The sequence below is a fragment of the Agelaius phoeniceus genome, chromosome 21, assembly GCF_051311805.1.
Source record: "Agelaius phoeniceus isolate bAgePho1 chromosome 21, bAgePho1.hap1, whole genome shotgun sequence".
Lineage (NCBI taxonomy): Eukaryota > Metazoa > Chordata > Aves > Passeriformes > Icteridae > Agelaius > Agelaius phoeniceus.
Genome location: NC_135285.1, coordinates 8,911,517 through 8,977,865, shown reverse-complemented (window position 1 = coordinate 8,977,865; position 66,349 = coordinate 8,911,517). Strand labels below are relative to the sequence as shown.

Genomic DNA, 66,349 nt, shown 5'->3' with positions numbered 1-66,349 from the left:
CTTTGGGATCACTTACTACCTTTATAGTTACCAGAGGATCAATAAAACAATTCCTTCCCATCTAAATCAGCAGAAATGGATGAGAAACACTTTCAGGAGGCAACAAATACAAACCACAGCAGCAGCCAGTCTGTCCCCAATGGGCTCAGAGTGTGGCACCAGGGGCTGCTGCTGCCTGCTGCCCTCCTCCTTCCCACCTTTGCTGCCTGCAGGGCCTTCAGCTTCTTTCCAGCTCCTCTTCCTCCCATCCATGCTGAGCCCTGCTCCCTCTGGGCAGCTCAACCCCGCTGTGTGCTGCTGGTGTGTTTTGGGGTGTGCACAGCTCCAGGGGGGCAGGAGGGAGGGAGCTGGGGACCCCTGGAGCAGCTGGGTGATGCTGTGCTGTGTTCCCTCTCACAGCTGTGTGCTGGGAGCCGTGCCAGAACGGAGGGAGCTGTGCCTTCCCTGGGAGATGCTCCTGCCCCCCTGGCTGGACAGGGAGAGCCTGCCAGACAGGTACTGGCCATGTCCCCCTGTCCCTGCTCCTGTGTCACACCTGCCCTGCTGCTGGGACAGCTTCTGGGAGCATGCCAGCTGCCACGGGGCTCTGGGTGTCCTTTGCCCCACACCAACCCCTCAGGGGGGACAGGGACCTTGTCAGACCTTATCCCTTACCAGACCTTGGGCCACGTCTGATTCTGTCCCTCTGCACACGCATGACACTTGCTCCAGGAAAGGATGGGGAGTGTGGCTCCCCTTGGCTGCCTCAGTTCTCCCTCCTGTGCAGCAGCTCTGGCACCCCCATTTTCTCTGCCTGCTGCTCTGTGCTGGGTCAGGGTGAGCAGAGCTGTGAACCTCTCTGCAGCACAGAGCCCTTGTGGGGCCAGCCTGGGATCATGTGTCGTGATCATCCCTCCCAGGCTTTGTAAACTCTTGCTGTAAACTAAAATGCCCTTTTACTGCAGAGACTAAAAATCCATAAACCAAAGATATCTGGGGGTGGAGGAGAAGTCTGGTGATGTCCAGGCACGGGAACAGCGCCAGTGCTCCTCACAGCATGGAGAAATCAGGCAGTGTGGGGCACACCAGTGCTGCAAACCCCTGCCACGGCATTTCCCAGCTTTTCCCAGCTTTCCAGCCTCCTGTAAGGCAGAGGAGGAGCGTGTGGCATTGACCCATGCTGGGCCAGGCAGGGCTGAACCCATTGCTGACAGCTCCAGCTCCGAGGGAAAGGATTTTCCCACTGCCTGAAACAGATTTGCCCGGGCGTGGGAAGAGCTTCAGCTCTTTCTGCTTTGTGGGAACAGCTTTAATAACTCCCCCGTGTGAGGAGAGGTTACTGGGTTCTGTACACACTTGAAAGGCTGATAGCTGCTCGCCACAGCTGGCTGGAACCAAAACCCCGGCCGTAAATCCGGGATGAGAGCAAGCACTGCCTGCACCCGCCTGGCCAGAGCTGGGACATTTCTGACCACAGCTTCTCCTTCTGGTGGTATTGTGGGGGGAGCAGGAGGAGGGGAGGAGGTCAGACCCCCTCCAGCTCAGCCCAGGTTTATCCAGGGCTGCCCCAGGTGCTGAGACACCCAGAACTGTGCCCAGCACAAGCCCCAGCTCACTTGGGGGGCACTCCCTGGGGTTCCATTGCAGGCCCCCTGTGTCCCTGACCCTGTCCCCTCCTCACTGAGCTGTTCCTGTGTTCCAGACGTGGATGAATGTGCCAGCCAGAGCCACGGGTGCAGCCAGCTCTGCATCAACACAGCCGGGAGCTTCCACTGCGCCTGCCGGGACGGCTTCAGCCTGGCCGCCGATGCCAGGGGCTGCCAGCCCCTGGTGCCAGCCCCTGGGACAGACGCCTCCAGCCAAGCAGGTATCCTGTCCCTACACTGAGCCCCAGCTGCTGGGAGCCTGCAGGGAGAGCTGAGGGAACGCTCAGCATGGCAGGAGATGGGAGAGGGGACAACAGCCAGAGCCCCTCAGCTTTATTCTCTCTGAGCCAGGAGTGCTTCTCCCACCCAAACAAGTTCCCCTGAGCACAAATCCATCTGTGAGGGCGGCAGGGCTTGGCTGTGGCTGGAGCTGTCTGGGATGTGTCTGTTCTCTCCCTCACCATCCTCGTTCCTGCAGGGCAGGTCTGGAGCCACGAGGAGCGGCGCTGGTGACGGCCCATTATTACTTTTGGTACGCGCTGTGACACTTCAAACTCGTACCGTGAGTAATAATGCGCTGTGGCCAGCATGGGCACCACACAGCAAACATCTGGGACAGCCTGCACGTGCCCCACCTGCCTCTGCCCCTGTGCTGGGCCCTGACAGGGACAATCCCTTGTGCCCACCAAGCACAGGGCAGAGCTGGGTGTTATTTGGCAACACGGGCACAAAAGGCCAGGATCCACCAGATCTCTTGTCCTTTAAGCATCACCCCACTGCCTGAAACCCTCCCCGCTTTGTTGCAGGTGCTGCAGCAGCAGGAGCAGCCTGTGCCAGATGCCAGCAGGTCCAGCTGATGCTCTGGGGGATGACCTGGGGGTGGAAAGCAGCAGGGCTTGGCCAGAGCCCTGCAGCCATGTCTTTCTCCCCAGCAGCTTCCACCTCACTCAGCAGTGGGCTTTTACTCACTGACATTCCCTGGGTCACTTTTTCAGGTCCCTCCAGTGAAATGAAGGAAGAAATGAAGGACCTGAGGAGCAGAGTGGAAGCGCTGGAGCAGGTGAGTTGCAGCACAGCCCTGTGCCCTGTCCCTGCTGGGCCAGCTCCCAGCCGGGGCTGTTTGCAGCCAGGGTTTCCCTCCTCCCCGGCTCTGTTTTTAACAATCCCAGCAGCAATCCCAGCTGTGCTCCCCGCAGCCGCCGGCAGCGCCCACGCCACGGCTTTTCCAGCCCTTTGAACACAACTGCAGCCCCTTGAGCCCTCCCTGGTGGGTGCTGCATCCCCTCCGGGTGGTCCTGCTGGCCGGGGGGATGCACTCACAGCTCCCCTTCTCCCTGCAGAAGCTCCAGCTGGTGCTGGCCCCCTTCCACAACCTGATGCCGCCAGAGGATGTCGGTGCAGACCCCATCAGCCGCCTGTCCCACTCCCTCCAGCAGCTGGACAGGATTGACTCCCTGAGCGAGCAGATCTCTTTCCTGGAGGAGAGGCTGGAGACCTGTAAGTGCCTGGAAAATCAGGGGGGGATGATGATCTCCCTGCAGCCACGCTGGCCACGGGGAGCAGATGTGGGCCAGCGAGATCAGTGACACATACGCCACTGTTAATCTGGATCTGCCTCAAGCTCAGCAGCCTGTAATTAATAAAGGATGAACACCAACAGCCCATTAGCTTCATTTCAAAGCTGTTTCTATGGCTGCACCATCTGACTGCCCACGTAGCAGCCAAAAGTTGTGGGATTGGCACATGGAAACGTGGCTGTGGGGCAGGGCTGAGGGAGGCACTGGGAGCAGTGGGGCACCTGTGGCAGGCAGCACCTCACAACTCCTGTCCCTTCCTGATAACTCGGGCCTTAGGAAAGAACCCCCAACTCTTAGGAAATTAACAGCCCAAAAAGTCAATCAGGGAAGTTTAGGGAGCGTGCAGAAGTTGGCAGATTTATGAGCCTGGGAAGTTTTAGGCATTTCTTTTGGAAATTTACAGACCAGTAAGGGCACCAGAGAGGGTCTCTGAAGTAGCAAAGTGAGGAAGGGCCCCCAGTGAGAGCTGTCATGTGTGAAATGGCTGGAGGTGGAGGCTCCTGCCTGGTGTCCCCAGCATGCAGAGGGACAACAGCGTCCCCTCAGGTCCCTGTGGTGCCCACCTGGACTCCAAGCAGAACACAACCATCTGAACTCTTTTCTTGTGATAGGCAGCTCTTTGCAGCTCATTTTCCCATTAAATAATTCCAGAAACTAGACACAGTTGGGGTGTGCAACAGCAGCTTGCTGAGTCTTGGAAAGACTCAGGAGAAACTGGTTCAGGGCATATTCAGTCCCAGTTCAGTGCTTGCAGTAATGGCTGAGAGAGAAAAAGAATTCAAAGAACTTCTCTGAAGGCAAAGTAGCTGCAAATAGACACTTAAAAACCATCTCAGAAAGGGGTAATTACCAGAACCACTGAGTGTTCCAGCAGGCTGAGTTTTCTAGTAGTGCCCTGCACATATTATTAGTGACAGCACAGAGGAATGTCAGCAGTATCACAAGGTAACATGGATTCATTCCAAGGGATGACTCCAAGGTCCTGAAATTAATTTTTGCCAAGTCTGTCTCAGCAAGCAAAACCTGTTTTTGTCTCTTTTCATGGTCCCTGTAGGACACAAAGCTGTCCTGTCACACCCCAGTGAGCTCTGGGGCTCACAGGGCATCCCATGGAGTTACTCAGCCATCCCTGTTCCATGCCTGGAGGAGCATTTCCCAACTAAATGCTACCCTCCAACTGCATCCCCTATTTACTGCTCAGTGGGGATGTGTGCAATGACCAAAAAACCCATTTTCCCTTCTTTAAACCACCAGCAGAGGCACCAGGTCAGAGCTCTGTAAGCCATAACAATTTTGGCCCCTGATCCAGCACAGACTGTTCCTGCCACTGGATTTGGGGACATTGTGCACAGGGTCCAGGCAAGGACTGTGACATGCCAAGGAGGTGACAGTGACACTCCTGAATGTGGGGAGATGAAGCCTGCCTGGGCTTGTTTGCCAAAAGGAAAGCAGCAAGTGTGGGTGACATTCCCAGAGGTTCAGGTCAGTCTCATTCTGCCAGGCTCATGATTGAATTTATCAGGCTGAATTTATTTTTTTTTTTTTTATATCTTCCCAGGTTCCTGCAAGAATGAACTCTAGCAGAGTGCCTGGGGACCTGGAGCAAGCTGAGTGCATCCACAGCTCTTATCTCCCTCTCCAGCCCTAGGCTGGGGATGAAGCCTCACCATCACAGGAAGGCAGAGGGTGGCAGGAGAAGGCTCCCATCAGCATCTCCATCATTCTCTCTTCCAGCTCACCTCACCAGAGGCCACACAGTTCCTTCCAAACTGGACTCTGAGGCCTCTCCCTGCTGGAGAGGCAGCAAATAAATGCCTTACCTCGTGCCATGAGTGCCTGGCTGTGCCAGACTGGCTGTGTGTGTCACCTGGGGGTGTGCAGCTGCCCCAGGCTTTTCCTCAGCACTATCCTGGGATAGCAGCTCCAGGGAGCAACGGGCACAGGGCTGGCTGTAGAGCAGAGAGCTGGCCCAGACACACAGCAACCACACTCCCTGTGCTTGCTGTCACAGAGAGAAGGTGGGGACAAGTCCCTGCAGCCCCAAGCCAGGTGTCACAACAGGGGAGAGATGGCCCTGGTGCCTGAGGGCCGGGTACAGGAGTGGATGCCCATCCCTGCAGCTCCCATTGTGCTCTCCAGGAGCCCTGGAGTTGGATGGTGAAGCACAGCCCTCCTGCCTGAGAGGGCTCCTCCTTGTCCCCCCACAGGGTGGGGACAGGGACCCCCCCGTCCCTCCCTCACCAAACCCACCCCCTGCAAGAGCTCAGGGATCAGCATCCCACATCCTCCTCCCTCAGCCCCCACACAAGACAAGGAGGCTCCTTTATTTAAATAACCAAAGGTGTAATTTCTTTTTTTTTTTGTTGTTGTTGTTGATTTTTTGTAAAGCAGATAACATTCTCAGCCCAATTAAAAGTGAACAGCAGACAACTGCACATAGAGGCACTGCTCCCTCCTCCCAGGAGGAGTCAGACATGGTTGCCCTCCCCAGGAGCCCTCCCAGGGCCCTCCTGGGTTGAGCCTCCATGACAGCCCTTTATCTGCCACTCTCACAAAGTGCTGGTTTGGTTCCCATCCTCCCACCCCGACCCTTCCCATCCCCTGAGTCTGTACTGTAAGGCCCCTCCAATGAAGCCCCTGGCAGCACCAGCTCGGCCCAAGGGCTCCTTCCATGGAGCTCCCTGCCTTTCCCAGCTGAGGCCAGATAAACACAGCTCCACCAGTGCAGGCTGCAGGAGCTGGGTGTGCTGCTTACCTGAGTAGCCCCAGCTGGTTTATCCCAAGGTCCCCTGTGCCATGAACAGGAGAGCTAAAGCTAAAGAACCATGGACCTGACCCAGCCTCCAGGGGCATCAACATTCCACAGCTCCCGGTGAGGCATCCAGAAGCTCTGTTGGTCCATCACCCTAAGGCACAGGGGAACCCGTTTTATCTGACTGGAAAAGCGGTTTATATCCCCCAAAGGGGGAGCTGAAGCCTTCCCAGCCCCGTGCCAGCTGCAGCTCACCCACCCCGCGGCTCTGCAGGGGTTTTACAGGCCCTGGAGAGCAGCAGCTCCGCCCCGCACATCTCCCCCAGCAGAGACGCGGGACAGGCACCATCTTTCGGCCAGCGCTGACCATGACAAGTGACAAACCGAGCACGACAGAGCCCTTTGCCTCCATGAGGGGCATTGCAGGGATGTGACCAGGCTGAGCCACCACCACGGCAGGGAGCTGGCAGCAGTTTCCCAACGTGATGCTGTTGTGACACAAGGGCACCTCAAGGGGACAGGCCTGTGTGTCCCACTGGTGGGTGGGAGTGCTCTGGGCTGTCCAGGGAGGACACCACACTCCTAGCACTGCTGAAAAGCCAAAATCTGGATTTTCACCCCAGTTCTCAGCCCTGTTTGAGCACCAAGGTTGTGCTGATACAAACTGCTGCCTGGTGGTTTCCACCTGGGACATCACAGGGCCACCTCACCAGCTGAGCCTGCAGGAACACAGGTGCAGGGACAGTCACACGAGGCAGAGCTCAGGCTCCAGGCAGGTTTTTGCTGTCACCCCAAGCTAGCTGCAAGAGCTGGGGGAACTCACCTCTCTAGTCATTGAGCCCTTTGGTAGCACAAGTTTGATGCCTGAGAAATTCAGAAAAAGGAGATATTGTGAAGTGAGAAAATGAACCCATAAGAGAAATCCACTCAGAGGGGAACCTTAGTGCTGGCTTGACACCCTGTGTGTGCCAGTCTGTGGTGCTCCCAAGAGTTAGAAATCACTGCAGAGGAGAAGAAGATCCTTCAGTATTTGGCAAGAACAGACAGGTCCCTTCAGCCACCACTGCACGGTGACACCACTGGAGAAGGCTCTAGGATGAGTCCTTTGCCTGGCCTGGATGGCCTGACAGCCTGAAGAGGGTCTCCCTCATGGTGCTGAAGCATCTGTCAGAGAGCTCGGTGACATCGTCTGACGTCAGCCCTTTGGTCTCTATTGGAGGCAGAACCTCAACCTTGATTTTGCCTGGGGACAAGAGAGGAGCCTGTGAGAAACCCACACACCACAGGAGCTCTGTTCTCTGCCCTGTTCCCCACCCTGGACAGCCCCAGCTCAGCCCCCAACCCCTCCCAGGGCTTCAGGCATCCACCCCTGGAGCACAGGCAGAGTTAGATGCCAGCTCCAAGAGCTGTGCCACCCAGAATAATCCCCCTGTGCCCCAAACTGCCATCCCAGCCAGACCCTGCCCAGAGCAGGAGGTAGCAACCAATTTTTAATGAAAACATCCCTCAGTGTATTTAATTACAGCCCTTCCTGAGTTAACCCAGCCCAGGCTCTGGTGCCAAGTGCTTTGAACTGCCTCCAAACATCTCCCAGCAGGGTTCCTCCTGTTCACCCCAGCTCTGCTTCCCTCCCACACCCCTGTGAGCCAGATCTCCACTCAGGACAACAGCAACCCTGTCTCCAAGTGACTCTTTGTTACCTGATGTAAACAGTTTTGTCTTTGGGTTATAGAAGCTGGTGAAGGAGGAATACACCACAGGGATCACTGGGACCTTGGGGAAGGGAAGAAAAAGAGGAGTTACTGGCACTTCAGGGCAGGCCAGAGACAGGCAGCAAACCCCACGCTGCAGAGCTGACCTGGCCTGGCTCTCAGACACACAGGGCACACACAGCCCCACAAGCAACACCCACTTCCAAAGGGTAGAACAATCAGCAGTCAAATGGAATCAAAACCACTCCCCAAAGACTCAAGGCACAGGGATACTCAAGGAACCAGGGCCAAGTTCCACCCCAGCCTCAGCTCAGCACTGGCTTTTAGGGCTCCTCGACCCAAGTGAGGCTCCAAACCCCAGGTATTTTCTGTCCTGCAATCAAACACTGCAGGCTGCCTGTTCTGACAGGCCTTGCCTACTGTACAGGCATGTGTCTGGGGCAGGGTGGCTGCTCTGCTCTCAGTTTCTAAGGAAAGGAGTCACCAGTTGTTATCAATTGCTCCTGGGGAAGCTTCAGACAGACACAGGGCCAGGAGGGCAGGCAGAGCTGTTGCTCCAGTGCTGGTAACACAGCCAGGATCTACAGTTGGTGACTCAGGGGGGTGTAGCAGAGGCAGGAACCAGTTCCATGTCATCCTTTCCTCCAGCAGCTGCCAGGCTCTGCCTTGGCTGCATCACCCAGGCAGGAATGGGGATGGTAAAACACAGGCTACACCCTGGGCTTGGCCAAAAGAACCCAGCCAGAGAGCTGGCATCTCTTCCCTTTCCCAAAATCCCTGCTGTAACACCTTTCCTGGGGGAAACCAGTTTCCCCTGAGGCCTCGAGTCATCCCAGTCTCTGGCACACTGCCCCAGCACTGTGCCCAGGCAAACACCCTGCTCCTGAGACAGCTCTGGCCTGATCCCCCACTAACTGCTCATGGATGCTGTCATTTTGGAGAGAAAAGACATATCAAGAACTGCCATATGGCTGCCAGGGAGGCAGCAGCTATTTTCACACAGAGCAAGCCCAGATGTTGCTCTAAAGCACAAGAATTAACAATCCTGAATCATCACTATATGACTGTGACCTGGGGGATTGAGAAATGAATCGTCAGCTTTGGGCTCCCCCAGGAAAGAACCCACTGGGCTCCCTGCCAGCAGCGAGCTCTGGGCTGCAGCCATGCCCCCAGGAACCCCTGGGCACTGGCACTGCCCTGCCATGCTGCCAGGAAAGCCTGGAAACAGGGATCAAGTGTGCTGCCCCTCACACTCCTCCCTCCAGAGGGGACACCAGCACTGAGGCAGGCAGGAGAGAGGACAGGGCAATTCTCCACTGTCTACAGCCACTCATGCTCATTCCCAGAGGGGACAGAAAAGGCCCTTTTCTGGCTGCTGCAGGGCAGCACTTCTGACACCAGTGGTTTTCCTGAGTAGGTGTTACCAGCTCATCTGAGAGCAAACAAACCACACACTGCATGATCAGTGTGCAGTGCCACTGCAAAAGCACTCAGGGTTCCCATGCAGGGCCAAAGCACTGTTACCTGTGCCTGGACAGCGAGGTGAAATGCTCCTTTCTTGAATGGCAGCAAATCCCCAGTGCAGTTCCTCGTGCCCTCTGGATATACCCACACCTTCACCTGCACATGGAGAGAGAAGGCTCTGCTCCAGAAATCCACTTGCTCTGGTGGGAGACACCAGCCAGTTCTGCCAAGCTGAGCCAGGAGCACCAGCCACAATGCCCCTGTGCCACCCCACCCAGCTCCACAGTGACACTCACATTCTCAGCCACCATAGTCTTGGCCACCTCTGACATGACCATCTTGGCACTGCTGGTGCTCTTCCTGTTGATGAAGATGACGCCACCGAGGTACATGATGAGCCCCACGCTGCCCATGTACATCAGCTCCTTCTTGCCCACCTGGACACAGTTGTCGGGCAGGACCTCCATCAGCCCTAGTGGGATGGCAGAGGGCAAGACCCAGCAGTCACCCCTGGGACAAGGACAGGACAAGGACAGGGGCACCAGGGACAGGCTGGTGCCTTGCTTCTCTCCCAGCCTCTGAGAGCAGGAGGCTTGGCACACAGCAGAGTTAGTGAGGCAGGGTGGCTGCAGGTGACAGCAGGACACCCCCAGAGGCAGCTGATTCCCCAGCAGCAGGGAGTCCAGCAGGGCCACTGGCTCATGTGCTGGGCCAGCACCTCAAGGACAGCAGAACCAGGGGGGCTGCACAGGTGTGGGATTGCTCAGAGTGACAGGAGACCCTTCCCACAACCAGCACTGATGGGGAAGCTGCACCAGGGGCTGTTTGTCCAGGAGGTACAAGCAGGACTTCTCCCAGAGGTGAGCAGGAGTAAGGTTCTCTTCCCTCCCACCAGCTCCTCACCCATCATGTCGAGGACGCTCTGATGGTTGGACAAAATGACAGCAGGGCCCTCTACCTTGAAGTTCTCCAGTCCCTTCACCTCAAACCTCACGCCGAAGAAATACTTGAAGGTCTTGACAACAGCTTTGATGATCCTGCAGAAGGAAAAGAAAGCAGTCAGCAGCAGAGCAGAGAGGCCAAGGGCTGCAATACCCAGTGGGGGTGGAAGGAGACAAGAAGAGCTCTAGGACAGAGAACCTCCAGTCTTATTTGTGCTGTGGTCCACCCAGGTGTCTGTCCTGCATGGTCCCACATGCTGCAGCAGTGCTGTTCACTTGCTCTGTTCAGTGCCATGGTTCTGGGCTGCCCTGGTGCTACCAGGCTCTCCCTCCTGCAAGCAGCAGGGCCCCACAAGTTGTCAAACAATTCTCCCAGGAGCTGCCACTCCCCAGCACACACGACACCCAAGGAAGGCTCTGCCAGGTCTGCTCCTTGCAGTGCTGGAAGATGGGGCTCAGCGATAGAAACAAACCCAGGGTGCCCGAGGAAGGAGGGGAATGAAGGTGAGAAACACTTCCCTGCACCAGGCAAGGAAGCAGGCAGCAAACAGGATGCTCCCCACGTGGCTTGGCAGAGGCTGGGTGCCCTCAAGCAAACCCATGCTGAAGCTTTTGCCCTTCCCCAGTGGATCTACAGGTCTGACAGAGCTCCCAGCTTTTCCCAGCTGGAACACTCCAGCCATGCCAGCACTGGAGCACGTTTCCTTGTCAGCCCACAGGAGCAGGGCCCATCTCTGCTACCCCCTGACCAGGGACACTTGGGGACTCTCCAGCTAGGCCAAAGGACACAGGCAGAAGCTGGCAGAACACAGGGGCTATTTTGGGCAAGGGAACAGCCATTTTTCAGGACAGGTGGCAGAGGAGCCTGCACGTGAACAAGGCTCCCAAGAACAGCCACCAGCACGGCTCTGCTCTCCCCTAGAGCTGATTCAAGCTGACCTGACCTCCACCAAGCACCTGGATGTCCTGCCTCAGAGCCACCTTCTCCCTGGCAGACAGGGGATGGAGCTTCCTGCAGCAGGAAATTGAGGAACAGCCAGCTTTGTCCCCACCACAGGGTCCAGTTTGGGAACTGTGCAGCACCATTGTGCTGAGAAGCATCCTTGTCACTCGGGTGGGAGGTGAGCACCTGGACAGCATCTCATCCTGGCTCGACAGCAGCTCCCAGCATCTGCTCTCCAAAAGTCTCCATAAACTCTTGAGCCACAGCACTTTTCCCAGCTTGCTCCTACTCACAGCAGGGCTCACATCTCCGTGGGTGTGCCCCCATGCAGACCACCCGAGCTGGCTGTAACACTGGAGTTCAGGCCAGGCCAATGGCCCGAGGTGACACTCTGCTATCAGTCCTCATGTCAGCTCGGTGCAAAGAGCCACACCCAGGGAAAGGACACAGCGAGGAATGCAGAGCTCCACAGCCCACTCCAAGGTTACAGGGTGCAGTCTGCTCCAAGGTCACAGGGGTGCAGTCCAGGTGAAGAGATGGGGTTACAGGTGAGACGAGGCAGGGTGACACGAACCAGAGAGGTCAGGGGGGATGCCAGGCCACCAGGGTGACCTAAATCACACTTCTCCTCCCTTCTGCCTGCCAACCAAAAAAGAGGTCACCGCTCTGGAAGTCACAGAGCTCACTGGCTGCTGGGAGAGGCTGGTTACACATTACTCAAGAGCAACCATCCAGCTTCCTCCTGCCAGCCCGGGGACAGACTTTCCTTGCACAAGATGTGGTGTGAGCCACTGAAAGAGGCAAAGGGGCAGAGCTCAGAGCAGGAAAAGAGCAGGGGTGACCTGCTGGGCTGGCCACATGACCCACAGGGTTAAAGGATGGATCTGAGTCCCCACAACCCCACAAGTGACTTCTCTGCCGGAATCATCGACTCAGACATGGTGCAGCCACAGCTGCAGAGAGCTGTAAAACCAGTGCTCTTATTGCCAGAGACAAGGAGCACAAAAATGACAGGGAATGGGACTTTTCAGTGCATCCCTAACAGTCTGAGTATGAAAGCCAGCAGCCCCCAGATTCACGTGCTCTGCTCCACAGCCAGTCACAGAGGCTTGTTTGGGATACTCTGATTTTCAAGGACTACTGAAATCTGCTTACCAGATTGGAAGCTCGTGCAAGATGTTTTACCACAGATAAACAGTTCTATCTCTATCACACACCCTGGGTAACCTCTTCCAAGTCACACCAGCTCGACACTGGAGCCAGCAGCACAGCAAGAACAGGGTGTTCTGCACCAGGCAACAACACCATTATCACTGTCTGTCCACCAGCACATGGTCTGCTCCAGCCCCCTTTCCCAAGCTGGAATAAATAGCCTGGGATGTTGGAGAAATAAGGAACTCACTGGTTCACCTCAGCCACGGACCTCCCAGGGGCTGAAATACATCACCAGGTTCTTCAACCAGTGCCACTACAAGGAAACAACAGGCTTAAGTTACAGGAAAAGGGTGGCTCTGGCCAAAATTCAGCCCTGGGTTTCAACAGGAGGAGTTATCCAATGCAAGTTCTTGTTCCCAAATAATTCATTTAAGTTTACATAAAGTTTAGAGGGTTTATTTTTGGGGGGAAATAAAAGGATAGCATCTCCATCACTGACATCATAAATTCTCCCAGCTGCAGAGCTAGCTGAGCATTGGAAAGCTGCTCCTGAGTGAGCCAAGGCAACCAAAGCTGGAGAGAGAGCCAGGCTGGAGATCACAGAGCAGACTGCCTGGGGCCATGGCACCAGCTGGGACCGGCCGGGCACAGCCCTCAAGGCAGCACATCAGCTCCTCTGCCCTGAGTCCTACGGTGTGAAAGCCACACTGCAAAGCAAAGTCCAGCTCCACCTGCTCAGATGCTGCCAACCTTTGATCCTAAAGGATGTTAAGGCTCTCCTTTCCACTGCATCCACATGACATGCTCAGCAGAGGTAAAAAGCTGCCTAGGGGAGAGCAAAACCAGGAAATGAGATGTCCTGTGCTGCCAGCAGAAGTGCCAGCTCTGCCCGTAGGATGCACCTTGGCATGGAGAGGAGGCGCTGGATGACAGCAGCCCCTGGGCCCTTGTCACAGGTGTCCTGTCAGGGGACACAGGGCCAGACAACAGCTGCAGGAGAGCTGTGCCCCGGCAGCACATGGCACACAGCCTGCCAGCCTCTGCTGCTGGGGCAGGAAGCACCCCAAACACAACCACCCAGCTGTCAGGATCAAAAGGAACCTTCTAGAGACTGGCTCCATCTGCCACGGCAGGGTCACCCAGTGACACGAGTGTGTTTGGAATGTCTCCAGACAGGTAGATTCCTCACACTCCCTGGACAGCCTGCCCCAGTGCTCTGCCACTCTCAACAAACACTGCTCTCCCGCAGCTTTCCCTAAAAAAGCCACCACCGCCACCTTCCAGGCGCTTCATCCCCAAACACGCCTCGCCGAGGGCTCTGCCACAGGCCAGGACAGCCACCCTGAGCCTAGAGGGGACTCCCGAGGCTGCGCTGCCACCGATGTGACAGGGGCCGCCGCCACCCCAGGGGCTCCGGGCAGCGGCGGGGCGGTGACACCGCTGTCCCCAGCCCCTGTTCCCGCGTTCCCCCCTCACCTCATGTTCTTGACGGTGCGGCCGCCGTTGACCAGCAGGCAGGCTACGGCCGCCAGCGCCGAGGCCAGCAGGCACAGCACGCAGTAGAAGCCGATGCGCAGCGTGAAGTTGACGGTGGGGCTGAGCTCCATGAGGACGTGGAGCAGCAGCAGCACGGCCGTGCCCCATAGCAGCCACCCCATCTCCATGACGGCTCCACCCGGACCAGCCGCTACTGCTGCCGCCTCCTCCTCCCCGGGCAGCCCGCGCTGAGCCCGCCTTATGTGGGCGGCCCTGCCCGCCCCGCCGCTCCCTCGGCGGGGCGGGACGGGCAGCGAGCGGGGAATGTTCTCTGTGGAGCGGGCATTCCTCAGGCTGCTGGGCGGGCCGCCGTGGCCATGGCGAGGGGAGGAGGGCGGTTGGTTCCCTCACGGACCCTGTGAGGGGGTTTGGTCACCGCATGGAGGAAGTTTGGGATCCTCATGGAACCATGGGGAGTTTTGAGACCTCCCCATGGATTTCTGGGGGTGTTTTGTTCCCTCATGAAGCCCTGTGGGGGGTTTGGTCTCCTCATGGAGCCCTGTGGGGGGTTTGATCCTCGCATTGACGGTTGTGGAAGTTTGGGACTCTCATGGAGCCCTGTGGGCCTTTGGGACTCTCTTGGAGTCCTGTGGGGGATTTTCACTGCCTGCGTGGTGCCATGGAAAGGCTTTGGGGTCCTCCATACTGTGAGGGAGTTTGTGTCCCTCAGGCCAGTATGTGAGAGTCACAAACCTCCTAGACCCTTGCCCACCTTCTCTGCTGGTGCTTGATGCTGGTTTTCCAGCGGCACAAATGTGCTGAGCAGGATGGAGCTTTCCCTGCTGGCACTGGGGTTAGGATAGGATCAGGCCCCGAAGCTCTGTGGGTACAAAGCTAATAAGGGAGATGAAAGTGTCTGCTGGAACCGGCACAAACCATTCATTGAGCTCGGCTGGTTTTGCAACACTTTTTATAGCAAAACGCAAGTCCTGCAAATCTCCACAGAGGCTCCACTGGGGTAAGAGGTGACCCTGTGGTTCTGAGCATCCCCTTGGCATCCACAGCTTTGCAGCTCCTGGAAAAATCAAGGAAAAGTGTTAGCCCTGTTAAAATAACCATTGTTCCCTCAGCTGTCCTTGGATTCACCAACAGAGGTTGCATGCTGTTCCCAAGCAAGCTGTCACCAGAAAAAGGAGAGCTCGCTGCACTTTCCCTACCCCACAGCAGCTTTAGGGCTGGGAGCAGGAGACAGGCTCCTTCTCTACAGCGAGCTCCTGGCTGGCACTCCCTACGGCTGCCAGGCAATGACATCTCAGAGCTGGTCTCATGATTCCAGCTAATGCCACAAAGAACCCTTATTGTATTAGCATCTCCACACAGCAGGAGATTAATCCCCTCTGCCTGTGTCGTGTGGGCTGTTCAGGGAGCCTTGCTCCAGTGCCGTGCCAGCCAACATATGCCTGGGAAGTCACCCAGACCTTTGCAGCTGAGCACACGCTGGGCCCGGAGCAATTTTCTGTGTTATCCTCGTGACTTTTCGCTTTTGATGACACGGGAAGAAAGTCCCTGGTGATCTGTCACTGGGGTGTTGCACGGGCCGATCCACGGAGCTCATGAACGCTGGCTGACGTTGGGAATCTGAAATGTAAATTCCGGCAGGGCCGCGGTGCCGGCGGCGAGCGGAGTGAGCAGATCCGGCGTGGCGGGGTTGGTGCAACGCTCCACGTGTGGGCTCCCGGAGGAGCTTGGCTGCCATCCCCTTCTCCCCACGCTCTCCAGCGTGTTATCTGGAGTAATGCAAATGAAACATTTAGTATTAGTCTGCAGCTCAAGGAAAGGGAGCGCTTTCTGATGCCAGATTAGAAGCCAGACATGGGCCTGCCTGCGAGCAAGCAGAGCTGTCATGCTGAGTTATTTCATGAGGCAGGCGGTGGTGCTGCCAGATGACGACAGCCTGTGCGTTAACATTTTCATAACAAACTGCCTGATGGAAGAGGCCCGAGAGCTTCTGCCCGCTGTGCAACACAAGCATCACCCCATCATCCTGAAACATGGCCATTTTGGGGTAGAGGCAAAGGTGACCCCATCCCTGTCCTCCCAAGCTGCAGCAGCCAGGATGAAGCAGTTCCAAATGCTCAAAACCCCCTGATTTTCTAGATTGTGCTAGCATCACAGCACTGACGTGTTTACCCTATGTAACACTCTCACACAGGCAGGGCTGCAGGCTGGAAACCTGGACCTTGTTTGCATATGTGTGTTTTGCATATTTAAACTACTGACTGGATTATTTAAACGTGGTAGAAGGGTACCCTGCAGGTAGTGAAGCTGAGCAGGGCCCAGAATCCTTGGCAGGAGCAAGAACACATCAAGTGCCAAGCAGAAGAATCCACACAGCATCACTGCTGGTGGGATTTCTGTGCCTGGATCCATGAAGAGCCATGAAGCTCAAAGCATTACCCTTGTTTTACAATAATCTGGCTGTGTTCTTTATCTTTTATTTGCCTAAATTTATTGCTTCCCTGGCAACAGCATGTGACCTCCCTGTGGATGACTAGCTTCTGACTGGAAAAGAAACAGAGCCAGGGAGAACATCTCCCACATATGGAGAAGGGAAGAGAGGGAAAGCACTCGGAGGGGTAGGAAGGAAGGAGGGATGTGTCCATCTCCTGGCTGAGCAGGTTGTAGAGCAGCAGGAGGCTCGAGGCTGGGTGGGTGCTCAGCAGGACCCTCTGGAGATGCCGGCTGTGCTGAAGAAGGCTGGATTTGTGCAGAATTTCACTCATGCTGCCTCGCCCTGCCTCTGCCCTTGGCTTCCCACAGCGCCTCTGACAGCTCTGCCCACCGGCCTGCTTCCCTTTGCCTCCTGCCAAAGGCCCTGTGTTGAAAGCAGCAGCTGCATTTGGTGACATTAAAGTGGGGGGGAGGAGGCAGCAACCAGCCAAACATCCTCGTTTGTGGCCTTTTTGTGGCACGCACGTGTGAGGCAGGGAGCCCTCACAGGAAGGGCTGACAGCATGAAGCCATGGGCTGTGCAAACTCCTTGGCACCTCATGCTGCACAGCAGCCCCCACTGTCAGGGGCTTGGGGACAGTGAGGTGATCCACACATCTGCTATAACTCCTTCCAGACCTCTGTCAGTCCATCCATCCATCCATCCATCCATCCATCCATCCATCCATCCATCCATCCATCCATCCATCCACTGATGCATTCTCTTCCCTCTTCACCTATCTGAATTAACAGCTGGCTTTGGGAGATGTGTCAGAGCCTGGTGTGACTGTGTGTCATCTCTGTGTAGCTCAGGGTACACAGGACAGTCCAGCATCACAGCACTGATGTGTTTACCCTATGTAACGCTCTCACATGGGCAGGGCTGCAGGCTGGAAACCTGGACCTTGTTTGCATCCATAAGCAAGGCTGCCCCAAGGGCTGACATCACTGGCTGGCATCAATTTTCCTGGAAGTGTTGCCCTGGCAAAGACAGAGGTTTCCCCTGGCTGGGAACACCACAGTCTGCTTGGCGAGGATGGTGCTAAGAGCAGTTTGTGCAAAGGATGTGGGTGAATCTCATTTCCCTGTCACCTAAAAGGGCACATGGGAGGTGAAATTTTGCTGCTGCTCCTTGTGTGGGAGCTCACAGTGAGCCCACAGCCACAGGGGCAGAGCTTCAGCCTGACCCTCAGCCTCCACGCTGGCTCCTGCTGCTCCATGGCCACACTCCCTGTGCTTGCCGGGCTCCTCGGTAATCACACGTCAGCGCTCTGGTGACAGCAGAGTAAACACTGGGGAGGAACCGGCTGGTGACTCAGCGTGGCTTCAACGTGAGCGCTGCAGCTCCCTGCTCACAACACAGCCTTGCACAAGAACCAGAACCATGAGATTGCTAAACTGCCTGCCGGGCACAGCCTCCAGTGGCCTCTGGAAAGGCAAAGAGCACAAAGGACTTTGACTCTGGGAGCATGCAATTAAGAGAGAAAGGTGTTTTAAAAAGCTGTTAAATAATCTGAACCTTCCTTCCTTCCTGTAACCTTTACTCACCTACAAGTAACTCTATTGGAAAAGTAAGATTTCATCTGCTGGGATGGTCACACAGCCAGGTGTGGATTTGAATCCATGCAGGACACCAGGCAGGATGCTGATCCACAGAGGGATGCCACACCAGCTCCCCACAGAGTGCCAGGGCTATCAGTGAGGCTGAAGGTTGGTGTTTGCAGAGCCAGTGTGCATCAGGCAAGGATTGCAGCTGGGGTTAACACCACACCAAGCCCCTCTGCACTGACTTTCATTTTTTTGCTTCTGGTAGACTTTGCCAAAAACAGGAGGTAGCAAAAGCACGAGACTCCAGATCTTACTGTTGCATTTACGTTTGAAACCACAGGCTGGAAATCCCCCTGCACCTCACGGTCTCTGCACCATGCTGGTAAATGAGGTGTGCCTAGTACAGGACATCTTGTCTGGCTGCAGCTCTTGAGCTCTCTCAGGCACAAGGATGTAAAATTGGAGTAACTTTTTTTTTTTCAAGTTGCAATACAATTAGGCTTTCTCCCAAATGCCATGTGTAAATAAAGGAAATCGAATTGTTTCTGATGGATTTTGTGCTGGTGAAAGGGCCTGGGTGGTTGACCTGGAGACTGATGGACTGAGCAGGGAAGGCAGAGCTGTGAGCTGAAGGCTTCTCTTGGTTGTCAGTCTAGGACTGGAGAGGGGTTTGTTGCATCTCCCACATCAGAGGTTTTCAGCTCAGGGAACTCATCATCAGCATGATGTGTCCCACCTGGGCTGGAATCCCATAAAGAGTCCACCTGGTCTGGACTCCCATAAAAAGGCACACCTGGTCTGGATTCAGCTGGTGGTGCTGAGTTCTGGGTGTGTCTCTGGGTTTGGACTGCCAGGTGTTTATGGGCTGTGTGTGCCCCACCTGTGCAACCTGAGCCAGCAATCTCATCCCCTCCTCTCCTGCAGCCCTGTGCTGTGGATGTGTGGCTGTAATTACAGGAACGAGGAAGATCCTGTTTCCCTGGGGATCTGCAGTACTGACCACCGCAAAGTGGGACACTGGGGCTCTGGGAGTGGAGGCAAGGTGTGCCCAGAAAGGGACACTGATCTCCACTGGGATCTCCATCCCTGCCTCCCAAAGGACATTTCCCTTACTCTGAAGCTTCCCGGGCTGAGCACAGGAGCTGCTGGAGAAGAAAAAGGCATGTTGCCACCACGGAGCAGTGGAAATGTACTGACACCACTGGGCAGGGCGGGAGGGAGCGGAGCAGCCCGGGGTGCTTTCAGCACAAAGACTGTTTTCTTGTGAACAGCTCCAGTCTTGCCACAGGAATGAATTTGGGCTGGGGCTGAGCTCGCACAGGGCTGGATCCCAGAACAGGCTGCTGGGATTGGCTGCACCATGGCCAGGCAGCAGCTTTGTTTAGTAGAAGCACAATGTGAAACCAGCACCCAGGTCTTTGGGTATGTGAAATCAGTGCCCATCTCTTCCTGGGGTGCCTGTGTGGGAACAGAGGGTCTGGGCAATTGCTGGGTAGGATGCTAGGGTACCTGGACTTGGATGCCACAAACTCCCCAGGTGCTGCCCTCTCATTGCACAGCTCTGATGGAGCTGCCAGTGTGTTGCAACTGGCTCAGGATCTCCTCCAAGTGCCAGAGTCCAGCACAAGGTGAATTCTTTTCCTGGCAGACCTCCCTGGAAATAAACCACGCACACCTCAGCAGGCTAAAATCCACACAGGGAATATGTCTGCATGAAACAAACAGTTGCTCTCTCTCTGTTTCCTCTGTTATTGATTAATGCCTCTTAATGACTCTGACCTCAAAAAATCTTGTAGTTGCCGCCTGTCACAGGAGATCAATGGAGCAGCATTAGCAGGAGATAGAGGCAAACTGTCCCAGGTGAGCTCTCTGCCGAGGCCAATCTGGGAGCAGCACAATCAATAGTTCAGCATGACCTCTCCCTCTTGCTTGCTTTTTTTCTCCTTGAGCTGGTTGGGCAATAAAGTCTGCTCTAAGCTTTCACCAGGACTAGATTATAACTATCCAAATTGATCTGATCTGTAAAGGATAAAAGGGCCTCTTAAGCCAGCTGTCTGCACTGGCAAAACTCAAGTGGCTGAGCAGACAGGGTCAGACCCTCATTAATTCCTGGATGCTTGGGACCCTGCTCATGCCATGCGTGAAGGCTGGACCACAGTGCTGGAGGGAGTCAATTAGTCATGACAAATCCAATCTGACTTCTCCCCCAGAGCTTTCCCAGTCACTTGGCTGTGCTGCTGGTGCCTTTTCATGAGTGCATCGTCATTGAAGCCACCATGCCCTGTCCCTCCCATGCTCTTTTTGTGATACCTCCTTGCTTCTCTTATTACCCTTTCTCCAGGGAGAAGTTGTGCTGAGGAGGGAGAGCCCTTTTTTGATCAACACGCTGGGAGATGCTGCAGTGAGCAGATGTGTCCCAGGTGGAGCATGGGTCAGAGGAAGTGAGGGGGGGTTCTCCTTGGCTCAGACAGCCACTGCTTCTTGAAAACCTTCTGCACATGAACCCTCCAAACTGCAGCCTCTCTCCTCACTGAAACTGATACACAGAGAGCGCCTGGAAGATGAATGTTGACTTAAAAACCGTGTCCAGAGCTGCTCATCCCACCTGTGCATCTCTGTCTTTTCTGAGGCCAGCTGAGCCCCGTGCCTGCTCCAAGGAATGTCTCCCTGGCCAAGCCTGACTTTGGGAGCCAAATGCCCAGGGTGAAAGCCGTGCCCTGGCTCTTGTGTGGAGGGGCTGGGGGCTGGCAGGGGCTGTCCATGGGCACTGGTGAGGGAGGAACCCCTGGGCTGTGTCTCCCAGAACATGACCTGATGATGAACAACTCCATAAATCTCAGTGCAGGGATCTGCTTGCTCAGCCCCCTTCTCCGAGCTCCTTTGCAAGCTCCCTTTCCTCCTCGGCTGGGAAGCGCCCACGGTTGGCACATGATGGAAATCCCAATGAGAGAAGCTCCCCTTGCAGAGCCAGCACCGCAGGGCTCCCAGCCACAGCCACCACCCTTTGCCTTTAACCCCAGCATTGCCTGCAGAGCCCTTGAGCTTCTTCTCTTCCCCCTCATAGTTCAGGGCCAGGGACATCCCTTGGGTGTCCCCAGCTCAAGGGGATGGTGGTGAATGAAGGGTGAGACCCCCAAACAGTTCCCAGCAAGCCAGGAGCTCTGTGGGGGCTGCAATCCTGGCCCAAAGCATCCACCGAGCCCCAGCACCCCCATTCAACCCCCCTTAACTTCGTAGTGCTTAATTACAAGTAGCAGGGATTCGGAGAGGAAGCAGAGGGGGCGAGCACAGGACAGATTGGAGGGAAGATTGTGCTGGGGGTGGCAGGGCTGTCAAGCCAGAAACACAAGAGCTGATTAGCATTTCTAATTATAACCGCTGCGCTGAGCCCGGCAGGCCCGGCCGGCAGCAGAGGCAGCTGACGGGCTGTGCGGAGCCAGCTGTGGATGCCACGCAGGAAGCGCGGGCGATCAGCTCAAATCCTTCAGAGATGCACAGAAAAGAGCATTAAAGCCTGGATCCATCATCTCCGGAGCTGTGGCACTGCCTGGGAATGCCAGGTGCCATCACAGCCCGCCCGGAGCAGAAATCCCTCTGGTTTGTGGCCACAGGGATGATCCTGATGGCAGAGGAGAGCAGGGAGAGCATGTGCCCCTGTTTTGGTTTGGGGTCCTGCATCCCCCTGCTGGCAGCAGCACTGCCGGTGATGGCATTGGGCTGTCCCCAGCTGTCACCCAACTCTGACATCCCACCCATTGGAAGCTGGGCAGCTCAGGGTGCTCTGGAGGGGATGGGTAGCCAGCCTTGGGGGACCCTGCTCATGAGTCAGGGCTGCCCTGCACTGGCTGGAGATCATTTACTCACTATCATTTAGTCAGGCAAACATTACGGGCCAGCAAATGACCGCTGCAGGGCTGTGCCTGCCCGCGAGCTGCCATGTCCCGAGGGCACGGTGCTCTTGGGGACGTGCCCGCAGAGCCACCGCCTGGCAGGGAAGTGATCAGAGGCCAGCGTGCGGCACGCTGCGGGCTTAGCTGGGATTAGCAGGGCTTTGACCAGGAGAAACTGAAGCGACTTAATCAAGGCAGCGAGCGAAAGAATTCCCAGGGAGGAGCTGAGCATTGGCTGATCCCGGCATCTTCTGGATGCTGACAGCGCCTGCGGGAGCATTTTCCCCACCTTGGAGCTACACAGCCCTGGGTGCCTGCCTGATGCTGGAGCCCATCCTGGCAGTGCCAGGGGAATTTTGGAGAGGGGAGAGACCCCTTGCACAGGGGCAGCAGCCCAGGCAGTGCATCCCTGGTGCCAGGTGCCTGGGATAGAAACCGGAGATGGGCACCATGGGGAGAGATCTCACTTACCTTCTGTGTTGAATATAAGGTATCATCGTACCTGCAGAATTTTTATTACTCTTTTGATTGGATTAATTAATCATTCAGTGATAACTGCTCATTAAGCATTCTAACAATCAATACTAATCACTTAATTACTTGGCATATTACAGTTTGGGATGGTCTGCTCATTTCTAATTAGATTCGCTGGACAATCCACCCCTGAATTCTGCAGAGCTCCACAGCAGAATTCTGTGGATTTCAAGGCATCCTCAGCCCTGGCCCAGGCGTGTCATTTCCCATCTCCATCAAGGATTTGTCCCCTACTCTTGGCCTCCAAAATCAGGGTTCAAGTCAGAAGGAGCTGCAGGAGCAGGGTGAGCAGGGAGCATGGAATCCATCCACCAATGCACCTTCCTGTCCCTGCTGTTTCCCAAATTACCAACTCCACCATCAAAAATAAATCTCAGAGGCTCTTCTTCTTTCCTGTCTTAATTAACACTAAAAATAAGAACCTGCTGCAGAACCATCCTGGCTTTAGTGGGATGGTAAAACCTTCCTTGACAGGGGCTGTGGGTGGCCGAGGTGACGTTCACTGTCCCCGTCCCTGTCACTGCTGCGGGCAATGTCAGCCCAGCCCACACAGAGGTCAGGGCTCAGCACTGGAGCAGCAGGAACCTCCTCGGGTTTAAAAGCAGGCAGCAAACACGCTGCAGGATTTGGGAGGTTTCAGGCAGTTTTGTGTGATGCTCCTTATTCATCACCATTATTTGGATTAGTCCAGCAAAGGCTTTTGCTCATTAGGCCCTGATTACTTGGTGCTTGGCACTCACACTGAGCAGGGATCTGGGCTAGCAGTGACCAGCTTGTTTTCAAAGGTCATTTTGAGCCAAATTCAAAAGGAAGGAGCAACCTGAGCCATGAAAAGGGGGCAAACAGATAATCTGAAGATTTGCTGATAGCAGGCAAGGAATTATCTTAACAATGCCCTCGTGACTGAGTCTCCCAGATCATTTCCCATCATATTATTTGCTCCATGTCCCCTTTGCTCTAACTTGCCTGTGCACACAGGATCCCCCTGGATGGGGCTGTCCCTGGCCTGTTGGACACTAAGTCTTGCCCTGAGGTTTCCCTGCCCAGACAGTGCAAACAGGGAGGACCAGCCAGTGCTGCTGCTGGGATTCAGGATGGGAAAAGACACAGCAAGGAGGAGAAGGAGTGGCAGTGATGGCAGGGCTCAGGCTGGAGGGATGCAGCCCCGAGCTGTGCTCGCAGGTTACCTGCTATGGGTAACAAGGAGGGAGTCTGGCCCTCTGCCACCCAAAATGGCTTTGAATAAACCTGGAGTTGCTGTGAGTGCTGGCGGCCAGGTGGGATCAGCATCTCCACAGACCACTCCCTGCTCTGTCAGGATCATCAGCCAGGGCTGGGAGAGCCCCTGTGTGGCGAGGTGAGCCTGGGGATGGGATCCCCGAGTGGGTGGAACCCCGGAATTTGAGATGGGCATGGCGATGCGATCCTCAAGTGGGACGCGCGGGTGGATGGGGCATGCCCCCCCCCGGGTGGGATGCCCAGATGCGGAGCGCTGGACTGGGCTTGCCCCTGCGGGGCCGAGCGGGGCCGTGGCGGGCAGCAGCCCCCGGCTCCCCGGGCTGCGGCGGAGCTGCGAGCGCCGCCCCCGCCTCCCGCACCGCCCCGCGCCGGGCGGAGCCGCCGAGCCCCGCGGGCCGGGCCGGGCGCTGCGGCGGAGCGAGCGGCGCGGCTGGGCCCCCCTTGGCGGGACCCCGGCCCCCCCCGGCCCCGGCGGCGGAGCGGGGGCCGCGGCCGCCCCGGCCATGCCCCCCGGAGCCTGAGGCCCGCGGCCGCGGGGCGCCCGCAGCATGCGGAGGATCCGGCGGCTGGTGCATCTGGTGCTGTTCTGCCCCTTCTCCAAGGGCCTGCAGGTACCGGCAGAGGGAGGATGCGCCGGGATGGAGGATGCGGGCGCGGGGATGCGCCGGGCCGGGGGGATGCGCTGGGATGCGGGCTCGGGGATGCCCGTCTCCGCATGCTGGCACCGGCCGTGCACAAAGGGACGCTCCGCCTCGGTTCCCCCGACGCCGGTGCGAGGAGCCGGGGGCCGGGCAGCGGCACCGCCGGGGTCTGGAGCGGCACCGGGGGTCTGGAGCAGCAGCCGGGGCCGCAGCGGTTGCATAACCCGCGCCGCGCTCCGCCGTGCCGGAGCCGGGGAGCACCGGGGCAGCCCGGGCGGCAGCCCGCAGCGCTGGGTGAAGCCGCCGATGCAGCAGGGCAGGGATGGCTCCTTCCTTCTCTTTCTTTCTTTATTTTCCCTCCTCTTCCCATCCCTGAGCCGGGCACCTCCCTCAGATCTCCAGGGATGCTGGGGCCGGGGATGTCGGGGATGCTGGAATGGGGGTTTTCTCTGCAGCCGTGGGATGGGAAAGCCTGACTGTGGCAAAGATCCTGGACCAGAGGGGTTATCCCGGAGGGGATGAGGGAGGGCATGCCCGGTGGGCAGAGGGTGCTGGCAGGAGGTGGGTGCAGAGCTGGGAGTGCTGTGAAACAGCCCCTGTGTTTCCCGGGGAGCCACAGGGATGGAGCAGGATTTTGTTGATGCTGCATCCATTTTGCCTTTGAAGTCAGCCCCAGCTCAAAGTCACTTTCATATCCTCCCGAGTCACTCTAAAACTAAACACAGCAACTCTCACAGGGTAACACCCTTCAGTGCAGGGAAGGCAATGGGGAGAGAATCCCCTGTGCCTTGAGACTGAGGCACTGGAGGAACACTCAAAATCCAAGCAAATCTCAGGGGAACCTCTCATTGAAATGCATCCCCCACTCCCACATTTCTTTCCACCCTTTAGGGGGTGATGAAGCCAGAGCTCCCCATGCCATGCTCAGGCAGCAGTCCTGACTCCCCTTCTGCCTCAGGAACATTATGGATTCTAAGTCAGAATAAGTAAAAAGTGACATTTTGGCTATTCCAGAGTTCTCCAAGACATATCTCTAGTGGGAAGTCCCTGGAAGAGCCCCTTTGCTGAGGGCAGGGAGCCTCACGCAGCCACCCTGGGCAGTTTTGGGGGTTCCTGTGCTGGGGGGGATCTCAGGGTCTCAGTGTGTCTGACTTCAGGGCCATGAGCCGGTTCTCAGCTCACAGGAGCAGCCACCTACACTTTGTCTTTGCCAAATCCTGGCTGTGCTTGGCTTCTCTTTAATTTAATTTCACATTAATTAGCAGTGCCATTGCTTCACAGGCAAGCTGGGCACCCTGGCCCTCTTCACACTTTAGGGTTTCCAATTAGTGGGAGAAATGTCATGATCTCGAGGCAGACCTGCCTGCTCTCACCCTCACTGCCCATTCCTGCGGCTCCCAGAGCCCTGACAGCTCCTGGAAAGGGGCTGAGGAGGAGCATTTTGGAGGTGGGGAGGGGTTTTGGGCTACAAGACCCAAGCGAGGATCCCTGGCAGGTTTTGAAGGTGCTGCACCCACCCAGATCCAGCCCTATCCCAGCAGCAGGTTGTGAGGAGGGAGAAGGGTTTGGAGGTGGTCAAAGGCCGAGGGTTCTGTAGAATTACCTCCAGAAAAGGGATGGAAGGTTTTGTTTAGTGCAAGGATTCATTCCCTGCCCTTTGGAACTGCTGGGATCTGTTCTGTTACACGAGCCAGGTGAGCAGCCTCTCTTGCAAGAGGCCAGATGGCAGCAGTGCTGCTGTGCCAGGGTCAGGGGGGAGGAAACAAAGCCAAAAAACCAAATTCCTACTGAGAGCCTCTGAGTTGTTTGCACAGAGCATCACCTGTGAGCTCCCAGGTTTGTTACTCACCCACCCCCACACGGGAACTGCTGTTGGGAGCTTCCCCTGCCTGTGGGGCTGTGTAAAGGGGGGTTCTGCTGAGAGGGGTCCCCCCAAACAGGAGCAGAGCTCCTGCACTCCCACTGGGACACCCCAGGCTTGCACAGGGCAGGAGAGCGGGAGGATGTGGCCACAGCTCCCAGGGATGCACAGCACCCAGCTCCTTGCAGCCCAGCCTGCTAATCCCCCTGCTTTTAGGGAATTTTAAGTGACCTACTTGCAGCAGGAGTTGCATAAGAGACTGATGAATATATATAAAAAAGGCTGAAGGTTTCCCCAGCGCTCAGGTCGGTTTGTGTGGCAGAAGCCGTCCTTGGCCAGCTGCCGCTGCCCTGGGCAAAGCCCTGCCCTTCCAAAAGGGTTTCAACAGCATTTCCTTTGCCTTGCAGGGCCGCCTCCCGGGCATCAAGGTGAAGTACCTGCTGGTGGTGTGGCTGGGCATCTTCGTGGGCAGCTGGGTGGCCTACATGCACTACTCGTCCTACTCGGAGCTGTGCCGCGGCCACGTCTGCCGGATGATCATCGTGAGTGGCAGCACAGCCCCGTGGCTCCTGTCCTGTCTGGGAGCCCCAAAGCTGGGAGGAGGAGCCCTGCTGGCAGCTGCTGCCCTGATGCTGTCCCCAGCATGGCACGGAGCTCAGGGCAGGGGGGTGACCTTACCCTGCCAGGGTGATGGTGGAACAATTCCGTGAGATGTCAGAGGGAAGCAGCCAGGGCAGATGTGAGCAGATCCATGTCTGTGCAGATGAAGCTGGAATGTCAGGGCAGGGAGCAGGATCTGTGGGCAGGGACAGCATCACAGCAGTGCCCTCTGGGCTCTGCAGAGCAGGAGGAACAAGGGAGCATTCTCTCCATGGTACCTGTCTGTGGCTGCTGAGGAGCCCTAAGGAAAGCAGCAGAGCTCTGTGTGGCTGCCTGGCTCTGTGTGTTTTGCCCTGTTTGGGGTTTGCAGTGTGGTGCATGTTCCGTGTTCCCCATGGGATGTCCCCAGGAGTGCTGTGTGTGCCCCTGGCATGGGAGTGGGTCTCAGCCCAGCCCAGGCGAGGAGGGGGAGCTGGGCTGTGTCAGAACAAGCCTTGTTGATCAATCCCTCAGCAGAGAAGGGAGGCAGGAATTGCCATAACAACAGCGACAATCGTTTAATTTGATTTTCTGCCTGACTCCGACCGCGGGGTCTTGGGTGCTAATTCCTGCTTGGAACTGGGGCTTCCAGGCACCGTGTCTGGCCATGTCCTCTGTGAGCAGGTCCAAGGGTTAATTCCCATCCACAGCAGAAAAAAAAGGGAAAAGATGCAGTGAATGTCTGCAGCTCCAGTTTCCAGCCCTGAGGCTGCTGTGCCCTCACTGAGGAGCTGCAGAGCTGCAGCCTCTCCTGCCCAGGGATGTCTCCAGCTCCAGCCTGGCCGTGGATCAGAGCCACTGTCTGTCCCTGTCCCTCTCCCTGCCACCCCCTAGACTGGGGCCAGCCTGCTCCACAGCAGGGACTGCTGCTCTGCTGAGCAGCCTGAGCCTGTGCTTCCTCACCCAACTCCACGCTGCCCTCTCCTCCAGCCCAGGAAGTTCTCCCAATCCCCTGGATTTGCAGCAGCAGCATCCAGGAACAAATCCCTGAGATCCCTCCAGCAGCACAGGGGTCCCTGCCAGCCCAAGGCACTGAGCCATCCCTAAGGGCCAGTAGAAATCTGTCCCTGCTGAGCTCCTCTCTCTCCTTGCCCTCTCCAGTGTGACCAGTACAAGAAAGGGATCATTTCTGGCTCCACGTGCAAGGACCTGTGTGAGGAGCGTGGCCTCCTGTTCCAGCACTGCCTCTCCTCCTCCCCCAGCCAGCAGGTAGGCCTGTGCCCCCCACCCATGCCAGGGCCGGGCACCAGCCCCAAACCCTGCACATCTCCCCCTGCGTCCATCCCAAACCAGAACCCAGATCCCTCCACCTGCTGTGCCCCTCCCTGTGCTCCAGGTTTACAGAGGGCTCTGGAGGGACAGGGAGGTGATCATCAAATGTGGCATTGGGGAGGCCCTGAGGGCCGAGAGCCGCCCGGACTCTGTGCCCAGGAGGGACCTGGTGCTCTTCGACAAACCCACCCGGGGAACCTCCATGGACGAGTTCAAGGAAATGCTCCTCAACTTCCTGAAGGTCAGTGCAGGGCCCTGTGGGATCCCACAGCCCTGGCATGGCTCCTGAGAGTCAGAAACACCAATTGTGTTTTTCCTTCCCTTTGAACGAGAGCTCCTCCTGCCCGTGCCCCCCACCCACGGCTGGTGCCAGTGCCAGGCACTGATTAGTGGAGGAAATAAGTTCTTCTCTGTGAGATTTCAGTAGCAGCATCCCTGAGGTGGCTGTGCCACGGCTGTGGGTGGCATCTGTGCTGGGCAGAGCTGAACTGGTGGCCCTGGTAGTTACCCCTGTTGGGGCTTCTGCAGCAGTGGTGGGGTAGCAGCTCTGGCAGGAGGCTCTAGAGCAGTCCTGAGGCTGGGGAAATTCTGCTGGAGCTGGATCTGCCCACACATGGTGTGGCACGGGATTTTCTGGAGCGTCACCATTTCTTCCCCTCCCCAGCTCATTTCTTTGCTCCCCCAGTCCTGTTTTGTGATGTGACACTCAAACATGGAGAACTGTGAGTGTCTGATGCCACTTCTTGTGCTGTTTGCAGTCCAAGCTGGGGGATCAGCCATCTCTTCCTGCCTTGGTGAGCCGGATCATCACCATGGCAGACGTGAACCGTGACGGGAAGGTGTCCCTGGCAGAGGCCAAATCCATCTGGGCGCTGCTTCAGCTCAACGAGTTCCTCCTCATGTTCTCCTTGCACGAGAAGGAGCACACGGCCAAGCTGCTGGGGCACTGCGGGGACCTTTATGTCACCGAGAAGATTCCCCACACCTCCCTCTACGGGGTGGACGTCCCCCCTTTCCTGCAGTCCCTGCTGCCTTCCCTCGCCCACCAGCTCATCCACCAGTGGTTTGCGCCGGCCTGGCCCCGGCGCGCCAAGATCGCCATCGGCCTCCTGGAGTTTGTGGAGGAAATCTTCCATGGGACCTACGGGAGCTTCTACATCTGTGAGAGCAGCCTCAGGAACGTGGGCTACAACGACAAGTTCGACTTCAAAATGGTCAACCTGCGCAAGGTGGCCACGGAGATGACAATCAGAGGCTTCCTCAAGGGCCGGCACTGTGAGCAGAACGGGGACTGCACCTACGGGCGGGACTGCACGGCCACGTGTGACAAGCTCCTGAAGCAGTGCAAGAGCGACGTGGTGCAGCCCAACCTGGCCAAGGTGTGCGGGCTGCTGCAGGACTATCTGCTCTATGGAGCTCCCCTGGAGCTGAAGGAAGAGCTGCAGAAACAGCTCCGAACTTGCATGACCCTCAGTGGCCTGGCCAGCCAGATGGAAGTGCACCATTCCCTCGTGCTCAACAACCTCAAGACCTTGCTCTGGAAGAAGATTTCCAACACCAAATATTCCTAACGGGGGAAGCACGGCCCTGAAATTTCCACCTGTGAGCTTGGAGCAAGGTCCAAGGGCTGAAGGCCTGTTTCTCCATTCTCTCCCCCCCAGGAAAAACACACCCTGCACAGGGAGTTCAGCAGAGCTGCAGCCCCTTCTCCTTCATGGAAAACCAACATCATGACTTGCACCACCACCCAGCAACATCAGGGATGGGTTGGCAGGAGCGGAGCTGGGACACGGAGCTGGGCTGAGCAGGTTTGGGGGAGGAAGGAGACACAGAAAGGGATGAGGAAGCAGAGCCCAGCTGGATGCATCAAACTGTTCCTTGATGAGCAGGAAAGCAGAGCAAAGCGATGGGAATGAATCATTCATGCTGTACTTGTCACATCTCCTTTTGAGGAACGGCTCTGATGTAAATAAACAGCTTTTACGTGAATCACACCCGTCCATCAATAGCCAAACAGCAGCCTGTTAAGTACCAGCTTGTTTGTGATCTAAAAAGGAGGAAAAGGTAGATTTCCCCTTTCAAAAGTCTCTCCTTAAGTGTCTGAGTCATCTGCCATCAGCTCCAGCTGTCACACAGGAAGCAGATCAGCTGTCTGTTGCACCGTGGAGAATCGTGGCAGTTCTTTGGTTCCGTTTTTAAGTGCCTGACCCTGACAGTGATGCCGTGGCTTGTGAGAGGCTCCCCCCAGCTGCTCCTGCCCCCAGTCTGGAATTGGCAGCACAAGCCATTCCCTCACGTGTCCGCTCTGGAAGCGGCCGAGGCCAAGGATGGCTTAAAGGCAAAGGGCTAAACACGAACCGTTGTGACCCCTCCGTGTGCTCGGCTGTCACTGCCCACCACGCTCAGAGCAGGGATAAGCCAACCCCTCCGTTTAATTCTCCAAAAACTAAGCTGGGCTTGCCCTGCAGAGGTTGAAGGTTAATACCAGAATAATCCAGTGCTTCTCTCATTATTAAAATGAATTTCCAGGCAAAGCTTTTAGCAGGTCTCCAGACATTTTTTTTTTTGGCTGTGTCTGTGCTCCCAGGGCTCCAGCTATGGCTGTTTCCTTGAAATGCTCAATTATAGCAATCTTAGAGCTCTGGGCAGGGAGGAAGAGCTGGATAAACTCCCCCAAGGTTGCTCTGTTCCCAGCACAGCCATATTCCTGCTGCTGGAGCATGTGCTGCTTCTCCTGCCAACAGTTCCTTAGGGAAGCGAGTGTGCAGCTGATGTGCAATCACAGAATAAAAATACACCTGACACTGCAGCACCAGGGCTGCAAATTTAGGAGCCCTTTGGGGACAAATATCAGGATTTTTCTTGTGTTGGTTCTTTAGGCTCCTCATCACCTCTCACTGGGCAGATTTTGGTGTCAGGGGTGCTGTGTCCAACAGAGCCACCAGAGCTCAGTCCCTGCTGAGGAGTGGCCTGTGGGATGTGATTTATCCATGCAGAGGGTGAGCACTCCCAAGGATTCTGTGTTTGAAGGGCTCCTCAGCCTGGACTGGGTATGGGCAGCACCAAGGTCCTGTCTGCAGGTGCAGGGGAGGGAAGGCAGGGCTGGAATTCCCTGGAATTCAGCAATGAGGCTCCAGGCTCCTCATCCCTTGTCCTGCATCCCCATGGCAACAGCTCCCCTGACAAATCCAGCTCCTCCTGCCATTAGCAGAGGAATCCAAGCCCTTGCCAAAATCCCCTCCTCAGGGAGGCAGAAAAACCACTTTCCATCCTTCCCTCCATTGTTTACTCCCACTAAATCCCTGCTGTTCCCTTCCCTCAAAGCAGTGCTAAAGCACCTGGAGAAGTGGAGGAAAACAATTTCCCCAACATCAGAACCTCTCTAAATATTTGTGAAGAGGTGGCCCCTGTAGTTGAGGGACCAGGCCCTGTCAGTTTAATTGAAATGAAGACACTTGTGGCAGCAACTGTTCCATTAATGCACACCCCCGTGGCCCTGGACACGCCCAGGAATTCTGCTCATCACTAATAAAAAGCACAAAGTGAGTGCAGTTTACAAACCACTCCTGGATACAGGAGAGAAATGAGTCAAGGCAAAGCTGTTTTACACCCAAATTCCTCCAGATTCCCCACAGGAGATGGAAAAAAAGCCAGGATACTCCAAGACTGATAATCTGATCTCACTGGATCCCCTTTGTGCCCAAGAGGATTGAGGTAAAACCTAAATTGCTTTAAAACAGTCCTAAATTCTCATTTCCACAAAGTCTTACATCCTAAAATGGATAAAAAAATAGCATTACTTGGGGTGCTACAAACACACAGCATAATCCTTTCAGTCTTGTAGGTGGCATCTTTATTTAGGTTTTTTTATTTTATTTAAATCCTTCTTAACCATGTAGAGAAAACACAGATGATCAAGTTTTAGGAATCTCCAAGCCATCAGACGTGGATGCTGCCAACGAGTTCTCAGTTTGTCAGACATTCTGCAGCTCAAGGCATAATCTGCAAATAAAAAAATAAGGCCCAGGATGTCAGAAAAGTTGAAAAACAGGCAAGAAAAGGGAGCAATAAAGTCAATACTAATGAGCTAATTAACCCTTGCCATCCAGACTCTGGTGCCCTCACTGTCTTGGGATTGTCCCAAGAGTTTTCACATCCCAGAAGGAAATAAAGACGAAATATAAAATGAAAAGATATTTTAAGGCTCTGTTATCAGGGTTCACAAGGAAACTTTGAGCCAGGGAATGCCTTCAGTTCAGAAGGACATGGCACAAATTTAGGAGAAGTTCTTTGGCAAGACATCAGAAGGGTTTTGGAAAAATATCTGGCTGGGGGAGTTTAGGAAAGGGATGATTTAAGAGCAGGATAGCTGGAGCCTGCTCTGGGTTATTCCATCACTCCCTAAAAATCCAAGGTGAGTTTGCCAACCTTGGTGCAGAGCCAAGCTATTAATAGTGCAGGGAAAAAAAAATCTGAGCTTATTCCAGCCTTTAAAGCCATGACATAAACCAGTCCTTGATGATGAAGAGCTGTGCTATGTGCAGAGAGATTTTTAATTTCTCTAAACCACTTATATGTGAAACATTCACGTTTTCCACAGCCGAGAGCCACTTTTTCCTTCAGTAAAGCAATATCCATGGCCCAGGAGTGCTGCCTGGGGAAGGGCAGTTCCAGAAAATGCCATCAGAAAAATGTTCATGGTTCTGCTGTGCCTCACACAGGGAGCTCTAAAGAGACACTCATTAGCACTCAGTGCCCACACAGCACCCCTGGAGTGAGGAAAGCCTGATGAAAAACCCCAAACACAGACTGCAGGGTTAAAGAAGTAAAGGAATTTAAATAAAAGAGCCACATCCTCAAGCATAACCACATCCCCACAACCTCATTAACATTCTTTTCCAAAGCCAGTGACTTTTGCCAGTTAAAGGTCTCACTTTGCCCCACTGAGGCCCCTCTGGCCCTGTAATGGCCATTTAATGAGGTTTCCCATTTAGCAGTGCCAGAGTCACTCACTGCAAAGCTCAGGGTCACAGGCTCTGCCTGCCCAGAGCTGCTCTTGGTGTCCCTCAAGCACCATTTGGATACAGGGACACCTGTGCACAGGGTTTGGAGCAAGCTGGCACAGCAAAGGGTGTCCCTGATGAAGAGAAGGACCGAAGGACAGTGTCCATCCTCCACCATTCCCCATTAAAGGCAAGAGAGAGCAGGAAAGGAACAGGAAATGTCAGGTTGTTGAGCAATCCTGAGAGCTCACAGGGCTCAGAGCACCAGGGAAGACCTCGCCTGTCGCTGTCTGCCACCGAATGACACAGACGTGGCACTGCAGCCACGCCTGCAACACGAGCTGGGGCAGGGCCGGCACCTCCCAGCTCTGCAGCTCACCTGGGCTGGGCTCCTCGGGGCTGCCTCGGCTCAGGGCTGCTCTGGAAAAGAGGGAAACACAAGCACAGCCTTTAGACACAGCCCAAAGCCAGGCTACACACCTGCTGGTTCACTGGCAGCAGGGATTTAAAATCACTTCCACTCATTCTTCTGTAACACAAGTGGCACCCACAGGATCACAAACCCACGTGCAGCCTGTGCTGCACAGAACAGAACCTCCCCTTATGCAGATGCCACATCCCCATCAGTTCTGAGCTGGTTTTCCCTGTCTCCTTTCAGGCTGATAAAGGATGTCAGGCTATCAATCACTCTGAGTGCTCACGGGGTGCAGAACACACGAGCGTAGAACATAGCCTGGGTCTCTCTTGCCACTCTTTGACACAAAGATGCCACAGCAGCCATCTCTGCAACGCCAGTGGCAGCCTGGGGGGAGCAAATAACCCAAAACCACCGGAAAAATGTAATTATGGGTGGGTGCCCATCCCTGCAAGTGTTCAAGGTCTGGCTGGATGCAGCTCTGAGCAGCCTGGGAGAGTGGAAGGACTTCCTTTCAATCCAAACCATTCCATGATTCTGTTATAAGAAGATTTTTATTACTATTTAAAAGCAGTGCTACAAAGGTATTTGCTGCATGTGCAGATACCATGTGTAACACTCCACTTACAGTTAGCAAAGTCGCTGAAGCTTCTTGGGCAGCCTTTTTCTGAAGGCTCACCCTTTATTTCTGAAGTCACACCATCCTGGTCACTTCATTTTTTTTTGTCCACTGCCAGGCTGAAGAAAGAAAAACAAAGGAGAAATGCTGTTAATAATTGCCTAACAACCTTTTTTGGTGAAGCACACCATTTAACTAGAAACCAGCGAATTACAACGCTTAAAAGAAACATATCTACTGAAGATTCATGCAAGCTACTGAAATAATTGAAAACCTGAAAGCCTTAAATTTTCTTCATTTTTTTCAGTAGAGTATATTAAAAATACACATCTGTGTATGCTTTATATTATAAATATATATACCTCAAAATATATTCGGTTCACAATATATGGACATGTTATTGATATCACATTAATATATTAATAATACAGATATTTTGCTTCCAGCGCACTCCACGATGTGCGCGATCTTCAGCGCACGTGGCAGCTCCGGGAGCCCCCCGAGCCCCGGGGCCGCTCGGGGCCGGGCCGGGCCGCGGGGCTGAGGGGAAAGGGCCGTTCCCCAGCCTCACCTCGCCCGGCTGCTCCCGCCGCAGCCGCTCAGCGCCGGGGCCGGCGGGAAGCAGCACCGGCCCTGAGGAAGCCTCGCCAGAACATGGCGGGGGAAGGCGCAGCTGTGGAGTCGCCTCCATCAGCACCGGTTTTCTGCGCCTGAGGGACGCAGGGCTTCCCGCTGGCCGCGCCGGGAGAGGCCGATCCCGATCCCGGTCCCTCTGAGGCACCGCAGCTGCTCCGCTCCCGCCGCCCCGCGCCCGCCGAAAGGGAAGCGCGCACCTCACTTCACCCTTATATAGTGCGGGAGCGGCCGCGCGTGCGCACTCGCTCTGCCCCCTGCGAGCGCCCCCTGCCGGGTGGGAGGACCCAGAGCCGGGGGAGGGCGGGGCCAGGACCGTGGCCGGGGACACGGGACACCGGATCCATGCCCGGGAGTGCTCCAGGGCCTCCCACGGAGACATGAGGCTACTAAAAGATGGATATCCCTTTTCTCAGCTGCTCCTGGAGTCCCCCACCTCCCGTGGTGGCAAAGGTTGGGCTCCCAGCGTGTCCTGGGACAAAGTGGGGACCTTCCGACCCCCACTGGGGATCCTCGCACCCTGCACAAGCCACCCTGAAATATCCCCAGCTTGGGTGCATCCTTTCCGTCCCACTGCCTTGACCAGGCTCCCCATCCCATTCCACTAGGGAAAACTCCAAAAAAGGATCACAGGGATAAATCCCTTTATTTGCTAAGAACAGACACAAGATACAAGTGGTTTCAGGTGAAATCATGAGCTCAGGAAAGCCGCAGAACAGCTGCACCTCCCTGCAACAGTGACAAACTCAAGGACAGGAGCCTGGCTCCATTTTCCCTTGCATTGCTCTGGACAATTTTTTGGCGCTGGAGACCCTCCACGGCTGTGACTGCTGTGGGATCACCGTGCACAGGGCTGGGGGTCCCTTCCCTGCCAGCCAGCTGTGCCAACAGCGGTGCTGGACGCAGAGCCAGCCCTGTGGAGTGGAGCAGAGGCACTGAGCCCATCCCCGGGGCTCTACTTGCCCTGGGCTTTCCTCTGCAGCTCCTCGACGGCCTCGCTCTGCCGCCTCTTGTCCTTGGCACGGATGATGGTCATCCTGAAGAGCCTGCAGTAGAGCTCCACGGCCGCGGGGCTGTCGTCATTCCCGGGAATGGGGTAGGTGATCAAACACGGGTTGCAGTTCGTGTCCACCACCCCGACCGTGGGGATGTTCATCTTGGCCGCATCGCGGATGGCCACGTGCGGCTCGAAGACGTTGTTGAGGGTGCTGAGGAAGATGAGGAGGTCGGGCAGGCGCACGCCGGGGCCAAACTGGATGTGGGCGTTGGTGAGGAGCCCGCCCTGCCAGTAGCGGGTGTGCGCATACTCCCCGCACGCCCGCGCCGTGCTCTCGACCAGGTGGCAGAACTGGCGCCGGCGGCTGACGAAGAGGATGATGCCCCCTCGGTAGGCCACGTGGGCCGTGAAGTTGAGGGCCAGCTGCAGGTGCTGCATGGTCTGATCCAGGTCGATGATGTCATGATCCAGGCGGCAGCCGAAGATGTAGGGCTCCATGAACCTGCGGGGGCAGCGGGAGGGACATGGGGATGGGGTGTGCAGGCATGGAGCGTTCCTGCCATGCTCCTGCTCCTGGCTGACAGCACAGGTGTGCTCTGCAGAGAGCCCTGTGTCTGTCCCAGTGTCACACCCTCCCAGTGCCCACACTGGGGGGATCCCTGTACCCTGCCCTGTGTGGGCAGCTCCAGGCTCAGACCAATCCAGCAGATGCGGTCTGGGGAAGCATTCCTGATGTCAACAAGCACTGCATCACGAAAAGCATCACTCACCTGTGCCGACATCCCTTTTTGTGGCCCAGGTGCACCCGAGCATCAAAGAGATCTTTCAGGGTGAAGAGCTCCTTCACGCTGAAGAAGTCGGGGTGGCTGAGAGGCTCTGTCAGCAGCTTGTCATCGTCAGCTGAGAGAGGGGAAACAAATACTCACTGTGTTTGGGGGGACGAGCCGGCACTGCAGAGAGGATGCACGGTGCCCGGTTCGTATCGCCGCACGGGGCTGGGGTGCCAGGGGTGCCCGGCAGCACTCACCGCGGGGCTGGCTGCCTGCCGGGGCCGGGACCGGGGCCGGGACGGTGCTGTAGAGCCGCGGGGCTGCTGCGGGACAGAAACACGCGGGTCACACGGGGATGGCCGGGGCGCTCCGGGCCGGACCGGGCCGGGCCCCGCTGCTCACCTGCCCGCAGGAGCCGCGGCAGCGCCATGCTCCGAGCCCGCCACAGGGAACGGACGAGCAGGAGCAGGAGGAGGAGGAGAGGGGGAAGGTCAGCGGCGCTTTCCGCTTCCTGCGGGGCGGGGCGGGCGCAGCTCGGGGCGGTTGCGGTCGCTGCCCGCCCTCCGCCTCTGGTCGCCGGGTAACGGCGGCTGTCTGTCCCCGCGGCCCGGCCCGGCCCGGCCCGGCGGCTCCGCCATGGCCGAGCCCAGTCCGGGCGTGCCCCGGCGCTTCGAGGAGCTCACCTTCTACCGCGGCTACGGGTGAGCGCCGGCGCGGAGCTCCCCTGGTGCCCCGGCTCCGGGCGGGCTCCCCGCGCTAGCTGTGCTCTCCCCCCGCAGGCAGCCGCCGCCTCACCCCCGCTTCCGCACCGCCAACCAGACCTACGGCAGCAGGGCCCCCACGGTGCACGAGCTGCCGGTACGAGCACCCCGATGGAGACACGGCCCAAAGCCGCGTCCAGCCCCGTGCCCGGCCGGGCTTTGCAGGTGCTGTCCATGTTTAAAACACCCCTGTCCCCCTCCCCTCCCCGTCCCCTCTGTCGCCCCCGCAGAGCTCCTTCCACATCCTCCCGCACAAGTTTTCGGATCACCTGGGCAGGATTGGCATGTGCAGGAACGAGAGCCTGAACACGGCCCTGGAGAAGAGCCACTGCACCGGCCCCGACACCTTCATCACCGCCTACGAGCACCTGGACTTCCACCCCAGCTACAACCCCAGCGGGCCCTCGCACTGCCGGGACCAGCCGCTCTAGGCAGCTTTTGTCTGCCTTAAAAACGCCCACGGCCAGCCTTGATCCCAAACGGACCCACTAGATTGCAGAGGGAATGTTATTAGGAGTAATATAGTGAAGATTTAATGTGGTTAAGTGTCAGTTAGGTAGCTCATGTGAAGCGTTTTATCTAATTTATCAGCAGCATATAAATACTAGGATAATATAAATTCTGGTTTTATCCCCTTATCCCCTTCTCTGTCACTAATGATCCTTTACACTCTTGCCTTATTTACTACATATCATTAAAAATTAAGATCTAAACTGCTTCTCTACTATTTAATGAATAATCAATCTCTAAGTTTTCCAGAGTTATTAATTAACTCATTGGATTTCTCGTAGAAAGTTCACGTTTCTTCTTTCTCCAAAGTACAAAGTTTTAAGAAATTATTCAAATAATGACAAGGAATCAAAAAGAAGAATATTTTTTAAGTTTTATTGGAACAACTGTAGGTACAGGCAAAGAAACTGCATCAGTTGGACAGTGAGTGCACTGAAAGAACACCTGAACATTGTTGGCTTAAAAATGAGTTTTTAAGAGAAACTACTCTGCCTGTTTATGGATGAAAACCAGTCCCACCTTACAGGTGAAACAGAACATTAAAAATGAGCATAATATTATTCAAACTGTTTGCTAAAAATATAAATAATGAGTGGAACATTATGTCCAAACTACTGCAATTGATACTCCTCACATGTCAGAAACATTCCCTGTTTGTGACATGAGCTAAGAGCTGGGTAGATCCCCCAGCTGCAAACACACCAAAAATAATAAATTGGAACAGGTAAATAAACTGAGCAGAAATGGACCTGAAAAGTTAACATTTCAAAGATTTAACATCTGAAAATAAATAAGCAACCCTCTTCCATTTGCTGTGATCCTCGTATCAGACTCTAGACAATACCTGGAGCTTCTTTAGAACTTCCCTTTCTTCTCCTGAAATGAGAAAATAACAAAGTGCTGCATCAATAGAAATAGTTGTGACAATGTTACATGTATTTTTATCCACAGATTTTTCTGCAGGTGGCATAATTTAGGGATAAGGCTGCCTCTCAAAAATATTAACAGAGTGGATTCTGTCACATATTTTCCCACTCCATCTGAAAACACCCACCTCTTCTTTCTTGCCTCAATTTCTTCCCTTTTAATTTTATTCTTGAAACCAGTTCCTTTGAAGAGTTTGGCATGCAGTGTATCTAAGTGTTCAGAGGTCAGACCAAATGCACTTTTTAAAAAAGAAATACCTGTACAAATTCAAAATACCCTCCTAAAAATGACTCCTTTTACCACACAGGGATCTACCTGAAACAATCTCTTTCTACTCTGTCTTTTGAAAGGAAGATTTTCATGTTTTCAGATAAAATTATGTGAGGCTGAACTATCACCAACTGAAGGAGATGAAAAATTGAAAAGCTTCTACATTAATAAAAGAAATGGGGGCAGGGATGTTCCTGCCTTGTATAAAGAGCAGCTACATGTCAAAACACGAGTTCCTAAAACAGCAGCAAAGAACTGGGAATAAAAAAATAAAGGGAGTCCTTGCTGTCCCTTGAGGATCCTTAAAGATTGTTCCCAAAGCACCCAAAATCAGTCACTGGGGTAAAAAATGAAGCAATAAACCTCTTTTCAGATTCACCTGACATCTGTGGTACTGCAGCCAGGATCTGTAACTCACCAGGGCCATAATAAAAAACACCAAGTGGTTTAAGCACTTAATATCTAAATTAAGAAGTTTTGTGCTCTGACTGGAAAGAAAAATTAGCATTGTGCATTTTTAAAAAATATGAACGAGCACTCATTAAAAAAAAAGGTGACTTAATAAGCTTTAGAAGAGCTGGGTTTATGGCTCCATGTATCTGCTGCAATAATTTTAATTAATTGGTGTCTCAGGAGGGTGGGAGTAATGGGTAAAGGAGTTTTCTGAGCTGCCACTGGAGTGACAGGGCTGTGCAGTCTGTGCCCACTCTGTGCCCTCCCTGGGGCTCTCATGGGCACTATAAACAGGAAAGAAAATCTGCTTTTGGAACTGCTTTTATGAAGATTCAACCTTGAGAGATTCGTGCTGCAGTCCCAACCTTGGTATCACTTGTGGGGATTTATTGCCACTCAAGATAATCTTTTTTATTGCTCAGCCTTTAGTGATGGGTAAGAGGGATTTCTTATTGCTGCAAACCACCAGACTTCTCTTTTCTGAACAAGTGGTGAGAACTGGGCCAGGATGAGGACACTGCCACTGGAGCCTGGCTGTTCAATTCCAGAGATGCTCCTTGAAACACATTTAATTACACGAGCAAAGATTCCACTTCTTGACCACAAACAGCAGGAAAGAAAACTCTTGAGGTTCTGCCACCACCATTCTCACCTCCCAAAAGCCACCCCTTTGTATTTTATAAATTTTCCTCCTTCATTTTTTGTTACAAAGAATTCATGACATCCTCAGTGAGGAGGGAAGAAGAGGGAACACAGGAATTATTACTCACTCAAGATGATGACACAAAGCATAGGAACACTCCAGTTGCACGGTCCATGGGCAGAACCCCATTTATTAAACATTAGAAACTCAGCAATGTACACCAGTTCCTATATACAAATCAAGTTCATCAATTAAAATAAAAAAAAAGTGCTGTTTGAAATCAGGTTTTATTTAAAGCACAAGGGTAACTGGAATTGCATTTTAACTGGGAGTGGATCAGGTCACGAGTGGCACTGAGGACACAGACACAGCAACAGGGGCACGAGACACCTTTGAAGTATTAATGTGGATTTACTGAAAACTTTTGAGAAGAAACATTCAGCTTTTTATACAAACAGTACAGAGTGCTTCCAACATCTCTAGGAAAATTAAGTATACAGTTTAATCCTTTTAAAGCAAGGTACTTGGAAAACTTCTAGTTTAAAATACCAGCCTATTGACCTATTCCAAACAAAAGGCTCAAATCCTGCAACGGAATCAAGGCAGAGCAAAAGAGAAACGTGTGAAGAGGGAGTGCAGGCACTGAGCTAAGGAAAAACCACTTTTCCAAGGTATCCTACCACAAAATGGAGATGAGTTAACACACTGACCTTTAAACAACCTGGCCAACCAAGCCCAGGGCTACAGAAAGGTGGCTGGACAGTCAGAAATGCCAAGTGAGCACTAGGAACATGTTTCAAACGTAGCTGCACGACAGCATGAACACACCAAGGATGTTTATTTCTCTACATGCCACAGTCACTACTCTATGCTACACCGTATTTTGCCCACATTCTGCATCACACCAGGGACACCACGGGATTCTGGATCCAGTCTTGGCTGCTTTCGCTCCGTTTTGCAAGTTTAAGGCCAGCCTGGAGGAAGACTCCTGAAGTGACTGAGAAACAAAGTGATGCTAAGTGGTGGTTTGGCTGAGAAGTTCTGCAGAAGAGCAGACAAAGAGAATATCAGATCAATTCACAGGGACAAGATGTGAGAACAAACTCCTCCAAGGACTTCACAACACAAAAATGAAAATGAAAGAGCCAACAGCTCCAATTTACACCTTTTGAATTTGCAGCGAAACCAGTGTGGGGGCACTTTTTTTGTGTGTGTGATGTGAATGTGCTACTTCAATCCCGTTGAAAGTCAGTACAAATAAAAAGATAGTAGTGAAAAATTGCTTTATTCTGGCTGCTGGAAACGGAGGCAGAGAAAGAGCCTGAAGAAAGAACAGTGCTGAAAATATCCGTGGCTGAAAAAATCCGTTTGTGTTGTGACTTCCTACAGCAAACCCAGCTTTGCTTTATTGCACCAAAATTGTCAGTGAAAAGTTCACAGAAATGTAACATTTTAAAAACCACTTCTGAAAAAGGAAAGTTAAGGGCACTCAGTTCCAGAAAGTTCATTCAGGAAACCAAAAGCCATCTCTGGGTAACTGCAGGGCATCAAAAGGAGAGAGTTGAGAATAACAGGAATTGTTTGAGCCCTGCAGGCCCGACAGTACAGAAATCCAGGGAAATCCAGGGAAATCATGTTGTCTGAACAGACACACTCCTTCACTTGTCTTGGACTGCAATTGTGCTTGGAATCATCTGCTAGCAGGAGATTCTGGGTATGGAAAAGGACTTTTGAGCAGCTGCTGAGATCTCTTTGCACAGGAGGTGCAGACAGAGCCATCCACTTCATTTACCTGAATTTGCATTTGTGTCTTCCAGGCTGGATCTCCACACCCACAGCCGAGTTCTGCTCAGGGACCTCATCCCACAGTCCTCAGGGTGGGAAAACTGAGCTCCAGCAAACCCCACCCCACAGGATTGTCCTGAGGCAGCTGGGATGTGGCCAGTGTCACATCTGCATTGCTATCCAAGGCTGTGCTTTCCTAGGATCTCTGAACAGGCTCCCAAATAAATTCTGTGCGCAAACAGGTTTCCCTTTGAGAGACAATTAGAGGCCTCATAATTTAAAGTGTGATTAGCCAATATCTTATCTACAGTAACTACAGCATCCTGTAGGAATGCAAGCCCTAAAAATCATTATAAAAAATATTTCCTTAGAGCACTTTAAATAATTTACAAAATTCTACAAAAGCTACGAATGCCTATCCGTGATATCCCTGTTAAATAGAATTATTTTCACATTAGTGTGTGTATGATATACAGGCATCAGCATCTCCCACTGCCTTTCCTTTCCTCTCTCAAGCTTTATCAAGGTAATTACAATCACAGTTATTTTATAAAAAGACTGCTAGTGTAAAAAAAAAAAAAAAGTACTTACATATTTGAAACCTTTTTTTCCAAGAGGGAACCTGGGCAGTCCCCTGCAGGTAGGTCAGTAAATTTTGCACAGGTTTTGGTTAAAAATTCCTGCCCGTGGTGTACTTCACTAGCAGCTTCCCTGTTCTGCAGGACAGGTATTTTTCCTTCCATTTTGGAGCTGGATACCTGAATTTCTGCCTGCCTGTCAACTTTTTCTTCCTTAATGCACATCTGCACACTGTTATCTGCACATGCTCCTCCACTATTATGCACTGCTGCTGCTGTCACATTGAATTCATGCCTTGGGCAAGCTAAACTTGGATCTGGCCTCTTGTCCAGCAGGTTATTCCCTCCCTTAGTGTCCACCTGAGCACTCTGCTGAGCTGGCTCTCTGCTGACTTTATCTGCTTTTCCCACACTGCCCTCAGGGCGTGGGGGATCTGCAGTGGAGTCAGCCCAGCTGCCTTGGTGGATATCTCCTTCCTTGATGCACATCTGGGTGTTCTCAGCTCTGGAGGCTCCTCTGCAAACCTTATCAGCTTTTCCTGCTGCCACACTCCGTTCCTGTGAGGGAAGGCTGGACTGGGACTGATCCCCTGGAGCATCAGCCTTCCTGCAACCCTCAGCTGCCTCTTGGAGACACCCAGCTCCTGCACAGGTTTTTGCTACATGGGGACTCACTCCTCCCACAAGGAGTTTCTGAGAAGAACTGGGTTCTTTTATTGCTTGTGTAATTTCCCCTTTTGGCAAGGGGTTAAGCACATCTGTGTCCTGGGAAGCTGCCTCCATTCCCAAGGCACTGCTCTGGCTGAGCAAAGACTCTGCTTTCTGCTTTTTGTTCAAAAGCATTGATTTCTTCCTGTCCCGGGCGTATTTCAGACCTGCAATAAATTTACTCGAGATTTTTAATTGGAAGGTATTCTTCCTTTTAGATCTGGGCTTTGCATTCATGACTTTTCTCACTTTACACCCTTCATTTCTGCTGGGTTTTGGGGGCTCTGTGTTACGGACACTCCTTTTACCTGGGGCACTCCCAGGTAACTCCTCAGCAGCACCACCTCTGACCGCCCCCAGCCCTTGCTTAGCTTTTGACTGACCAGTAGTAGGAACATTCTCTGCAGAGGAAGCACATTTTCCACTGCCAGCTAACATTGCACTTTTCCCTTCTGTTCTCTGAGAGTTCTTCACCTCCTCAGTTTGCTGAGCTGCCTCAGTCTTTTTACTCTGACCCACCACCAGGTCAATCTCATTTTCCACTGGCTGCTGCTTTGCTTTTCCTTTATTACCAGTTTGTTTGGTCGCTCTAAGTAGGTCCAGACTTGCATCACTTTTTTGCATCTCTGGATTGCTTGCAGAGTCTTTAGCCTTTTCTGCCAAAAACCTCCTGATTTCCTGCTCGATGCTGTCATCACTGTCCACTGAGCTGCTGTCACTGGCATCTGACACAGCTGGGAAAGCACATTTCCTATTTTTAGCCCCCCGCTGGTTTGAAACTGGTTTAGGTTTATTGCCTTTTTTAAGGTGTAAGTTAGACTCCAGGTTTTTCATGGTTTCTGGCTTGTCATTGGGAAGTTTGATGTTGTCTGGAGGGTTCCTGACTGCATTCTCCCTCACAGCTTTCCTAGGTTTTGAGAGGCAGCTTTTTAGCAGTGAGGGATTTTTACATTTCCACTCATTTTGTTGGAGGCTACTAAACTCATCCAGCAGCTGAGTTTCTGTCTCACTGAATCTGACTTTCTTCTTGCACTGAGCTTTCTGGTCCTTGGATTTCTTCTTTAACTTCCTTTTAGACTGTAACAGGTCCTTGATGGCACTATCCAGGTCCTCATCACTGTCCAGAGAGCTGCTCTCATCACCTGACCCCTCCCTCTCTGGGGTTTGGATGGGGTTTTTTACGGGTTTTTTTGTGCTACTCTGAACCTGCAGAAAAGGGTTTACAGAGTCCAAGGGCACACATCTGCTGCCATCAGAGCCAGACAATTTGGGAGGCATCAGCTGCTGCTGCCTCGGGTCTTTATTACTCTGAGCATCCTGGAGTTCTGTGGGGTTGCTCAGGGCACGCTCCCCTTGGAGCACTGGGAATTTGGAACAGTGACCTGGCTGGAAAAGTCCTGTCTCCAGCTGTTCAGGTAGTTTAGAGCCCCCTTGTTTTGCTGTTCTGCCCTCCCTTTTAAGTCTCCTTTTCCGACTCAGGGATAATTTCAGTGTTTTGGGCAGAGCAGGCTCAAGGGTCCCAGTGAGGCTGTTTGGATCAGAAGGCAAAGGCATCTGGATGGAGCGTGACAGGCTGGGAGGTTTTGTTCCAAGGTTTTCTGACTGTGCTTTCAGAGCCAAAAAAGCCCTGATTTCTTGCTCTATGCTGTCATCACTGTCCACAAGGCTGCTGTCGCTTTCACAACGGGAGGACGAGAGAAGCTGGGGAGAAAAGAAGGAATCTGCAGTGAGGGATTTGTTGTCACTTCCCATTTGGGATGGCATGATTGTTTTGGAAATATCCAGGATAGCTTCTGCACACATGAGTTCTGCAGATGTGTCTGCTCTGCAAGAGGCCTGCAATGTGAGCTCGCAAGCAGCAATCTTGTTTTCTGGAAGTGCAAAATGTCTGGCTTTTTTCAGAGGTTTAAACAGCTTATTAAAGTCATTGCTGGTGCTTTCTAATCCTGTTGACTTGGAATTAACTTCTTTTCTCTTGTTGCTTATAGGGTTTTTATGGATTTCTGGTGAGGCACTTTTTGTGGAGCTAATTGTCAGGCTGGCAGAAATGTCTGCCATGCCCTTTGGATCAAATGGTTCCCTCTGCAAAGGGACACAGTTTGCTGCATGACCTGCCTCTTTCCTGATTTTCTCCAGCTGGTAAAGCTGGATGGCTTCTTCGATGCCATCATCGCTGCTCGAGTCAGATGTGTGCATGCTCTCCTTGATGAGTGCTTCCCCTGGCTCCCAGTAATGAGCTGCACTTCCCTCATCCTGCTCCACGAGCCAAGGCTGGCTGGCAGTGCCCATTCCTACATAAGCTTGGTTCACCTGGCTGAAATCACTGGGCTCTGCTTGGATTTTTGACTGCAAACACTTGGACTGGGTGCTGGATTTCTGCAGCTTGGGATGGTGTCTGAGGAGCAGCGCATTACAACCTTGCTTTATAGCACCACAGTTTGTTCTGTTTGTTGCTTCTTTGTCGCATTTCAGGACAGATCTCACACGGGAATCTTTTTTATCCTCCTCGGTAACACATTTACTAATTTCTTGCTGCTTCTTCTCATTCAAGAACTGCACAATTTCAGCTTGTATGCTCTGTTCAAAGGAGTCATCGCTGCTGATGCTCTGAGGGGAAGCAGGCTGGAGCCTTTTCCCAATTCCCAGGTGGTCAGACAGGTACTCTTCAGAGAGCATCTCAGCATTAAATTTCACAGGGAGGAGGTTACTCGCCACTTTGTTCTGGGAGAACTCTCTCTTAAACCTTTTGTCTCCGCTCACATTCTCAGAACGCTCTGCATTCCTTGGCAACGACTGGGCACTTTTGCTTTTTGTTTTCAAGTACTCTTGGATGGCTTCCTCTATACCTCGGTCCACAGAATCGTCGCTGTCAGAATCGAGCAGCAGAGTCCCAAACTCTACATTCCCTTCCACTTCGCTGCCATCAGAATCCTCGGGGCACCCACACTGGGTGTACTGAGGATGCTTCCGCAGCAGCGTGGTGCTGGATGTGACTCTGGCACTGGAGCCTTTTTCTCCCTTCTGTTTCTTCTGCACAACACAGCCACACTCATTGTTCATACCCAGGGCAGGCTCTTGGCTTTGCAGGTTGTTTATGATCATCTGAACTTTGGCGCTCACGGAGGTTCTGGTGACGTTGCTGTCGGATTCAGGGAAGCAAACGGGGTATCTACAATTCCTTGCTGGCCCAAAGGACTCCCATTTTGTCTGAAGAGCTACCAGAGGAGGAGCATCCATAAGGAACATTCTAGCAGACCACAGCAAAGTCCACCGTGGAACAGATTTTTAGACCGGTCTCTCCTCCATCCTAAAACAAATTAAAAAAGGAAAATATTTATTAAGTGTGTGCCTTCTAGAAATTCCATGTAATAATCCTGGTAACAAAAACCGTAAATTATTAACAGTCGGAACTACTGTGCCAGATAATCACTGGAATTACTCCTCAACATCACTTGAACAGGTAAATCAGTCACTACTGCCACTGGGGATATAAGGCAGAGCACTCATCATTTGTGGTTTGTAGTATTTTCTGGCAAAATCATAACCCAGTTCAGGTAATTCACTTCTGAAACTGTTCCTGTGCTTTCCAAATAATGTGCTCCCAAATAATGATAAACTACCCAGACCCAAAAAGACCCACGATGATGGTGTTCAGTGCACTAGTGCGTGCAATCCCCTTTGCACTGAAAACTTTTGCAGAACACTTTGTGGCAGGAGAGAAAGAACAATTTTGAGGAATTCTTTCATAGTGGGAGTGGAGAACTCAGCAAAATACTCTGCTCGTTGTTTCCTTTGGCATAACTGCCCTTTTTCAGGATCATGCAGCTCAGCTTTCCAGTTTTTCAACGAAAGCAGCACTGGCTGTGTCCACCTGGTGCAGGATGGGTGAATGTGGAGACACCTGGACCATCATCCGGGATGGTGGGACACAAACCAACTCCTCCTCCGAGAGCAGAGGATCACACAATATCCCCAAACAGCTTTTACTAGATCTGACTTGGCATTAGACACACACAGCTGAGGGACTTGGGGCAGCTGAGAGAGAAGGAAAGGGAACTTATTTCTTCCTGAAACACACTCTACAGCAATAACCCCAAGACATCAGTCATCCGGCCTCACTGCGGGATAAAAGCTCTTGGCAAACACAGATCTTGGGGAGTGCACAAAAGCAGGATGAAGATTAGGAACTATTCTTTGTGTTCCAGTCGAAACTGCAGACAGAACGAAGCTTCGGTTTGTGGAAGAATGGAAAAAGCCACCCACAAAATTCCAGTTAACACCCCAAAGAGTTCACCACCTCCACATGGTCCCATGAGGGTCGGAGGCTTCACCTGCAGCATCATTTTGTAAGATTGACGGTGACAGTAATTCCCAAAAACTACTGCAGTTGGGTGGCTCCACACAAACACAGTGAGTCCCAACTGCAGTGGCACTGGACTCTGCCAAGTGTACAGAGACACAATTTTCCCTCTGAAACCTCCCTGACCTTGCACTTGTCAATTATTCTCTAGTTCTGGTTTCAAATTAATCAGTGGTATTAAATATTTTAAAGGATTAATGACTCTAAACTCTTTAAAACTTGTATTTATTTACTGAGAGTAAGGTAACAGACAACCAGGGAAGACAATTCTTCATCACTCTTTGCTTGGGCAAATATAAATTAAAAACATTTTTCCTTGTAATAAGCAGCTAAGGATCAAAAAGACAGAAATTAGGATACCTCATTACCTTGAAGCAACACAATTAACACACTTTAGCTCCCAGCTTCATTAAAAAATAAAACCCCAACGTTTTTCCTATTAACCTATTTCCACAATTTTCAGGGAAGGGGCAGGTGCCTTCACTATCCCACACCTGGACTGGCGGTCGTGCATGAATTAGATGGGATTGGGGTGATTTTTTTTGTCCCAGCACCCACCCAGGGCACCCATGGAGACCGTGAGGGGACACCTGGGTGCTGCCTGAGGTGGGGGACATGAGGGGACACACACCCAGGGGATATTCACAGAGGGTGTGAGGGGACGTGAGGGGACACACACTGATGGTGTGAGGGGACGTGAGGGGACACCCACCCAGACAGGATCTGAGGGGAAATGAGGGGACACACACGCAGAAGGAGGGGGGTATCCTGTGTAACTGTGAGGGGATATGAGGGGACACCCACAGGGGCTGCATGAGGGGACATGAGGGGACACTAACTCAGGGGGTACCTACAGCGGGTGTGTGAGGGGACACCAACCCGGGGGGCACCCACAGTGGCTCCGTGAGGGGACATGAAGGGACACCAGCCCGGGGGGCACCCACAGTGGTTCCGTGAGGGGACATGAAGCGACATTCACCCGGGGGGAACCCACAGAGGCTCCGTGAGGGGACATGAAGCGACATTAACCCGGGGGGAACCCACAGAGGCTCCGTGAGGGGACATGAAGCGACATTAACCCGGGGGGCACCCACAGTGGCTCCGTGAAGGGACACGGGGGTACCCCCAGCTCGGGGGTCGCCCCGGACAGGCTGTGACGGGCCCCCCACCCTCGGGGGCCGCCCGCAGCCGCCGCCCGCGGGACTCCCGCGGGGCGCCGCGCCCACTGCCCGCGGCCGGCCGGGCCCTGCCCGCGCCGCCATAGCTGCCCCTTCCCGCCTTCCGCCGCCCCGGACCCGGGCCCGGGCCTCCCTCGGCCGCCGGCGCGGCGGGGCCCGGCCGCGCCCCCCGCCCGCCGCTCACCTGCCGAGAGGAGGCCGACAGGGGCGACGGGGGTCGGCGGCGGCCGGGCCGGGCTGTCGGCTCCGCCGGGCTCCGCTCCGCCGCTGCCCGCCGCGCTGGTGCAGGGGCGGGCGGCGCTTCCTTCCCTGCCCCCGGGGAGCGGGAGGCATGCGCCGCAGGGCTCCGGCGGGGAGGCGGGGAGGGACCGCACCGGGCCGGGGCACAAAGGCAGCGGCGGCCGCTGGCCCCGAGAGCCGGCGCGGAGCGGAGGGAGGGAGGGAGGGCGAAGGGAGCCCGGTAACGATCGTAACGGAAGGGCCGCCGGGGGAAGGGGCACCGCGGCTTCCTGCAGCAGCCCCGAGGCCAGGGCCGGGCTCCAAACCGCGGTCCCGGCGCGGACCGGCAAAACAGCAGCGGAAGGAACGAGATTGTACTCGGGTCTTGTCTCAGGGCTATGCGCAGAGCGGGGGATGATCCATCCGCTGCCTTCGGGGTGCCACAGTGGGGGAAACTCAAAATAACGGCAGGATGCAACACTTGGCTGTCCCAGGTGCAAAGTTTGGGGTGCAGAATGAGAGCTGAGGTGCAGAGAGCCAAGGCCTCTGCTTTCAGCAGGTGAAGCGGTCAGTGCTGGGGCTCCTGGAGCTGTTGGGTTGTTGGAGGTTTCACACGGCTAAACAGCAAAGTTTTAGCGCTCTAATTCATCCCTGTTTTGTTGGCAAGTGGGTTTTCCCCGAGGATACACTGCCAACCCTGTGCTATCATCCCTGTGCTTCCAGAGCAGAACCAAGCTGTGGGATGCTTCCTTTCGGGACACCCGCTTCAACCTGCTCATTCCTAAAACACACAGAGTGAGTCACAGCTCTCAGTCTATAAATCTACACAAGCATTTCCATTCCTCGTCCCTGGCAAACAAAACCCCGGTGCCTCAACCCAAAGTGCTGCCTGTTTTCACTTTGTCAGTGTGTTTTGTTTCCCCGTGGGGCTGGAACACCTGTGATGCTGCAGAGGAAATCAGCATCTTTTGGCTGGGTGTCGTCAAAAGCTCAGGCTGGGTGATGGCAAGTGGAGAACAGCAGCTAAGGAGGGTCCCAAGCTGGAAATGGGGTGGCTGAGAGCGTTGCACTCTTTTTGTGCTCACTCTGTGGCAACACATCACAAGATATGGCGAGGAACAGAATTCCACCTGCTGTTATCCCAGAGATTCTTGCTTTGGGGAGCACATGTATTTCTGTGCCCTTTCCTCATCTCCAGCTTCACATTTTAATTTTTTTCCTCACCCCCAGGAATCCTCTACTACCAAACCAGGTCTGACCCTGGGAATGTGGGGCAGGACCATGTTTCAAACCATCAGACACAGTTACAAACTCGTATTAATTTATCTCTTGCTCTTACAACAGATAAAACAGAGCCGATAAGACATTTGCCTGTGTGTTCTTGTCCCTGGGATATGTAACATGCTTTTATGTTCTGATCTGGCTCGCTTGAACGAGACTGCTGAAAACAGCACAGCCAGCATCTGTGTGCAGGAGGAAACAATGGACTTGCTTTTCCTTCACTGCGGAATTGCAGCCTGGAGGTGAGGAAACTTTGCTTCGCTCACCATATTCCTCCCTAATGCCACGGCAGAGGGAAGAAAGGGCTCTTGTATTCATGTATCCTCCCGGGCCAAGTCAATTTACATGTGAATGCACTTTTAAAATAAAATTAAAGTCAAAGCTGTGGCCAGAAGCCTGATAAATGTTTTTGTGCACATGCAGTTGCTTGGGAGGGGGGAGGCTGCTGCTGCTGGAGAGCTCTGCTGTCCCCAGCTGAGGTGGCATTTGTGGCTCTGTGTGCCACTTTGACTTGAAAGAAGAGCAGAGGTGCCATTAGGGGTGATTTGCCTTCCTGATCCCTGATCTTGGCAGAAATGAGGGCAGTGGACGGATGACAAAGTCAGGAGCGCTAATTGGACCCCTCGTTAGAATGGCTGGAATGGCAGGGGAACGTTCACATTTCCAAAATGAAACATCTCCCCTGACCTCCGGATGTGCTGCTCCTGTTTGCAGGGGTAGGTGCTCATTACAGGTGCCTCTGGATACCTCAGAGCCTGAAATCGGAGCTCAGGCAATGGCTTTTGTTATTTTTTTTCCCCAGCAAGAGAAAGGACAAGATTAAAACCAAATTAGCAGGAATAAAAGGACTCACTGGGCAGATTTTGTTGTCGGATAACCTGTGGCTTCGGGGCCAATTAATATTCCTACATGGAGCTATGTTAAAACACCAGCCACGTCTGCTGTGCTGCTGTTTTTTGGGAATATGGGTCACAAGTGATGCTGGCTGAGGGCACATCCATGTCTAGGACAGGAGGGAAATTGGTAACTTCAGATTCCACAAACCCTTTCCCCTCTTGGGGGCAGTTTTGCATTCCCCAAGCACCTCTTTGGGTTTTGGGGGAAAACTGATTTACAACAGCACAATCCTGCTGTGACCATTGAGTTTTTTGGGGAAAAAGCAGAAGAGAAAGGAGGTGGATGGAGCCTCAATCTGATTTTCCCTCACCCTCAGTGTTTAGGGTCTATTTTTCACGTGGCTGCACTGAACTTCAGGACACTCAGTGCTGGCCCTGCTCCAACATCTCCCTGCCCTGTTCAGCTCCTTCAGTCTGATCTCAGATGATTTATTAGATAGAGAACAACTGGATCATGTAGTAACATGGCAAATTGAAGACTTTAGTTGTTATTTAATAAATGCCAAGGAGACTCATGAGGCCTTGAAGTTATAATAGAAAGATCTAATTTAGGAAAGAAAAAAAAAAAAGGGGAAGAGAGATGCCTGTGAAAGCTGCCAGGAAGCAGTGCTGGGTATTGAACATTTCTATTTACCCTCTGAATGGAACAGAGATAGTCTGAGCTTCCTTTCAGCAGGGCTGGATGCTGCCCAGGGAAGCAGCACCTGAGGCAGGAGGAGGTTCAAGGGCAGTTTTTGGTGGAGCCCAGTCCTGAAGCTTTGCTTTGTCTTGCCTTGGAAGGCATCGTTGCGGTAAATCACTTTTGGTTGACAGAATTTTTAAAGGAAAGAAATCAACCGACTCCGTGAAGGAAATTAAAGTGTAATTATAGCACAGAGGCAGGCTACAGAATGCATTTAACATTTTTGAGTCAAACCTGATGAGCTTCCCATTCATCAGTGACCATTATAGGAAGTGCAGCTGAAGGTCTCTGTGGGGCACAGCTCATTGCTTTGGAAGATGTCCCTTTTCCTTGTTGATTCCAAGTGTATCTGGCATAAGAACACAAAATGGAAACCACAATTTAGTGCCAAGAGTTTTAACCGTAACCCTGACCTTTTCTTGTTACCATGTGGCAGACACCTCTAAAACATCAAAGGAATTTACATCCCCTCTCTCATATTCTGTACCTGGAACCTTTTAATGGGTTTTGTATGACTCATTCCTATCTAGGTTAAATGATAAATATTTCACGTTTACAATCCTGGACACGGGCCGTGTGGGCTTTTAAGAGTTTTCTTTACACAAATCCCTCCTTTCTGTCCATCTCCGCGGGCTTTGCTGTGGGCAATGCTGTCAGTATTCCCGCAAGGACCCTTCCAGCTGCCTCCCGTGCTTGTCACAATTCTGCTTGTGCCCATTAGGTGTCAGACTCTTATCGGCTCAGTCTCCAGTTCCCGGGATTTCGAGGAGAACACGAGAATATGAGAAGCCAGAGCTGGTGCGGCTTTTCTGGGATGCCTGTGGGTCCTACCCAAAAAGGGCAAGCTGGGTGCTGTGGTGACTCCAAACGGGGACTCTGTGCTGGTTTTGTCCCAGGTTTTACCAGCTGGGATCCCTCCAGAGCCCCTGCTCATCGCTGGGCTGCAGAATGAGCATCCACAGAATGGGCAGCAGCTCCTGCCCCAAACCCGCTGGGTTTTGCAGCACGTTTGTGTTTTAGGCCACCTCTCACTGCATTCCTGAGGGCAGCTCTTCCTATTGCAGCAGCTGCTCCCACTGCTCTGGTGTCTGTGGGGTCGCTGAGGGGCTGTCAGAGCAGTGACCAACCTCTGCCCACCTTGCCCATCATCCTTTTGGGATGAGCACTTGGAACTGAGTGCTGATGCCTGGCACCAAGCCCTGCCAGCACCACGAGTGCTCGGATATTTCCTGCACCTCAGGGCTTGGGAGCACGCCTGAACACGTGGGGATTCATTCAGGGACAGAAAGTCAGGGCTTTTTTTTAAACTTTTTAATGAACTCTGTGCAGTTTCCCACAGCAACACTTTGATTCCAGCCACGAGGCAGGATATAAACAAGGGCATTTGGTGCCATGAGCCAAGGTGGCTGGTGATGAAAGGGGGTCTGTGAGCCTTAAAATGGTTTATTTAAAGGGCAGGATCAAAGATGTACCTTGGGATAGATACCTGCCCTGCTGCATGAAGAAAAGCCAGAGATGCTGTGCTCACTTTATGTTTCAAAAGGAAATTGCTTTGACTTTGTGCTGCAGTTGCTGAGAGCTTTAATGGGGCAGGGGGAAGGAAAGAAAACACAACATGCTTCAGCTGCCCTCATTACTGCTTCTCTGCCTGTCTGCTGAGGAATCCCAGCACAGCCATGGACTTGTCCACCTGCAATTACCCGGCCCTGCATTTACAGAGTGCTTTTCCTGGCCTGCTGCTTGCCCAGGAGCATCCCTGCAGCCCCCTCTGAGGCAAAGGCTGCTGGATTCCTTCTGTGGAGCAACTCCTGATTCCCAGCAGGGCCACCCTGAGCACTGTCCCAGCCCCCATTAGCTCTAAACTGGCTTTTTTAAGAGGCATCTTCAGCTTTTCAGATCACCTTCAAGGAGTGCTCTATTTTTAGCATGCTTGGACTCTCTTGGCTGCAAACAAGTGAAACCTCTCTGCGGTGAATTCACAACAGGGCAGCTGGCAGGGGTTCAGACTCTCTGTCTGAAGTGCTGCACGATGGAAATGAGTTGTCCCTGAGGTCCCTGAGGAGCAGGCTGAGCCCACAGAGCCACCACGGGATGCTGCCTGTCCAGTCCCACCAGGGCCAGGGTGCACAGCCTCATCCAAAGATGCCTCTGCAGTTGCCAAGTGCTCTTTGCACAAGCAGCTTTGATCAAGGATTTGCAAACAGCTCCTGTTCGGTTCAGTGCTTAAAACGCTTCCTTAAATAAGTTTTGGATCAAGCCAGAGATCACTGCTGTTTTGAATTTTCATCAGGCCGAAGAAACACGCTGAGCTGGGGCTCAGTGCAGTGCTTTGACTTGGGTTCTTCTCCAGCAAAGCAGCACAGAGTGAATGGCCCTCAGCAGAGCAGCCATGCACAGCCAGAGCCTCCTGCTGCTCTGCAGGCTGAGGGGAACTCCCAGGAGCAGCTCCAGGCTGGTTGGAGCAGTGCTTGGAGAGCAGGCTGATAGTTATTGGAGGTATTTCTTCTGCCCCCAGTCTTCATTCTGCTCTCCCAGTGCCCCAGCCTGGAGAGGTGCAGGGCAGCTTTGTGCAAGGTGCAGCTGCTCACACCCCACGTGTCCTCCTGCTGTTCCTGGGTGTTTTAGGGCCATGGCATATGGCCAGTGATGGGGATTTTGGGCTAAGGGCAGTGTCAGGTTCACCCTCCCATCCTGCAGAGCTCAGTGATGGAGAAATGTTGACTGGGCACTGCAAATGCCTTGAGTACAACAGATCCATAACAGCTTTGGAGACAGAGCAGGGCATCAAATCCTGTCCTAGTAAGCATTAAGAAAAACGTGGTGTGCTTTCTCCTGGATGGGGCTTGTGCTGCTGGCACTGATGGTCCTTTTAAAGTGTTTCCTCATCCTGATCTTGAATCCCCTGGCAGCAGTCAGGGCTGCTTGGAGGATGATCCAAACCCTCTCTGATCCTTCCAGCACTCCTCAGGCCACTGAGATGCTGAGAGGACAGTGTGGGGCTACAAACCTTCACCCAAAATGTGGCTCAACAACACACAAATAATCCTTGTCACTGCCCAACTGACCAGGAAGAATCTGAGAGGAGCAAAGCCCATTCCCATCACCTGAGGCGCTTTTCATTTTGCCCTCTCCTGGCTGCATCCCGCACTGTGCAGGGTGAGGGCTGGATCCGACCCTTAGCCAGGCTTCCCTGCTTGGCTGGGGCTCAGCAGAGCCGCGGGCAGGGACGGGAAGGTGCGGGGGCAGCACCTCGGGCTGTGTGTGCCTGCGTGGGACGGGAAAGCCGGAGCAGCTTGAGCCCTACGTGCTGGGAGGAAGGAACCGGCTGCGAGGAGCTGGTGGGAGGAGGAGGAGGAGAAAACGGTGTCAGCAAACGAGGCAGATTGAGAGCTGAGACGTGTTAGTGGCTGTGTTTGGGATGTGATCAACGCTCCCTTGTGACTTGCACAGCCGGCAGGGGCCTGAGCGGTGCAAATAGAAAATGTGGAATCAGTGGGAACGGAGCTCCCACATCCCCTTGTGCTGCAGGGGAGGGTGAGGCTCTCACACGCCTTGCGAATGCAGGCACGGGCTCATCCAGCTGCCCCAGGGCAGGGGGTGGGCGAGCTGGTGGGTGGCACAGGACACTCCCCTGCCCCAGAGAGCCGGGCCATCCGTCACTGGGGGGTGCTGCCAGCATGGAGTGCAGCCTCCTTTTCCTTCGGATACCTGTGGGTACGGCCCTGAGCGTTTGCTCCTCAAAACCTCTGGAGACATCCCCAGCACAAGGGATCAGAAATTGCCACTTTGTTTGGATGCTGGGCAGTGGCTTGGCCTCAGCACTGTGGGGAAGGGGGAGCTGGAACACAGGATGGGAAGAGGGGGGGGTTTCCTCACCCCCTCGAATCTCTGTTGTGATAATTCATGAGTGTCACTGGCACATCTGTTCAGAGGGAGAGCAATAATACAGGTCCAGCTGAGCAATGAAATTGCTTTCAGGGCTGTTGATTCCCAGCTTGGGGGTGTGTGGTCAGCCTGACTGCAGGCTGGGGATTTTTAATTTATTTTTCCCCCTCTCCTTTGCCCTGTTCCCTGCAACCAGCAGAGATCAGTAGCACGTAAAGCAGGCAGAGGCAGGATCTGTGAATCCTATCCCCGTGTTCCCATTCTCTGGGATAGATGGGCCATCTGGGCTCACTCGTGAGACCCTGAAATCACTCTCACAGCGCCTCCATGAAGGATTTGCAGCTCACTCCTGACCAGGCTGCCCTGGTTACCCTTTTCCCGCAGCCTCTGTGCCTGCTGGCTGTGAGCTCTGCTCGGGGCCCGTTTCTCCTCTAGATGGTGCAGCTGCCTTTGGGCACCGCCGCGTGCAGCCAGACCCCGACCCTGCGGCAGAACTGGGGGTGCAGCCAGCCCTGGGCTCTCCCCCTGGCCCCTTCCCAGCGTCTTGGCAGGAGGGGACAAAGCTGAGGGACACGGCTCGCCACGTGTCACCTGCCCGAGGCTGTGCGCCAGCTACCTGTGGAGAGCAGCGCTGTGCCAGCCGTGGGCACCGTGGCACCGGGGGGATGAGAAATCCGTCTCCTGCTATTCCTGGCCTCTCTGTCCTTGGCACAGCACGTCCTGGCAGTGCCCGCGGGAGATGCTGGCAGAGAGCAGCGGAAGGCGGAGGAGAGGGGACGGATCCCGGGGGTGCCCCCGTGCCTTGCGGCAATCCGGCAGCTTCCGATCACACCGGGCCGGCCGGAGGAGCCGAAATGCCACCGTTGTCTTCTGTTCGAGCCCCCGCCCGCCTGCCATGGCCTGACTCATCCCCAGGACGGGAGCGATGCGGCTGCCAGAGCCACGGGGCTGGCTAGGGCAGCGGGCAGGCTCGGGTACACACAGAACCTGGGGTACACAGAGAACCTGGGGTACACACACAGAACCTGGGGTACACACAGAACCTGGGGTACACACAGAACCTGGGGTACACACACAGAACCCCGGGTACACACAGAACACCGGCTCCCACCTGCGGCTCAGCCTCTCCGCCCACCTCAGGGCAGCCAGGAGGGCGCACAGAGCTGGGATGCTCCTCTCCTGTCCCTGTCCCTGTCCCTGTCCCTGTCCCTGTCCCTCTCCTCTCCTCGGACATTTCTGGCTTGGGCATTGCATCAGGGCAGAGTGAGCTCGGCTGGGTTTGGCAGCCCCCCTGAGCCCGGGCAGGTTGGATTTGGGATCCTGCAGGCAGGGGAATTTTAGGCAGCTCTGTCTGCAATACTCCCCACTTATTTAGCCTAAACCCAAATAAATACGAGACTTATGATTTGAGTGAAACAATAGCAGCCATTCCAGCATAAAGAAAGCTTTCCTGCCATTAAGCTTTGCTGGCAAGCTTTAGAGCCTGTATTTTAAATAAATGTTATGGGTGCATTTAAAAACACACCATATGTTCTCCTGCAGATCTTTCTGGGAGCTGCCTTAGCGTGGCTCTCCCTGGATCCCCTCCTCCCAGTGCCAGGGTGGGTTTTGCCATGTGCTGCCCATGGAAGCAGGACCACAGCCCTGTGCCCTGACTCTTCCTCATGAAGAAGGCACACGAGGGACTCTCCACACCCCACAACGAGAGTTTCTGGAAGTCTCCACCATGAGCACGAGCTCCAAAAGCAACTCTTATTTTCGTTAGAGAGCTGATTAATTTGCTGATGACCTGCCCTGCATCCCTGCCACGACTCCCACCACTCTCCCAGCTGCAGCAGCAGGCTGTTTTGGGGCAAGCAGCCCCAGAGCCGAGGGCAGCAGGCTCTGGGATGGGCAGCAGGCTCTGGGATGGCTCAGTTCCCCCCGGCCGCTGTAGGTGGCACTCGGGCCCCGCCGCCCGCCCGCCTGCCAGCGCCGCGCTGGTGCTGGCACGGAGTCAGGGGATGAGCTCTAACTTTACAGCAGATTTTCCCTTCTGACAGATTACTGCTTCATTTGTAACAGAAGAACTTCTCATTAAGTACATTTCTGACAGTTTGTTGAGGGGTGGGGGGGGAAAATTAAAATCCTCGTGTAGCCGAGCGTGCCGGAGCGTGAGCGCGGCTCCGGCTTCACGGGTTTGGGAGCTGGGGTTGAGTTATTTTTTATTTTCTTTTTTTGCTTTGGCCCCAAAGTCCCTTTTCATAATTATTCCCTCCTGAGCACAATTTCTGCAGCTGGGAGACGGGCACATTCCAAAGAGAACCCGGCTGGAAAGCCAGGAGGGCTCGGAGGTGGCAGCTCCCTGTTCCGGCAGCGCTCAGGTGTCAGCGCTAATCCCATAAGGTTTGATTCGAGTTTGATTAATTTGATTTGAATCTAACGGTTCTTCTCATTGCTCTGGGCACTGTGGGAGTGCCCAGGCATGCCAGGCTTTGGCTGTGTTCAGGGCTGGGCATCTCAAGGCATGAAGGCAGTCCTGGTTCTGCCAGGGACCTGTGGGTGCATTTTGGGGACCTGGGGACATCCCTGGGGGCACCCAGCTTGCCTTGGGCAAAGCTCTGCTCTCACCAGGTTCCCTTTGCAATATGCCCCAAAGGATAGAAAAACAACTAATTTTAGTGTTAATTATGCAAATCAGCCTTGATGAAAACTCAGGAGTGAGGTTATTATCACTCCCTTTTTCCACGATGTAGAATAGCCCTTTTGGAAAACCCTGCTTCTTGCAGACCCACAAATGTTTTTTCCTCTTGGGTTTCTTTCAAGTGGAGAAAATGCTGAGCGAGGCTGTTGCCATAAGCTCCCAGGACATTTTCATTGATCCAAATCAAAGAGCAAGCATCAAAAAGCACTGTGTGACGTTATGGGGGTATTTTAATTATGAAAAGTGTTGCAAGCAGCTTAAAGAAAGCAAGTGCCTCACGAGAGGAAAAGCATTTCACCTCTTTTCCCTCAGAAAACACTTTTTCTCATTATCCAAGTGCTGAAACAGTTTGCTCCTCGGGGGCAAGGACCACACTGGCCTTTCCCAGCTCACACTGAGCACAACAGCACCAACAAAATTGTGTTGGAGCGCCCTGAGATTTTTCTCTCCTGCACTAATTGCCACTCCAGCCTGGCTCCCCCCACCCCTGTGCAAACACAGGTATAAACTGCCTTGCTGCTGCTGCTTTGCCACCCCAGCACTGCCCAGTGCTCCTGCAAAGATCCCTGCTCATGTTCAAGTGGTTCCTTTAAGAAACACTTTTGAATCAGCTTTGAAAAGCATTTGGAAGCCTGGTTTTCCTTGTATCAACTGCTGTGGATTTAGATGTCTGGTCCCTCTCTGCCTGCCTTTCCAAGCTGGGATAAACCTTTGGTTCCTGCTGGTTCAGACCCTTCCCTGCCTCCCTGGGGACATGGCCTGGGAGGTCACACGGGCTGGAGGTGCAGCCCAAATGGCACCAGGCTTGGGGCTGGGCTCCCCTGCAGGTGATCCAGCTCTCCCTGGCACTGCCTGGCTGAGCCTCCCCTGTCTCAGAGGCTGGCTCTGGGCAGAGATCAGACCTGTGTCCCCTGGGCAGTGACACTCTCATGCAGAAAATCACATTACAGTGTCTTTTTTCCCTGAGGCTCCAAGTGCTGCCACTCCTTGTTTTAGGGAAGGAGTCTTGTACACAGACAATCCTATTGATGCTTTTCCCTGCCAGATTATCTTAGGGCTGAGGGCTCAAAACACCCATCAGGAGCTGCTTTAACCCCTGGTCACCCCCAGCACATCACTGCAGACACAGGGGGACAAAAAGGACCCATTTGCTCCCCAAGGAGAGACTCGGGAGACTCCAATGTGGCTGTTCCACCCCAGGAGAGGCTGAGTGGGCCCAGGGAAGGGTGTCAGGGTTTCTCTGGCGAGGGAGGGATGTGCTCAGCTCCCAGCAGATGGTTCTCCCGTCTCCCTGCACTTGATGGGATGGTGGGAGAAGTTGTTATGAAAGACTGCCGTGACATTCACAGCACAGATCTGCCAACTGGTGTCTCGGGGAGATGGAGGGAGCGCCTTGCCGTGCTGCAGGAACTGGTGCAGAGATATAAATGGTGCTGTGCTTCGTGGCAGGGTGGGAAGGAGCCTTCTGCTCACAGGGGAATGGGGTGTCCAGGAAGAGCCCTGCTCAGGGCTGGCTCTGAGACCCCACAGAGGCACTGGGTGTTCCTTTCTGCTGTGGGGATGCTCGTGATTTCTAAAAGCTGCTCCTTCTGTGGCAGTGTCTCAGAGGAATGCACTGCTCCCGGTGTCCCCCCCAGTTTTCAGATGCCCCATCCCAGCTGTGGCTGAAGGTCCTGTGGAGCCTCAAGGACTCTCCACGCTGTGTGCCCATCCTGCAGGAGCAAGGGCTGCCTGTCCCTCACCACCTGCCCTGTCAGCTGGCTCAGAAGGGAGCTGTGCTCTGTGTCCTGGAGTTTTCATTTCTGCTTTTTGGACAGAAAACAAAACAAAACTCAGACAATCCCAGCCCCAGCTGGGATTTAGGTGGGCTTTATTTCCCTGCTTTTCCATCTCTTTGCTTTCATGGTCAGCTTGGGACAGCAGAGCAGAAGCCCCACCACGATGCTCCTCTTTCATTTTGCTGCTTGTTAATTATTTCATTAGCTCCCTCTCCATCCTGACGGGGGTTTTAATTTGCCATGGCAACTGCATCCACGACACCTCCCCACTCAGGAGCCCACGCTGTGGGGTGCTGGGGGGCCCCAGGCAGCCAAATCCTCCATCCTACCAACAAAAGTGGGCACCAGACACTGGTGCCCTGGGGGGGAACTTTTCCTGCTGGCAGAGGGGGAGGAGGAGGATCCATCCTGAGCTGCCTGTGCCCCGGTGGGCTCTGTGGGGCAGGGCTGCTCCCAGCTGGATGGGTGCCTTCCCTGTGGTGTCTCGGCAGCTGGAAGGCATCAGCCTGGGAGGAGGAACTCAGCCTGTTCACACAAACAGCCAAGAAAAACGAACGCCCACCAGGATGAGTTTCATACCTACAAATTATCCCTGTCTGTGGAGCTGCAATTAAACAAACCCTGCCACCAGCACAGCAGAGGAGCAGCAGGGAAACCTGAGCAGCTCCCACCCCTCGGTGCCTCCTGTCCCTGTCCTTGTCCCTGGGCAGCTCCCCTGTACCCAAACTCCCTGTTCCCTCTCCAGGAGGGTGCTGCTGACCCCTCCAAGCACAGCAAGAGGGGCTGTGCATGCTTTGGGGTGTGTAATTCCCTAAATCTACAGAAAGGGCTTAACCCTGCCCTCACTGATGTGAGGAAGGAGGCCGAGAAGAAACAACTCAGCACCTGGGGCTGGGATTGATTTCTAACCCATTTTCTTATCCCAGCAGGAAAACCCTGATTTCTGGTTATTCACTGAGATCTCCTGAGTGGTGGCACCCACTGTCCCAGGGTACCCAAACAGCTCCCTGCTCCAAAACCCCAAAGGAGGAGAGGAGATGGGCACGGGGCTCTCAGCGGAGCAGGGACAGGGGAGCTCAGGGATCCTGGGCCTCTGTGGGGTGGGATGTGAGCCTGGCTCCCTTGGGCTGCCCAGCCTGGTGAGACAGAACTCCCCAAACCTCCCCTCGCCTTTTGGTTCATCCTTTTATCCCTCCTCAAACATCTAGAGTGTTAGGAGAGCCCCAGACACCCTAAATCAGCTCAGTGGGGCTGGAGCAGAGGAAGACTCTCCCAGGGGCATTACAGGGAAAGGGGGATTTGGGTCCAAACTCACTGCAGGCTTTTAGGAGGGAATAATTATCTCCCTGTTTTTCACCAGGAGCTTCTCCTCCTCCCTGTCCTCTTGTGCCAGGACAATGTGTCATCACCAGAAGATGCAGCATCGTTTCCAGAACATGAAAAAATAAAATAGCTGCTATTCATCAGTGGGCTCTGTGCTAATTGCCCATGCCCTTTAAAGTGGGAGCATGGCTGGGGCTGTTCCCACTTCCATCTTGTGGGATAAAGGATCTCTGTTCAATCCTATAATGATCTCTTTCATCTGATGCCCTCAAAGTGCTTTTGGACATGAATTAATTAGGCATCACAACACCCTGTTGGGTTCAAGCTCATGCGAGGGTTTTCATCGTGTGTTCAAACGATTCCTCCCACCTTTGTGGGGCTGGGGTCACATCGAGCTGGGGGTGAGCAATTATTTCTGCCACGTGTGACCTGCTCCTGGCAGGGCTGGGCTGCCCTCAGGGTTAATCATGGAATTGTTGAAGTGTTTGGGTTGGAAAGGGACCTTAAAATTCATCTCATTCCACCCCTGCCATGGCAGGGACACCTTCCACTGGCCCAGGTGGCTCTAAGCCCCTCCAAGCTGGCCTGGGGCACTTCCAGGGATCCAGGGGCAGCCACAGCTGCTCTGGGCACCCTGTGCCAGGGCCTGCCCACCTCTCAGGCAAGGATTTGTCCCCAGGATCCCATCTAACCCTGCTCTGTTTGTGAGGGGCTGGGCAGCCCTGTCAGGGTTTGGGCTGTGCAGGGTTTGTGTGTGCCTGCCAGAGGAGAGGGGAGCAGGAGCTGCCCGTGTGGACATTGCGGTGCTGGGGATGTGCAGTGGCTCCTCAGGGGCTTCAGAGTCCTAATTATATCTCTTTAATGAGCACCCAGACCATTATCATGGCTTTCTCTGGGCCTAAGAGGTGATCCAGGCTCTTTTAATTACTCCTGACTCCTGATTTCCATGTCTGTGCTAATCCTTGTGGCTCCCCTTCCCCTTCTGCCACAAAGGACTCATTCCCAGGAAACCCTTCCTCTCCCTCTCTGCTCCTTGCACAAGTTTTTTCCTTCTTTTCCCCCCAGGTGTCACAGAAAGAGAGAGAGAGCAGGTAGAACCTGCCCACCTGCAGTGCCCAAACCAGGGGTTAGGTCAGGAGGGTTGAGCTTTCCAGAGGAAATCCAGGAAGGAGCTTGGGATGGAGAAACCCATCTCCCAGAGGGGCTGGAGCTGAGAGGGAGCCCTGGAGAGTTCAGCAGCACCAGGGGCAGATTCCCTGCAGGCAGTGGCTGTGCTCACCCCTCTGCCAGCACAGGGCACAGCCACACCTCTCCCAGGATGTGGGAATTCCCTTGGGATGGTGTGACCGTGTTCACAGGGCTTCTTGGATCAGGGAAGACACGAGGATCTGACTCCACGTTTCAGAAGGCTTGATTTATTATTTTATGATATATATTACATTAAAACCATACTAAAAGAACAGAAGAAAAGGTCTCATCAGAAGGCTGGCTAAGAATAGTATAGGAAGAATGATGATATGATAACAAAAGCTTCTGTCTCAGACAGAGAGTCCAAACCAGCTGGACTGTGATTGGCCATTAATTAGAAACAACCACATGAGACCAATCCCAGATGCACCTGTTGCATTCCACAGCAGCAGATAACCATTGGTTACATTTTGTTCCTGAGGCCTCTCAGCTTCTCAGGAGGAGAAATCCTAAGGAAAGGATTTTCCATAAAAGTTGTCTGTGACAGGATGGTCCCTGAACCTTTGCTCTCAGCATCCCATGGAGGGAAGCAATGAGAGCCACCCCAGGTGTCCTTTTCCCCATCCCCTCCTCCGTGCAGGGACAGGCAGCTCTGCCTCACCAGCACGAGCGTCTCAGAGTGGTTTTAATTCCATTTTTGGATTTTCCTGGCCAGGGAGGGGGCAGTGCCGCAGACATGAAAGGCCGGAGGCGCTTCAGAAGGAAGGAGGAGAGGAGGAGGCTGCGAGCTGCGAGAGGCAGCCCCGGCTCTTAGCGCTGCCCCGGCCGCCTTTGAACGCGGCCAGAGGAGGCGTTTGATCTCCAGCCGAGCCCCCGGTGTTCTGTGATCGGGGGGAGACCTCTCCTGCCCGGGGAGCCGCCTCTCGGGGAGCCCTGCCTCGGGAAAAGGCTTTAAACTGCTTCACTGGAGGGTTCTGGGGAGGGGGAAAAGGGTTTGGGGGTATTTTTCCTGCTGGACAGGGGATCCCGGAGGATCCCTGTGTGCCCCCAAACTTGTGCTGCTGCGGGTCCCTGCAGGGCACCCAGAGGGTCTGGCCATGTCCTGGCAGGGCAGTGATGATGCCATCCTAAAGTAAAGGACATCCTAAAGTAAAGGACATCCTGAAGAAAAGGATGGTCCTAAAGGAAAGAACCATCCTAAAGAAAAGAACCATCCTAAAGAAAAGAACCATCCTAAAGAAAAGGACATCCTAAAGGAAAGAACCATCCTAAAGAAAAGGACATCCTGAAGTAAAGGACATCCTGAAGAAAAGGACATCCTAAAGGAAAGGACATCCTGAAGAAAAGGATGGTCCTAAAGGAAAGAACCATCCTAAAGGAAAGGACATCCTAAAGGAAAGGACATCCTAAAGGAAAGAACCATCCTAAAGAAAAGGACATCCTAAAGTAAAGGACATCCTGAAGAAAAGGACATCCTAAAGGAAAGGACATCCTGAAGAAAAGGACATCCTAAAGAAAAGGACCATCCTAAAGAAAAGGACATCCTAAAGAAAAGGACATCCTAAAGGAAAGGACCATCCTAAAGGAAAGGACATCCTAAAGGAAAGAACCATCCTAAAGAAAAGGACATCCTGAAGAAAAGGATGGTCCTAAAGGAAAGGACATCCTAAAGAAAAGGACATCCTAAAGTAAAGAACATCCTAAAGAAAAGGACATCCTGAAGAAAAGGATGGTCCTAAAGGAAAGAACCATCCTAAAAAAAAGGACATCCTAAAGAAAAGAACCATCCTAAAGAAAAGGACATCCTAAAGGAAAGAACCATCCTAAAGGAAAGACCCATCCTAAAGAAAAGGACATCCTAAATAAAAGGGCCATCCTAAAGAAAAGGACATCCTAAAGAAAAGGGCATCCTAAAGAAAAGGACCAAGCCAGCCCCAGAGGCAGAGGCGTGGTTGGGGAAACTGAGGCACAGAGATGCTCTGAGCCTTGCAAAGCGCTCAAGCACAGATTAAAGTTAAACTGGAGCCTGGGCTTCCACACCTGAGCCATCCCCCTGTGTTTTCCACAGGTTTTTTTTTCCCCTTGACTGAAGCAAAAAAAGGGTTTTCAAAAGCAGGACTCGGGCCTTGAAGTGACACATAATTGAAGGTGGTAATTAAAGGCACAGCCGAGCGCTGAGTGAAAAAAGGGAGAAATAAAGGAAAAGTGCCGGTTGCAATTTTACAATTTAATTAGGCTCGCTTGCTCTCGTGGTGGGGAGGTGGCAGGCGGACCCTGGGGGCAAATCAGACTTTCTGATGTTTCTGGGCTCCAGCTTTGCCAAGGATAACTGTGCACATTAAAAGGCAGAGATTAGCAAAAGGCCTATTTTGATATAATTTTCCCACCCCCCGAGAACGGGGGAGCTTCTTGAAGCAGAAACTTTCAATAATTAAAAAAGCGAAAAAAGGGGAAAAAAAAATTAATAAGTGTTGGTATGGAAAGTGTATGAAAATAGATCTCTACTGACTTCCCTGCTCTGAGATAACATTGACTGACAATATTTTTAGTTTCTCTAATAGGAGACATCCTGTTGGTGGCTTTGGCAGCACTGGCAGGTGGAAAAACATGGATTTGAGGGCAGGATTGGGTGTCCCAAAAGCCACCTGGGCAGTGGGTGGAGAGTGGGGAGTCAGTGCCAGCCTCCAGCAGGACTTTGGAGTGGCAGCTTGGCTTTTGTGGGGCACAGCCCATCCTGGGGAGAGCTGCACTGGGGCATGGGAGTGTTCTCACTTGTATAAATTATATAAATCATCCCCCTGCATGAGGCAGTGTGCACATAAATATGTAGATTTAGGCTCCAGCCCTCATGACTTATTCACCAGCAGCATCATATTGTTTCTAACTTTGGAGCAGTTCCTGGAAACTGTTCGTTCTTCAGATTAAAAAAAGATCTACGGGCGCTGCTGGTGAGTCCTGGCAGCTCTGCTGTGCCTGGGGAGGGCCTGGGCAGCAGCAGCAGCAGCAGCCCCCCATGAGCCTGGACTCATCCAGGGGGTCACAGCCATCCCACCAGCCTGGATCACCCATCCCATGAGCCTGGACTCATCCAGGGGGTCACAGCCATCCCATCAGCCTGGATCACCCATCCCATGAGCCTGGATGGATGGATGATGGATGGATGGATGGATGATGGATGGATGGATGGATGGAGGGATGGAGGGATGGACGGATGGACGGATGGATAAGGGATGGATGGATGGATGGATGGATGGATGATGGAGGGATGATGGATGGATGATGGATGGATGGATGGATGGATGGATGGATGGATGGATGGATGATGGATGGATGATGGATGGATGATGGATGGATGGATGGATGGATGGATGGATGGATGATGGATGGATGGATGGATGGATGGATGGATGGATGGATGGATGATGGATGGATGGATGATGGATGGATGGATGATGGATGGATGATGGATGGATGGATGGATGGATGGATGGATGGATGGATGGATGGAGGGATGGACGGATGGACGGATGGACGGATGGATAAGGGATGGATGGATGGATGGATGGATGGATGATGGAGGGATGATGGATGGATGATGGATGGATGGATGGATGGATGGATGGATGGATGGATGGATGGATGGATGATGGATGGATGATGGATGGATGATGGATGGATGGATGGATGGATGGATGGATGGATGATGGAGGGATGGATGGATGGATGGATGATGGATGGATGGATGATGGATGGATGGATGGATGGATGGATAAGGGATGGATGCAGGGATGGATGGATGGATGGATGGATGATGGATGGATGGATAAGGGATGGATAGATGGATGGATGGATGGATGGATGGATGGATATGGGATGGATGATGGATGGATGGATGGATGGATGGATGGATGGATGGATGGATGGGGGGGATGGATAAAGGATGGATGGATATGGGATGGATGGATGGGAATCCTCTTGGCTGCTCCTGCTGCTCGGGACCATTGCCCAGGAAATGAGCAGAGGGTTTAGCAGCAGCAGTTGTGGC

The 66,349-nt window shown here is 53.7% G+C and overlaps 6 protein-coding genes, 1 long non-coding RNA gene and 2 other non-coding genes across 16 annotated transcripts in view; 3 read left to right on the top strand and 6 right to left on the bottom strand.

Annotated features, from left to right (window-relative positions):
* The window catches only part of EGFL7 (EGF like domain multiple 7), a 15,675-nt gene extending 10,637 nt beyond the window's left edge, over positions 1-5,038 (top strand). For 5 of the 7 annotated variants that reach the window (XM_077189165.1, XM_054646319.2, XM_077189163.1 and 2 more), the window contains 4 exons: positions 400-495; positions 1,682-1,846; positions 2,621-2,685; positions 2,966-4,738. In XM_077189165.1, coding sequence (XP_077045280.1) covers positions 400-495; positions 1,682-1,846; positions 2,621-2,685; positions 2,966-3,211 — 572 coding nt within the window. In that variant the 3' untranslated portion in view covers positions 3,212-4,738. Of the gene's footprint in view, positions 1-399; positions 496-1,681; positions 1,847-2,620; positions 2,686-2,965; positions 4,739-4,760 lie in introns of those variants that run through there. The other 2 variants (XM_077189167.1, XM_077189166.1) reach the window with 1 other exon arrangement.
* A 497-nt stretch (positions 5,039-5,535) lies between these two features.
* AGPAT2 (1-acylglycerol-3-phosphate O-acyltransferase 2) lies at positions 5,536-13,906 on the bottom strand. Its single transcript, XM_054646322.2, has 6 exons — positions 13,646-13,906; positions 10,034-10,167; positions 9,427-9,602; positions 9,191-9,286; positions 7,655-7,727; positions 5,536-7,197 (listed from the first exon to the last, which is right to left on the bottom strand). Exons 1-6 carry the CDS (start codon positions 13,831-13,833, stop codon positions 7,046-7,048), a joined length of 819 nt encoding a protein of 272 aa, XP_054502297.1. The 5' UTR covers positions 13,834-13,906; the 3' UTR covers positions 5,536-7,045.
* Positions 13,907-23,757: 9,851 nt separating this feature from the next.
* DIPK1B (divergent protein kinase domain 1B) lies at positions 23,758-30,300 on the top strand. Its single transcript, XM_054646318.2, has 5 exons — positions 23,758-23,957; positions 26,256-26,390; positions 27,589-27,696; positions 27,824-28,000; positions 28,518-30,300. The coding sequence occupies exons 1-5, from the start codon at positions 23,895-23,897 to the stop codon at positions 29,328-29,330; spliced, it is 1,296 nt and encodes a 431-aa protein (XP_054502293.1). The 5' UTR covers positions 23,758-23,894; the 3' UTR covers positions 29,331-30,300.
* Positions 30,301-31,589: 1,289 nt separating this feature from the next.
* LOC129128790 (uncharacterized) lies at positions 31,590-34,628 on the bottom strand. Its single transcript, XR_008535341.2, has 4 exons — positions 34,368-34,628; positions 33,806-33,915; positions 33,142-33,182; positions 31,590-31,761 (listed from the first exon to the last, which is right to left on the bottom strand). It is a non-coding gene; the product is annotated as an uncharacterized LOC129128790 (long non-coding RNA).
* LOC129129033 (small nucleolar RNA SNORA17) lies at positions 32,980-33,113 on the bottom strand. Its single transcript, XR_008535375.1, has one exon. It is a non-coding gene; the product is annotated as a small nucleolar RNA SNORA17 (small nucleolar RNA).
* LOC129129034 (small nucleolar RNA SNORA17) lies at positions 33,431-33,564 on the bottom strand. Its single transcript, XR_008535376.1, has one exon. It is a non-coding gene; the product is annotated as a small nucleolar RNA SNORA17 (small nucleolar RNA).
* A 428-nt stretch (positions 34,629-35,056) lies between the features above and the next one.
* On the bottom strand, positions 35,057-36,776 carry MRPS2 (mitochondrial ribosomal protein S2). 2 transcript variants are annotated; one of them, XM_054646229.2, is made up of 4 exons: positions 36,599-36,776; positions 36,454-36,519; positions 36,197-36,326; positions 35,057-35,928 (listed from the first exon to the last, which is right to left on the bottom strand). In XM_054646229.2, the coding sequence occupies exons 1-4, from the start codon at positions 36,624-36,626 to the stop codon at positions 35,385-35,387; spliced, it is 768 nt and encodes a 255-aa protein (XP_054502204.2). In that variant the 5' UTR covers positions 36,627-36,776; the 3' UTR covers positions 35,057-35,384. The 2 variants fall into 2 exon arrangements, with proteins under 2 accessions (XP_054502204.2, XP_054502205.2); XM_054646230.2 differs by having other exon boundaries at positions 36,454-36,516.
* Positions 36,765-37,670, top strand: PIERCE1 (piercer of microtubule wall 1). Its single transcript, XM_054646231.2, has 3 exons — positions 36,765-36,897; positions 36,976-37,054; positions 37,188-37,670. Exons 1-3 carry the CDS (start codon positions 36,833-36,835, stop codon positions 37,386-37,388), a joined length of 345 nt encoding a protein of 114 aa, XP_054502206.1. The 5' UTR covers positions 36,765-36,832; the 3' UTR covers positions 37,389-37,670.
* Positions 37,671-37,825: 155 nt separating this feature from the next.
* On the bottom strand, positions 37,826-48,707 carry PPP1R26 (protein phosphatase 1 regulatory subunit 26). Its single transcript, XM_077188968.1, has 3 exons — positions 48,554-48,707; positions 42,137-46,138; positions 37,826-38,343 (listed from the first exon to the last, which is right to left on the bottom strand). The coding sequence occupies exons 2-3, from the start codon at positions 46,075-46,077 to the stop codon at positions 38,301-38,303; spliced, it is 3,984 nt and encodes a 1,327-aa protein (XP_077045083.1). The 5' UTR covers positions 46,078-46,138; positions 48,554-48,707; the 3' UTR covers positions 37,826-38,300.
* Between the last annotated feature and the right edge of the window lie 17,642 nt (positions 48,708-66,349).

What these genes read in the sequence shown, in the direction of transcription:
- MRPS2 (XM_054646229.2), bottom strand. Translation starts at nt 36,626, where the DNA reads ATGGCGCTGCCGCGGCTCCTGCGGGCAG. An exon ending in GGCAGGCAGCCAGCCCCGCG is followed by an intron (nt 36,327 to 36,453) that starts GTGAGTGCTGCC and finishes CCCCTCTCTCAG; the next exon opens with CTGACGATGACAAGCTGCTG. An exon ending in AAAAAGGGATGTCGGCACAG is followed by an intron (nt 35,929 to 36,196) that starts GTGAGTGATGCT and finishes CTGCCCCCGCAG; the next exon opens with GTTCATGGAGCCCTACATCT.
- AGPAT2 (XM_054646322.2), bottom strand. Translation starts at nt 13,833, where the DNA reads ATGGAGATGGGGTGGCTGCTATGGGGCACGGCCGTGCTGCTGCTGCTC. An exon ending in CGCACCGTCAAGAACATGAG is followed by an intron (nt 10,168 to 13,645) that starts GTGAGGGGGGAA and finishes TTCCTTCTGCAG; the next exon opens with GATCATCAAAGCTGTTGTCA. An exon ending in GACAAAACTGTTTACATCAG is followed by an intron (nt 7,198 to 7,654) that starts GTAACAAAGAGT and finishes TCTTGTCCCCAG; the next exon opens with GCAAAATCAAGGTTGAGGTT.
- PPP1R26 (XM_077188968.1), bottom strand. Translation starts at nt 46,077, where the DNA reads ATGTTCCTTATGGATGCTCCTCCTCTGGTAGCTCTTCAGACAAAATGG. An exon ending in GAAAAAAAGGTTTCAAATAT is followed by an intron (nt 38,344 to 42,136) that starts GTAAGTACTTTT and finishes TTCTCATTTCAG; the next exon opens with GAGAAGAAAGGGAAGTTCTA.
- PIERCE1 (XM_054646231.2), top strand. Translation starts at nt 36,833, where the DNA reads ATGGCCGAGCCCAGTCCGGGCGTGCCCCGGCGCTTCGAGGAGCTCACC. An exon ending in ACCTTCTACCGCGGCTACGG is followed by an intron (nt 36,898 to 36,975) that starts GTGAGCGCCGGC and finishes CTCCCCCCGCAG; the next exon opens with GCAGCCGCCGCCTCACCCCC. An exon ending in CCACGGTGCACGAGCTGCCG is followed by an intron (nt 37,055 to 37,187) that starts GTACGAGCACCC and finishes TCGCCCCCGCAG; the next exon opens with AGCTCCTTCCACATCCTCCC.
- DIPK1B (XM_054646318.2), top strand. Translation starts at nt 23,895, where the DNA reads ATGCGGAGGATCCGGCGGCTGGTGCATCTGGTGCTGTTCTGCCCCTTC. An exon ending in ACGTCTGCCGGATGATCATC is followed by an intron (nt 26,391 to 27,588) that starts GTGAGTGGCAGC and finishes TGCCCTCTCCAG; the next exon opens with TGTGACCAGTACAAGAAAGG. An exon ending in TGCTCCTCAACTTCCTGAAG is followed by an intron (nt 28,001 to 28,517) that starts GTCAGTGCAGGG and finishes TGCTGTTTGCAG; the next exon opens with TCCAAGCTGGGGGATCAGCC.